General features: G+C 34.1%; 1 protein-coding gene across 2 annotated transcripts; it reads right to left on the bottom strand.

The window, feature by feature from the left end:
* Window positions 1-49739: 49739 nt before the first annotated feature.
* fest (wurstfest) lies at window positions 49740-58250 on the bottom strand. 2 transcript variants are annotated; one of them, XM_089645141.1, is made up of 8 exons: window positions 58175-58250; window positions 57121-57302; window positions 55755-55837; window positions 54414-54584; window positions 52330-52473; window positions 51691-51831; window positions 50574-50696; window positions 49740-49842 (listed from the first exon to the last, which is right to left on the bottom strand). In XM_089645141.1, exons 1-8 carry the CDS (start codon window positions 58248-58250, stop codon window positions 49740-49742), a joined length of 1023 nt encoding a protein of 340 aa, XP_089501267.1. The 2 variants fall into 2 exon arrangements, with proteins under 2 accessions (XP_089501267.1, XP_089501268.1); XM_089645142.1 differs by having other exon boundaries at window positions 57121-57300; window positions 58179-58250.
* Window positions 58251-72089: the final 13839 nt, after the last annotated feature.

The following is a 72089-nucleotide window of genomic DNA, read 5'->3' as shown; positions in this document are numbered from 1 at the left end:
ATTAAAACAAAGTGTTAGAACAAGGTGTAATCAAATTTTGATATTTTTATCTATTTTTTTTACTACACTTATAGCTACTTTAATCAATAAAAAAGTCTTAATAGGTATCTAATTTGGTCTAATGTTTAATGTCTTAAAAGCAACAACGAAAAAAAATATCAACAAATATTATTTGTTAGTTTCACTGTCTTTTTTTATTTCGTGAAACATTTTTACAAGACAGTTATATCAAACGAAAGAAGAAGGGATACGTTTCATAATGAAACTAGATTTTAAAAATAACTTTTCAAATGTAGTACGATAAATTATCTAAGACTACATACAGATATCTAGGCATACTATAAGCAAAATGGAAAAATCTATAGAATAACTAACTAAACTTCATGCCATTTCTCTACAGGAGTAGGCAGAAAAGATGGTACGGTACACGTTTCTATTCATTATATTCACGTATTCTGTTATTCCGACATTAGAACTCTGTTTTCCGACATGTTGACATCACGACTCAAGTAATTGATTCACATAACTGTGTCATATCTTTCTAGGATTTCTAAAATCTTTTTATTTTGGTTTTTAAAATTCTAGGTCAGTGTTAAAATCTGTTTATTTTAAAGATGTCATAGGAAATTGCGATTTTCAGAAAAAAATGTCTTAACTGTAACAAATGGATATAATATATATTATGTATATAGACACCTTTATAAATGTTTTATGTCAACATCAGTGAAGAAAATATTTTAAAAAAAATAGAATAATGTCTTAATATTTCGTTATGCGCACATTACCACCATAAAAGCATAACGACATTAAAAATAAGTTATTGCATATTGGATGCCCAAAATCAAGTTCCTTCATTTCCGCTACATTCTCTGAGAATTTAACGACTGAACTATCAGACACCAAACCGAATTATCAAAAAGCATTTAAAATACACCATCAAAACATAAGATTAACACTTATTAAAAGGAACCATCGAAATAAATATTAAAAAATCGTAGTGCTCACGGAATTAAAGCGTGACAAGTCATTATGGCAATTGGTTCAGTTTTAATTCAACCCTTTGTGGACAGGCGCCGCGGAACGATTTGCCCCGGTATTATGGTAAGTATAAAGTGTCATCCACACTAGTTTATTGGTCGTAAGTGTCCCGGTGTGGACGGGGCTCAAAGGTTAAGCCGAGGACATCTGCGTCACCTGTGGGACACAAATTTTGCGAGATTTTATTCGGTCAAAAAAAAAGCGACTGGTATTTATACGCCTACAAAAAAACTTGTAAATGTAAAGTTTTATGATTATACCATCCAATATCTTGTCAAATGGTCAAATTACGAGGCGTAACAAATACAAGATGTCTTAAGAAAGATTGATGGAAAATTTGAAAGAGAAAAATGAGTGCTGTTGACTTATTAAAGAAATTTACTAAAAAGTTTGTCAGGAAACCTCTTAATTCATTCGTAAGACCTACAATCTCGTTTTTATCCGGAATTACCAATAATTTGAAGACATTCTTAATAAATTAGCAATAGTCATTTTTCACACCGAGAAAACGAACTGATAAAAAATATTGCTAATTTATTTTTAAGAATCTCTTCAAATTATTCGCAAACCGGTTATAAACTGGATTGCAGGCCGTTTCCTATTTCTTGATGCATCGGAACACGTGTTCTCGCACCTGCATTTGTCTTAATAATATATAATGACGAAATGCGAAAAAATTATGATTTTTATGAATACGTGTTCCGATAATACATAACTCTTTTTTAAAAAGTTTAAAAGCAAACCTATTAATTCATTCATTAAGGGCCTGCAATCCTTTTTTTAACCGGATCACAAATAATTTTAAGAGTATCTTAAAAAATAAGCAATATTCATTTATCTCCATGTAACTCGAATCAACTCAAAACAATTTACAACGTACTATGTCAACCTTTAACGGGTAAAGTAATTTAGTCTACCGCCACCGCCATTGATCTGAATAATTTTATTTTAAAGATTATTCTAAAACTATTAATCACCGGTTGACAGTCTTCAGGAGTATCTATGTAAGTATTGACACTTTTCGCCAAAAACAATCTACGATATCTCTTCAACCACACAACACCAATTGACAATGTTTAAACTGCTCGGGATACCAGATCCAAAGGGTATAATATCTTTCTATCTCTTTGGCTAAAACAACATTTAACGTTGAAATTTCAGCTACTTTGCAATAAAGCTAAACAATGCACTTCCATTGGCCGTTGGACAGAACACAAATTGAACATTAAGTCTAATATCACCACCAGCCAAGAGAGATAAAAAATAATCATTTTTTAAACCTACTAAAATATAAGCAATTAATTATTAAGTATTACCTTTGAACTTCCGATTTTATGTCCGGGTTAAATCTTCCCCATAGGAAAAAATAAACCCTTCCACACACTTTTCCACCAATGATTATCTAGTCAATCAACATTATGCAAGTGCATTATATAAGCAAAATAAATACAAAACAATACAAGAACAACACGTCAACCCACCAGAGATCAAATGGGAAAATAATTCACCGACTCCAGATATTTTCATATCAGAAGGTTCGGCTCGGTAGAAATCTTAACAGGGCCTATAAATCCTACTGATCCCTCAACATAAATATTTAAAAAATTCTTTCGTTATCCTGCATGTATTCAAAATGACCGACTTTTGCATCTTTATACATAAATTTTTTGATAGATCTAATACGCCTAAATTTTGAATGAGAGAGCTAGGTATAATGCCAGTAGCCGAAATAACGAATGGTAATATTTTTATAGTCTGAGAATACCAAATTCATTTAATTTCATTTCCTAAATCTGTGTATTTTCTTATTTTTTCATTAACAGATTTTTGAATATTACAGGAATTTGGAATAGCGAAATCAGTGATATATTTTTTTTAATTTTGTCTTAGTTTTTTAGTTTTATCATGATATATTTTATAAAATTCGTTTTTTAAAAATGAATTTGGATCGTATTCAAAATATGGTATTATAGAGAGCAATTTGTAAAGTTAAATGGCTCTCTGAGTGATTCGCAGACCACAAATTTTGGCATCCCGCAGGGAACTGTTCTAGGTCCAATTCTTTTCATCATTTATGTCAACGATATTTTTAATCTCTCAATTATGTATAAACTTATTTCATACGCTGACGACACAGCAATTTTAACTGAGGGATTAACTTGGAATGAAACCCAAAAAACAGCAGAGTTAGATATAAACATACTAAAAAAATGGTTCGATAATAATTTGTTAACACTTAATACTGAAAAAACTTTTATAATACCTTTCACCATTAATAAAAATTCATTCCCTGATAATTTAAAGATAAGTATACACTCATGTAATTGTAATAGAATTTCAAATTTATGTAAACCTGACTGCTCTGTACTTACTGTTAAAACTAATGTAAAATATCTAGGTGTAATTATAGATAGTAACATAAAGTGGAAATTACAAATCAATGCAATAGTAGAAAGATTAAGAAAATTATTGTACATTTTTCTTAGAATACGAAACATACTAAATTTTAAATTATTAAGAACCATATATTTTTCACTAATTCAATCAGTATTACAATACGGAATTGTTGGTTGGGGTGGAGCATTCAAAACTTCTCTCTTACCTTTAGAAATCATCCAAAGAATATTAGTAAAAATAATTTTGAAAAAACCGTATGATTACCCCACAATTAGATTATTTCAAGAATTTAAAGTCCCTTCACTTCATATTATTTATAAAAAAATAACTCTTTTTCAAATACATAAAGATTGTTTCAACATTGACAACTTAATAACTTTTTCGAACAGCAATAGACAAAGTATTCTTGGCTCTATAACTATCCCGCGCTGTAACACCACCACAGCCCAACAATTTTATGAATATTTTGGTGTCAAATGGTTTAACCAATTACCTCTCAACTTAAGATTGGAAATGAATTATAAAAAATTCAAAAGCTCAATAAAAGCACTATATCAATAGCACATTAAAATCGTTTATACTTAAAAAGACAATATAATCTCTCAATTATTATTATATTGAAATCCTTTTCTCTTATTTCTTATTCTTATCTCTTTCTTTCTTTTACATCCTTTTCTCTTTTCTATTTGATAAAATTTTGTTACATATAAAATTTTTATTTTGTTATATTAAAAAATAAAAATTCTTTTCATTATCATTACACTCTCTGAAAAAATATGTTAAATTACTATTTACACGCGTTTCTCCGCCTTTTTAACACGAGCATTTGCTCTAAAAAAAGGTGTATCACGATGTACTGTAATAAAAAGAAAATAATCTTAGTGTAATGTAATAACATGTAATTGTAAATTTAATATTAAATAAAAATTAAATATTATAAAAAAAAAAAAAAATATATAAAGGCAGTCTTATGTTATGTTTAATTACCGAACTTTGGTGAATTATTTTTAAAACTTGATTGTGCCTAAATGTATACTCGGACGGTGCTTATATAGAACATCCTGATATAATATGTTCTATAGTTTCCGGAAAAGCCAAACATCTTCTACATAAATCATCAATTTGATTTGTATCTTTGATTATATGCTTCCTATAGTTTTTAGTATTAATGACTCTATCATGAATGGCAAGCATAAATCCTTCTATTTCTGCGCTCAACTCTCCAATACTCAACCATTTGTTTGACGAAAATTTGTCAACATACGTTTGGTTGAGATTAAGTATTACCTATTAAAGTATTAGCATTGATTGTCTTTTTATTATTGTAATACTAATTTTTGCTGTAATCGTGATGTGATATTACGTAATATTATATTTTGCACTCGTGTTCTAATATTAATTATGAAGCATCCTAATATAACAGAACTTCTTTATTTTCTTTATTTATTTTTAAATATAAGTATGTTAGCTGTAAGTTTCTAGATATATGTAAATATATATGTTATTACGACAGTAGTTAAAGGCCTAAGTCGTAAGTCACTAGATGTCTTAGATGTAAGTCACAGTTTTAAGATTTAGTATTCAGTATTTAATACAACTATTTATACAGCGCCCTTCAGGAGATATTTACGAAAACGGCGATATGTAAATTAGCCAAATCTTATTATTATTATTATTACAACTGCGTCCACGCTCAATACGGAATTTCCTAGCAAGAAAATCACAGTACATCTCCTCTGTAGTAATGTTTAAATAAAAACCTGCAAAAATAATACTTCATGGCTTCTAATCCACCGTTTACCTTCACCAGTTTTAACATAATTCCCCGTAAAGTTGCGCTGCAAGTAAAGGGTACGGAGCTCTTGTTTGAAACCAGGCTAGAGTAACTATTAACCCTTAATGTGCCGAGAAATCCACCGTGGATTACTGATTATTGTACCCGTAGTGTACCGAGTAATCCAAGGTGGATTATTGTATTTTGTAACAAAATGGCCTACTAAAATATTTTTTACTCACCTGGCAAGGAAAATAATCAAAATATTTTTTCTTTATTCTCGTTTCGTCAACTGTAAATATATTCATTTTTACTTTATGTTTGTGAAAGTGAAAAATATTACACATAATACTGTAGGTATTTATTTACAAAAAAGTATCACATAACTTATTTTTGCTGTGAAGATCACTTCTTTCATTATATGGAAAATGTTATATTTATATTATAATTTTTCAAAAAATAAGATTTAGATATTTCTCAAAATATGGGAAAAAACATAAAACAGATGTCTATATATTTTTAAAATATATAAAAGAAATTATCTGGTAAGGCAGCACAATTTAATTAACTTGTAAGTCAATCAAATCAACAAGTTATTAAGAAAATATTGTCTGCCGGCGTACGGCGGGCAATTGGCATTTTACCCCTGGCTCAAGGTTAGCAATCCAAAGGTTAATTAGGAAAGTAAAAAAATGTGGAAATGTTTTAAGATTACATAGATGTTCAATAAAACATACATACAATTTAGGAGGCGGGTTTTGTTTTCGCCCCGGTTTGGTTTTCGCCCCGGGAACCATTTATTGGATAACCATCACTTTCTTCTATAGGCCTTGAGGGAAAATATTTTCTTTTTTGCCTCCTGTGTGGGGTTAATGTAAAAAAGTTGGTAAAAAAAACACCTACGTTTTGCGCTAGGTTCCAAAGAGAACAATCTAATCTGAGGATGTAGATTGAAATAAAGAATATTTAAAACAGACAGAATGACTTACTTTCAATTTTATATATTTATATTGATAGTTTAATCACGATTCATGCTCATAAACGTAGTGGGTGTTAAACATATTCAATGTCAGAAAAATATTAATGAATTCGGTTAACGAGTCTAGTCTATGATTTGAGACAATACGCACCCAACGATCTGAGATCACGTCACGTCTCGTAGAAACCGGGGTTTTCAGAAATCCCGTTAGAAGTATGCCTTCACCGGCACCGGCCCAATTAGCATACTTGCCGAGGAATCTGCAGTCTGTCTCAGCCAAATTTATCAACAAACACAACGTTCATCTTTGTATCCAAAAGATATAGATTCCCATCGCGAGAACTTATTGTGTAGGGTTGAAAATGTGATCGAAATGCATTCACGTAAAATGTGTTTATGAGTCAATAATACTTCTCATACTGTTTGTGTCACACTTTTGAGTGTCTTAAATTTCTGGGTTAAAGTTTTTTATGTCAAATATTTCAGCTTTGCTGAGAAAATATACTACATCTAATAAATTCTACAAAAATAGGATAAAAACCCTTTTGGTATTTCACAAATATTGGTATTTTCTGAGTTCACAATTTAGTCATTTAAAATAAAAAATCGTACACTCGCGGCACGTTCCATGGTGGTAGATACTCTCAGTGTCGCCCTGGTGTAAGAACACCATTCAGAAATGAAATGTTGCTTGAAATGACTTTGGCCGTGTTTGGTGACCAGATCTGAATAGCAAGGTACTCCCCACCTTCCTCCTCACTATCTCCTTTGCCTTCCCACTACCTTCAGCCTCACTACATACCCCAATTGGGGATGCCATAGTCTCACTGGTTCCAGACGGTTATAGAACTCTTGTGCAGTATTCAAATAAATGTTTATTTTCAAATAAATCAGTCGAAATCACAAGATTTTTGTTGAGATTATCAAAAACAATTCTAAAGTTCAGAAAGCTGTGCCTTCAGAAATCAAAAAATGGTTTGCAGTATAGAACAGATGTAAAGTATTGTAAAGCCGCGTACAGATTACAGTAACTCAATATGCAATGCAGCAAAAGTTCCAACGATCGCATACATTGGCACCAAACGTTCATCTGCAGCAGTTTATCAACATTCAATTGGGCACAGAATTTCCTCAGCTTTGTTACAAAATAACATGTTTTAATCTCGTTGTTAGTGCGAAACTATAATACAATCGTTCAAGTGCTCTGCACCTCGCAAACTGCGAATCCTTTGCGTTCGTCGAAAATCCGACAGTCGACCGATTGCAGCTCTCTACCAGCGAATGCTCGCATCATGCTAGTTCGGTGCGCAGTTCGCACGCATGGTGACGTACATACTATGGTAACCTGTTACCACCATTGTTGCCTTGCAGAAATAAAATTTAGAAATAAAGTGGCTTAAGATGACATAAGATCCCTACGGAAGTAAGTTATTTATATTTATGATTAGTAAAAACAGAACCTTATCATTAAAATATATTTTATGTAAAACAATTTGAAAAATTTATAAAACGTTTTTCAGATATAAAATTAGCGGTAAGCACCAGATTGCATTTTTAGACGATGAATTAGTAGCTTCCCGAAGGATCCCTCTAGAAACATTTGAGATTTTAGTAATACGTTCATTAGAAATAATTAAAATAAACCTAACGGCAAGATCAATTTTTTAGGACTGCTATGGCAAAGTCGACCGTAGGTTCTTCTATTACGCCGGGTCGCGCCCCGAATATTGTTTGGCACCACTTCATCACTAATGTCGTTGAGACAGGGCAAATTCAACTGTAGGTCTGTCCAATACACCAGGGCCGCGAGTCGCCTAATTTTGTACACGGCTGCTTAACTTACGTCGTTAAGATTCTGGCTTTATTTTAATGTATTGTGTCGTTTATTTTAGGGTATTGTTCTTAAAACAAATTTATGTGTTATTGTGATTTTAGATTTCGATAAAGTTTTTAGGCTTCAGATAACAATCGCGTAGCCCTGTTCAGATTATGATAAGATGCTTAGACAAACACGTGTATTTCTGATATATGTACATATTAAAGAGGTCGGGAGATGAAACAAAACAAGATGGTGGACCCAACAAAGGAATCTGTCAGCGGATTGGCGCCAAAAGTTCTAGGAAACGGCGCACCGAATTTGCGCATTTTTCTTTTTTACCAAGAACTAAACAATAGAGATTCGTCCGCCGGGCGCTCTGTGCTTCCTGATGAATTGGCTTTTTATTATTTTATTTTATAGGCGACGTTTCGGTAACGATGTCGCTTTGTCTCTGCATCTTATGAGACTTTAATGAGGAAGGACAAGGTCATGGGTTTTCAAATGAGGAGTAGGTGTGTTAAATGATATTAAAAAATATCTTCGAGAATGAATATTGCTGATTTACTATAATTATAAGTGTTTTATTATCTTTTTTATTCTCACTGGGATTTCCCGTGCTGAGGATTTTATTTACATTTGTTTAAATTTAGTAGTATGGATCATAAAAAAAGTAATTATAAAAAAATATAAATATATATAGTAAATACAGTGTTTTTTTGTCTAGTTAAGTTGTTACGGTTTTAGTCTGTATTTGGTGTCAGTATATTATCTATTTCTGATCCCCCTATGTTTTGTATTTAGCTTTTTCATTGAGATTTAAATGTCTAAATATTGTTGTGAGTTTTGAATGAGAGTGGGATTTTGTTGAAGAGTTTAGTACCATAGTATAGGAAGCTTTTTTTGCCCAAATATTGTATTTTTATTTGCTTATTGGACATGTTTTTGACTCTGAGATCTAGTATTTCTAACATACGTTATGGTTGTTATTTCTTGTGTTTTTTTAATTTATTTATGGATGTAAAGGAGTATTGTTTTAGAATAGAGTTGTTTAAGTGACATGATGTTAAGTTTTTTGAAGATTTAGTCAGTGCTGGTTCTTATAAGGATTTTCAGAATAATTTTCATTATGGCTTTTTGGGTTTTGATGAGTGATTTTAGGATGTTGTCATTGTATTCTAAGAGAGATTGACAAAGAAAATAAAATAATAAATATTAAAATCAAAATCAACCCCTTCGCCAAACTCAAGTTGTAGTTCTCTTCTTCATCGGCGTAGAAATAGTTACAAAAATAAGAAGTTGTTTACATAATAATGTAATTTATTTATGCTGGGATTTTACAGATAATCTCAGTTACGTGAAAACAATCGAGTTATAAAAACTCAGATTATACACAAATAGGTAAGTACATACAATTACAAAAATCTACTCAGACTTAAAATACATAAATTGGCGTACATCTAAATAATGATTCAAAAACAAAATAATATAAAAAATTTGAAAATTATATAAAAACTCACTAAAATGACAAATAGAGGCAAGTTACAAAATAGAGATACAAGAGAAACAAATAATATTTTTAATGATAAACAAATGTTTATAAGACAAGGTTTTTATACATAGCACCTTTGCAAACAACAAATTACTTATAAAAGAGATAAAATAGAGATACAAGAGACACAAATAATATTTTTTTAAAGATAAACTAATTGTTTATAAAACAAGGTTTTTATGCATAGCACAAAGGATAAAAAATTATTATATGTATTAATTACTCGCCTGAAATATGCATACAAATTCAAAAAATCTTATAATAATTTGTTAATATTTAATATGATAACATGACATATTTCTTAGCAATAGCAGATTTTTTTTTGAATTCGTATAAATTATCGACTAAAATGTCAAATAAATTCATAACATTCTATCCTATTGTATAGTGCAGTGCTCCGCAACCGGTGTGCCGTGGCACACTGGTGTGCCGTGAGCCGGATACAGGTGTGCCGCGGTCAAATTTAATGTATTTGACATTTTACTATATTTTGTTATGTATTTAATATACAATGACAAATTATTTTTCATAATATTGTCTATTTTTCAAAATGTAGAATAGACTATTTATTATAAATAAATATTTTTTCAATGTTCCTCCAGCGCCTGGTTCCAATTTTTGAAAACTGCAATGTGTTTTGTACACACCATGGCCGCACAAAATTAGTCGTACACAAAGAAAAATTTGCCTTATGAGCGTCTCTGAAGACTCATGCCCATGCGCATGCGTTATACTGCATTTGCACGCGTTACATCACGTTATGATCACGTTCACTCGTCCGTCATTACTGTCGTGTGTAGAGCTGTCACTACTTTTACAACACAAAAAAACAGGTTTCTAGCATTAACGATAATTACTATTAATTGTGTGTGGTTAGCGTTCTTCTTCGTGTGATAAATATTTAGTTTTATATCCCTTTAAATATGGAGAAAATATCCGTCTGGTGATGAAGAACCCAGCACAAGTGTTACAAAAAAAACAAAGAAGATAGTGAAAAGAAAATACGAAGAAGACTATATTAAATATACATTTCCGACAAGGCAATCATAACACTACTTCCATTTTAAACGACATATTTATGTGAGCAAAGTTTTTCAACGCTTGTATTAATTAAAAATGATAAGCGGTCATGCTTAAAAAATCGAGCCGAATATAAAACTTTTGTGTTTTGTGAAATAAGCGCAGATATCACATTAATTTTTTTATAACAATTATTAAGATTACGTAAAAAAAATGTTAAAGTTATATGTTTGGATACTTTTCAAATAAAAAACCAAAGATTATTGTAAAATTTGTCTATCAATTTAATACCTATATATTTTAGCTTTTGGTGTGCCACGAAATTCTAGGAAGAATTTTGGTGCGTCGTCGGTGAGCAAAGGTTGCGGAGCACTGGTATAGTGGACACATCAAAACAACATAAATAAAAAATATTTTTCTGCGCCTCGAGTTTATATTATATATATTTAAACATAATTATTACCATCCCTACCGGCTGCGCCAATGTACAATCTTATTTAAGTAGAGAGTATTACAAATTTGGTTGTGTGATGAATAAAAATGAGGGTTTACTTGGACTTGTACTTGGATATAATTTATTGACAAAATAAATAAACAAAGAATTTACTGACCCTAACATAATTGGATTTTTAACTGAAACTTTGCGTGGAATACATTTTATGTAGTGTTGAATTGAAAATTAAAATTAACTTAAACTGTGATAATTTAGGACAGAATACGATAGAAAATAGGGGTAAAAAACGATGTGTAAACATTTTATAGATAACTTGCACGCATCTTTTGTTCAATCACAACAAAATTGCTTTTTAAAATGTTTCCAGTACCAAATATTGATGATATATTTAAGCAAACTTCAATTATAAAAATGTGTAAAGAAAAAAATAACACAGAATATCAAGAATTTTACAAACTGATGAGAAATGGAAATCAATTTATTACGCCAATCTTTAAAACAACTCAAATGCAAAACCATTATATTTACCAAGCCATAAAAAACTACAATAATCTCCCTTCCGAATTGCGCTGTATTACGAACCAACAAGAACAAATCAATAAAATCAAACTTTTTTTCAAAAAAAACTTATATTAAAAAAATATATGGATATATTATATTTATATTTTACACATAACATTGAATCACTGAAGTAAGAATCGTGGCTCCCTTATCAGGCACAAGAGCTCCTCTTTTCTGATAAGGTATACATGACCAATTATGTACCTAAATATTATATTTTGCAAAAAAATGTATGTATTAATGTAACTATGATCTATATTAAAATAATAAAAATAAAAAAATAAAAAAAATCTATCTATCACTACGAATTTTCCCTTTGTTTCAGAGTGGAAGATACTCACAGAATGACCCATGCGATGTCAAGAACTTTCAAAGACTTCACCATTCCCGTTTCCACTATTGAGGAGATAGTAATCACAAAATCTTCATGCATTGTAATATAACATAATATGGTAGATAAATCGTGTTCACATTTTTTTCGAACCATTTAAATTCAAATAACCTCCTGTCATAAGAATTTTAAAAAATATTCCGTCAACGTTATAAAAATATTTTACTAAAACTTGCTGTTTTATCTTCACCAATATAAATATTCTCTATTTGGAGAAACATGTTCTCCGTTACGAAGATTGTTCCTCTTCGCACCTTCATTGTTCACACATTTACTAGTACGAATTCTCTCACGTTTATGTGAATACCGACACGTCTCGCTTTGGCTCGGAAATAATTGGAGCGAAAAGAATTTGCTTATTTATTTGACAAACTACTCGTAAGTTATTGGCAAAAATGTCCCATAATTCGGGAAAGAGAGTCACCACTTTCCGTACGTGAAAAGATTTTCTCTTCAAGTCAGAAACACATGAAACCCACACGAACGTTGCTCTCAATCTTTTTTATGTAGTAAAAATATACACTTTTTTTATTTTTATAAAGAATATGATGTGGTACATGGTACATATTTGGTATATGTGGTATATATTTAACAAAATATTATGCGGTCATTTTTGGTCACGTATATTTTATCAGAAAAGATGAACTCCTAATGAACTGATAAGGAAGCCAAATATTAATTTACTCGATATGAAAAAAGTGTTTTTAACACTTAAACACTGGCAAATGGTGATTTGACATTACCACTAATACGATAATCTCCATAGAAGTAAATGGGAAAAAATGTACAAAATACTTTTTTTCACAATGCAGGCTTGCAATGTTGACTTAAACCAAATACAAAAAGAACGTTTAAACATAAAATAATTAAACAAATCAAAATAACACACACACCTGAAAACTACACACGTCACATGGTAATTAAGGAATAAACACCACTTACCAGACATTACAAGGAAACATATCATAGGTACACAACATGAAATATCTTATTCCTGTATATTGTTTCATTTCTGTAAATCGTGTACTGATTGTTTCTTTAATTTAAAATAAAATAAAATAACAAAAAACAAACAATTTTTAAATATTTTGTGAGAAAGTCATATACAAGAACTATTTCATTTTAAACCTTTAAACAAAAAACAAAAACATCAAAATCTCTCTCAAATCAACAAAAACATAATTTTATTTAACTAATATTTTCATAATTCAGTAATGATGATTTTAAGTGATTTTAATAACTTTTTTCAAAATTCAAATGTTTTAAGGTAGTTTTTAGGTTAAAATGTTGAATTGTTTGTACTGGAAAATAAATATTCTTCTATGGATAAATATTTTTGGAAGGGAAAATTAACATTGGAATCCCTTATATAGTTATTTCACTTTTATACTTCTACCATCTTGTAGAATCACCTCCCAAAGTTAGTGCAATTTACCCCCCGACACCCTGTATATCACAGTTAATATATATGACATCCTCACCGAATAAAGTTACGAGAAGGCTATAATAGTATACTTCCAAAAGGAGAAAAACTAAAATAGCTAACTTATTAAGAATTATCTTCAAATTATTGGTAATCCGGTTAAAAACGGAATTGTAGGTTAATCTTTAAATCGCTAAACATTTAGTAAATTCCTAATACATCAGAACACGTGTTCATGCACCTGCATTAGCCTTGATAGTACATAATGACGAAATGCGAAAAATATTAGGATTTTTATGAACACGTGTTAGATCATCATGATAATATATTCGGATTTTACTAAAAGTTTATCAGGAATTCTATCAATTCATTCTTTCAGGGCCTGCAATTCGGTTTTTAACCGGCTAACCCTTTTTGTATATTTAAGTAGTTGCATTTTATCAAAACTGTATTTATTACATTGTTTTGTATTTTTTTTTATTTAAATTTTTTATGTCGTTATTTTATTGGTCAATATTATAAACATATCCTAACACTGTAAAATATGAACGTATAACGCAAATAAATAAAATAAATGAAATCAAAGATCAGAAAGAGATTTTTATTAAATTGGCAATAATCATTTTTCTCCATGCAAAAAGTATTAATATTAGCATTGTATTATTCGTCTGTATCACTCATAGATTATACATTTTTGTATTAACTATATTTACTCCACTATTAAGGCTTAGACACATTACGCTATATTATGAGCGTGAATAATTTGGGCGTGGCATATACGTATTATATGTTGAGGTGACACACTACGCAATAATCTTCCTCAGGAGAGGGGGTCAGATCAATTGGGATACTGCTGTCGAATATCATTTCTTTGTATGGGATCTGTCACTTAGACAGATGACAGCCGCGTAATTACGGCGCTCCGTATATTGTTCTGACCCCTTCTTCTGCCATAGGTAGGAAGGGGTCGCATAATTTTCAAATATAGCCTGGCTAGACAGCGGATATCTTCGCCACGCCCACACTTATAGCATATCGTCTTTGTAGGTGTGACTGGTCAATATGGAATTGTTTGGCGAGCAATATGGAGTTATATAAAACCCTTTGATCTTATAGCGTAATCAATCTGTCACACCCTTTACTGTTGCACAATATTATAAAATCATAAGTATATAATAGTTCATAATATAATAATATTAATAATATAAAATGTAACGGAAAATCTTTCCAATTAATTATAATAACTCATTAATCACATGTAATTTCAACAAACTCCTCTCTTGAATTACGTACCATAAAATCACATCAACCCGGCGAAAAGTTCGCTCATAAACTGCGATGTTTTTCCCTCAATCAAAGTTAATGAGTTTTATTGCACGAGAAAAGGAGCCCCATTTGATGGTGACCAGTCATCAAAAGCCAGAAGAAAGGCCTCAGAGAGAGGGGAGAAGAATTAAAGCCTTGAAGGTATACGAAAACTCGCCGGTGGCAGTTTCCAAGTGTCCTTAACAGTATTTTGTGGAATCACCCAACATGTTTTTGGCATATCATGTAAACAGGGTGTTTCTGCTTTGTATACAAATTGGTTACATTATTTTTAATTAGCATTTTGATTGCTATTTAAGATGCAAAAGTCGGTTTTTCGTGATTTTAGAATTGTAATGTTGGAAGCATTCTTCGATTCAATTCGAAGTTTTTTTTTCGAAGAATTCGATTTGTTCTTTTAGTCATTTGTACATCTAAGATTACATATGCCTAATTTATTATTAATTAAGTAACACTTGATAACTTATTACTTATGCAGAAGAAAATAATAGTCTGTAAATCTATATACAACTGTTTATTGATGATTTAATCACATATTGACGTAACCAGCAGTTCGGAATATGTCTTCTATTGGCGGAAGTATTATTACCATTGCAACCGGAAACCCTTCCACATCTTATATTTCTGTTAGGCTTCTAATTGCGCCCCATAGCTGGCCACGTATAAAAAAATTGGAGTTACAATATATACATTTTATTTTGATTAATATGGATGGGTCCTACAATCCAGCTTGAATCTAGCAGTTGGTGCAGACTTTACGGTTTCCTGCAACGCATTCTACTATTGAATTCCTTTGTACAGTAAACTATTTTGCTAATTCGCTTTATCCTTTTTGATACCCAAATTTTATTGCACGTTCTTGTGTTACGAGTATATCTGTGATATATATTCTCGATCTATATAATTTTCTATGAAAAATATTTTGTTAGTAAGTTGTTTATTATTTTATGTATAAATATCATCGCGTTCAAGATCGGCATCGGTTTCACTGTTAGCCAATTTAGTTCTTTTAAGATTTTAGTTACTTTTGAAATCTATTTCGCGTAGAATTATTCTCATAGTCATATTTTGGAGAGTTTGCAACTTATTTTGTTTTCTGTCGTTACATACGAAAAGACAACTCATAAAGCAATCATATTTTTTTTATTTTCATAAATAAATCTTGTTATAATTATGATAAACCACAAAACAATGAGATTTAATTGTACCAGAGTATCACTCTCGAGGGCGTCGCCAAAACTTCTTTGACTGTAGATGAGCCGCACCAATTTGTTCATGAGCTCACCCGTGGGGAGAATCACGTACATCCTAAATAAAGTTGGTCAAAAACTCGATATGTTTTTCAAGTCTTACAAGGTTTTACAACGGCCTAGACTCCAATCTGTATAGTGAGCATTCTACAATTTCTCCACTTGTTCAAGCTTTAGAGTGATTATTTGCACATGTAACTCATTTCGTTACTTTTGTACAATTAAAAAAAATAATGTAGCCAATTTTAATTTCTTTGTTCATAATATAAGTCTTGAACATGCTTTTCGACTACCACACTAGACATAATTATGCCCACATGATAGTAATCGAAATTTGTTATATAATTATATATTTATGTAATACTTGCTAATTTAAGTAAATTGGACATGTAAGAGTATAAAACAATCGTAATGTAAACTGTTGATTTCCCTAAATAAAAATAAATAAATAACCTGAAAATTGAAATAAAAAATATGTAAACAAGAAATAAAAAGTAAATTTTTTTAACAAAGTTATTAATTTCACAATCATTTAAAAAGGTATTTTAAAATCAGTTAAAAAGGTATTTTAAAATAAGAACATATTTTTAAAATAATAATTTGTACGCCCTGTGAACGTAAATGTAGAGCTTCATTGCGTCGTAAAGATCATGTGTGTTTTTCTCCTGAAAATGGGTGAAAATAAATTGGAGCCATCTGATCGCTTATAATGGTTATTTATGAAGTGTGCGGGGGAATCTCAATCAATTGTGTTTCTTCCAAAAAATGTTAAATAACTAAAAATAAAAATATTTTAATTTTCTTTGAGAAAAATTCAATTTGAAATCATGTAGGTTTTTACAGCCTCCGTGGCCGGGGGTCAGGCTCTTGACAAGCAATACGGAGATCGCAGATTAAAATCCCGGCGTGTGCAAGTATTTTTTTTTTAAATTAGTTTTATTTCACAATTTAATCAATTAAAATAATATTTGGCGTATTTGTGGCACGTTCCAGAGTTGAAGATACTCCCTGAAACGCCCTGGTGTCAGACCACCATTCAGAATTGATACGTTGCTTGAAATGGCTTTGGCCGTATTTGGTGACTATATTTTAATGGCCGGGTACTTCCCTACCTTCCTCTTTCCCTCCCCACTACCTTCAGCCTCACAACATAGCCGGTTGCGAGCAGTTGGGTCTCTTAGGCGGTTTTATATAACATAACATTCCCTTTGACATCCAATAGACATGAATACATGTACTAAAGACAAATCATTACAGGTGTAAAAAGTACCTATCTCTTATCTTCTACTTTCTACTAATGCGTCAAGAAAAAAAATTACTAAGAAAATGATTGATAATAAATATTTTCCAGGAAATGAGAATAATTTCACATTTCTTAAGCCTTTCAGGTTCAGAGGAGAAAGGGCTCAAATCAGTTTATTTTATTTTATTTGATTAATTTGATGCAGATACTTTGTGATGTCACATTTTAATTTAAAACAAAGCAAAAACTTAGTAGACACCGCAATTGTTCAATAAAAGTGGTGTTTAATAATTTATTGTTTTATTTAAAATGATTTTAATTTAGTTTAGCTCTTTGTTGATAAGATAAATTTTAATATTTTAATTTGGTTAAGATAATCTGTACCTACTTACATATTATATTTTTAGTTCAAATCTGCCACGTTATCCAAAAAGTGCACAGTGAAAGGCAAAACGTCCGTCGTCGGTTTTAAATGCTTACCACATGTGCACGGTGATAGACTAGTGAACAGTTTCAAGTGCGTGTAAGTGATTTATGAGGGTATCCTTTGGGCTATGATGGTTGTTAACAATGTCGGATATGACCGGGCCACACTACTCAGACTTAATAGTGAAAGTGTCTATTTGGACCCTGCAATAGCTGCAAAGATATCGCTGTATAACCTTGGACGCGTTATTACTAAAACAACTACCCGTAAAATTAGGTTTCGTGGTTGCAGAGCTGGACGCAGTAGGAAAAAAACATCTGGAACACAGCATCGAAATAGTTACGTCACCGCTAACAGAAGAACAGGGAAAAGTAGCAACTCAAATTCTCCCGAATCCGGAGAGAGAATTTAACACAGTTAATGCTTGTATACAACGGCATGCCAACTTTAAGAGCCGTCAACTAGATATAGGATCCTGGAATGTTAGATCTCTCAATAACAAGATAGAGGAGGTAGGGGAGGTTTTCAACGAACAGAATCTTCATGTCCTGGCCATAACTGAGACTTGGCACGAAAATAGTGACTCTTTTTCAATAAAGAGACTCCGAGCTTTAGGTTATGTCGTGCTAGAAGAAGCCCGACCTAAAGCAACAATTTCTCGGGATGACAACATTGCTAGCGTAAATCACGGGGGTATCGTGATTTTAGGTCGCCAGGGCTTGCGTTTAACAAGGGTGTCAATTGGTGCATACCAAACCTTTGAGCACTTGGGATGCCGAGTTTTGTCTGCAGGAGCATCATTCATTTTATGTACCCTATACCGGCCTGGTTCAAAACAAATCACTTTCGACTTTTTTAATGAATTTTCGTGTTTTCTCGAGCGGGTTGTAGGACTTTCCGATAATATTTTCATAACAGGCGACATTAACATTCACTTAGAGCGTCTAGAATCACCAAATACTCTTAAATTCACTGATTTATTAGACTGCTTCGGATGCCGTCAATGGGTCAATTCCCCAACTCACGATGCTTGCGGAATTTTTGACATTTTTATCTCAAAGTCAAGCGGTCCGTTTCTGGTAGCGGATAATGTGGGTAGGACTATCAGACCATCGACTTATTCGCGCAAAAATCGATTTTAACCCACCGAAAATTCCTTACGTTACTATCACATCAAGAGCATGGCGCGGTTTTTAACTTTGACGACTTCCTGTCAGAACTAAAAGCTTCTCCGCTCTGTACACATAGCGCATGGGAAACAGAGTCGCCAACCAAACTAGCAGCAGATTATAACACCATCCTTTCAACCCTTTTAAATACATATGCTCCAATTTCTACAAAAACTCGGCGTCTACGAAAATCTGATGCCTGGTTTGACGAAGAATGTCGGAGCCAGAAGAGATTGATGCGTAAATTGGAGAGTTCCTACAGACACTCGGGGGTTACATCACGGAACGATTGGATACAGGCTCAAAAAGAGTACATGATCTTAATCCGTTCAAAAAGGTCTGAATATTGGACAAATAGGATCACTTCAGAGCGTCAAAATCCACGTAGTCTTTGGAACTCGGTTAAGACAGTCATTGCTGATGTCCATGCACCAAATACAATCGACATAGCTCCGGAAATCTTCTCCAAGTTTTTCCTTGACAAAATTGAGTCAATACGAGCCCTAACAACCTACGCTCCACCACCGTATTTTACTAAATGCAATAGAGAAAACCTTTCTGCCTTCAAACCTACATCCCTAGAAGAAGTAAGGAAATTAATTCTTACTTCACCGAACAAGCAGTGTTCGCTCGACCCTATTCCAACGTGGCTACTGAAAAAGTGTTGCAATGAAATTGCTCCCTTTTTAGTTCATCTTTTCAATAAGTCACTTAGCACGGGTGACTTTCCAAAATCCCTTAAATCAGCTATCGTAACTCCATTATTAAAAAAACGACAACTGGACGCTGAAGATCTTTCAAATTACCGACCCGTTTCAAATCTGCCTTTTATATCAAAAATATTAGAAAAAATCGCTGCCTCACAGGTCGTATGTCACTTAAATTCAAATGAATTATTAACTAAATACCAATCTGCATATAGACGGTTCCACTCCACAGAAACCGGGTTACTACGTGTTTTGTCGGACATAACTACTGCCATTGAGTCGGGTAAACTGGCACTTCTTTCAGTCTTGGACATGAGTGCTGCATTTGACACGATTGACCATGACTTTCTTATTAAACGATTAGATGAATCATTTGGTTTAAACTGTGATGTTAAGACCTGGCTGACATCGTACCTGGCCAACCGTTTACAAGCCGTAAAAGTAGGAAAAAAACAATCAAATTATGCAACCCTTTCATCTGGAGTACCCCAAGGGTCCGTTCTGGGCCCACTACTCTTCATCCTCTTCACAAATGATGTCGCTAAAATAATAGAATCATTCGGCCTTCTATCTCACTGCTACGCTGATGACCAGCAAGTTTATTTTTACTGCTTACCAGAAGAAATAAACAGTCTAAAAATTCGTATAACTGAGTGTATAGAAGCAATTACTTGCTGGATGACCTCAAATAGATTGAAACTGAATCCCACAAAGACTGAGTTTCTGTGGACTGCTACAAGCAGACGTTAGCATAACATTGAAAACTCCCCAATAACCATTTCCGGAAGTGACATCACTCCAAAAACGTGCATCAAATTACTGGGTGTCAATCTGGACGCTAATTTTTCCCTTAAAACTCAGGTGAACAGAACTGTAAGCACGGGGTTCTTTCAATTAAGGCAAATTAAAGCAGTGCGGAGAAACTTGCCAACAGAGGCGACTAAATTGCTAGTCAATTCCTATGTTGTTTCACGTCTAGATTATTGCAACGGAATATATGCAAGTCTCCCTAAATGTCAAATCAACAAATTACAATCCGTTTTCAACGCCGCGGCAAGGCTTATCACCGGAGTATCTAAATACTCCCACATTTCAGAGCATCTCAAAAATCTGCACTGGCTCAAATGTCCTGAAAGAATCCAGTTCAAGGTATGCTGGGTGGTATTTAAGTCACTTAACGGAATGGCTCCGGCTTATTTATCAGAATTGTGTATTCCAGAAGATTCCAATTCCCGACAGTCAACCCTTAGGTCAGCAACGTCATCAGCTATCGGAAGGTTGAAGGAACCAAAGCGCACACCAGATACTAAGTTCGGTGAGCGTGCTTTTACCGTGTCAGGACCTAAAGCCTGGAATGGACTGCCACATGATTTGAGAATGATCGCAGACTCGACAGATTTTAGGTCTAAACTTAAAACGCACCTTTTCAAACAGTCGTATCCATAATTTCAGAAACCTCCACTTTCACAGTTGACGGCAATTTAAATTTAAATTAAAAAAATGTAAAAAATACTAAAAATAAAATAAAATAAATAAAAATAATAATTGAAAATAAATAAATAAAAATGATAACAACTAACAATTTGTAGGCTTTTAAGACAGTTAAAATACATTTAAATTAAAATAAAAACTATAGCAGACTTAAGATCATGCGACGACCAGTGTTTTTTGATATAGTGTCCTCTGCGTGCAGTTCTATCTTTTATAAGCATAAACTTTTTAATATAAGTGTGTTTGTTGGAAGTGACTTGCCAGGTAAGTATGTTTTGGTATCTTTTCTAAATAACAAATGTAGATCCTAGGAAATAAATTGTACAGCGCCCTTGAGGTGATTTTTCACAAAAACGGCGCTCTACAAATTATCCAATTAATTATTATTATTATATTAAATCGTAACCTCAACTAACCTAACCAAACCTAACTACACATGATGCCCGTGTATTGTAGTAAAAGCAACCTATTTTTATTGTTTATTATTGTTTATTGTGTTATTTTAAGTAGGTACATAGTTATCTATGTCCTAATACAATCCTTATATACATATACAAATAATTATGGTAACACATTTAAAATGAATCAATCACATATTTTCTTAATTTAATTTTAAATGTTTTTATGTTTTCTTCTGATTTTATTTCTTCTGGTAGCTCTCCAAATATCTTCAACAATATTTCAATATTTTTAGACAAACTTATTGTGTTTTGATCATTCATAGAGGATGTTAACTAGAAGATTTTTTACAAATCTGTAGTTTTTTGCAGAAATATAATAAAAAAACAACAACTATCTGTAAAATCAAAAAAATTTACATATTAACTACCTACTGATTTAACCGTTTGTAAAAATATTTGAATCCAGCGTATTTTTATGTAAACTTCGCTTTTGAACGGTTCAGTCGGAATTGATAAAAAAGCATATTTTTATACCATTTGTATGTTATGAAAATTAGCGCCCTTGAGGTGATTTTGCAGAAAAACGGCGCTATACAAATCATCCAAATATTATTTATTATTCTAAATTCGAAATACGGTAAAATAAGACTGAAGTTCTTCGCATAAACACAAATTCATGTCTTCGAAACTCAGGATATTTTTAGGTACGTATATATAGCAAAAATCCACATAAACAAACCACAACCTTTTTCTTTTATATTGCTCCCAAGATATTCAATTCACTCAATATATATACCAGAAAATCGAAAACTGATCATCTTTATATAAAAAAATATTCACAATTGGCTTGTTAAAGGGAAACTATTTCAAAGAATGTCTCGTGTCATTAAATTAAATTAATTGCTTTTTTATTCCATTCTATTCATATGTTTTCTTTTTTTCACCTTTTTTTTCTCTCTTATATCTGTAAATCTTAACATTGTTATCTAAAGAATTATGGCGACCATAATACGGACATGAGCCTAGTATGGTGGTTGTAGACAGCAAAATAATTAATAATTATTGAAGAGTCGCGGACTCTAAATACTATAACAAATTGATATAGAAAATAATATATGGGCATTTTTCACAATATCAAATAAATATTAGTCACACATTTTTTTTCAAATGGCCTACCACGACTGGATCTCTAGAGCCGCCCCTGGTTAAGATTAATTTTAAATGTAGATTTTATTAAAAAATTATTTTGCTTTCATATCCTCTGCTCAATGTCTTCATTATATTCGCATTTTTGTATAAAATCTATGGGTCAACGCATTTTTTCGACCTGTTTCATAAGATTATTATTATTTAAAATGAGAAATTATCTGACTTAGACTGTTGTCATCCTCAGCCGTACAGCTAACAAGTTAGCAATTTCTTTAGCGAATAGTAGAATGCACCCGATCTCACACCAAGAGCGCAAGAAGTCCGTATTCCGCCATCGATCTCGGCTACACGACCGGCCACAAAAACCGACCCATTATTGCATCGTTAAAACAACATTCACGACATAATCATACCGGCAATAGTAATAACAGAAACTACAATGTTAGCTATAGCTAGAACTGCAGAGGGGAAAAAACTGGTTTTAGCTCGTATTACAGCCTACCTATACGGCGAGGAAAACTTTTTTCAATAAATGAGAATTGCATGGTTTAATTTGAGGTGGATTTACCTAATCTATCCCAACATAACCTAACAATTCCTCCGAGGGGACCTACATAAATGATAAACTGCGACATACCTCCATCCAGGTACACATTTTACGTGTCAAATTCACGTGTTTAGGAATTGTTCCGTTGTTACTCTTTCTTCAAAATTCCGTTTTACGCTGCTTAAGGCGAAGCTTAATGCCAAATCACTATTTTGATTAATCTTTATAACGAATTGGTGTACCTACATTATGAATACCAAAAAATATGTTTTAGATAGATTGAAAGTTTACCTATCGTTTCGCTTGAGAAGAATATAAATAAAAAAATAAATTGCTCAATAAAAAATATTTTTTTTTAAATAGAAATGTATGAACGCGTAAAGAAAAAAACTTTTAAAAAATACACTTTTATAGCTAAGATTTTTTGTGACAGTTTTACATGATGAACTTTTTTGCTTTCTTATAAAATTATTTGCAAAATAAATAAAAAACAGTTTTGTGCTTGAAATCGAACGTTTCTAGACTCCGTTTGTCAATCGATTTTAATGCCTATTACCTACAATTTAAGGTTTACTAAGAATATACACATTTTTGGCTTGTAGCTTCTTATTAACGTCAGCCAGTTTTGATTTTTATACAAAAAAACGTCGCCTAAAAGTGTGTTTTATTTTATTTTGCGAAGTAAAGGGACAAATAAATATATGTTCATATTCTGAATAACTTAATTTTCCACATTACACAATAAATCCATAAACGAAAAAGTATTCTTAAGTAGGAGATATTCAACTTTATAGTATTTTTTATATTTATTTTTTCTGTGCATATAAAAATACTTAAACATGCCCGTTTATATCAAAGGTCAAGATGTGTTCTACTCGAACTATTTAATCAAAGCATTTAAAACATATAATACAAAAAGTTTTGCCTTAAAGATATATTACTGGCGAAAAAAACAAACAAAATAAAGTTATTCCTGTACCCCATATTCAAATATTGACTGTGTCAAACGTCCGCAAAATTTGCCAAAAAGTATTCAAACTGGTGCAATAAATGGAAAATGATTGATTAGATCAGATCAGCTTAGTAAAAATGTCTAAAAGCTTTTAATTATTAATTACTTTGCTTACTAAAATAGATAATTACCTTAATGATAATTTAAGAAAAGTAAACCCTTAATTCCTTTCCTTTCAATGACTTCCTGTCTATGTTACGAAGACTTTCTTCAATGCTCCATTTAATGGTATTTTGACTTGTTAAGTCCCGCCTGGTTGACAGTTTCTCGTCAAGGAATGCGTTATTCCGATCCCATGTAAGAGCGAATTCTACGTCAGTCAAGATGATGTTGAGATTCTTTTAGTCGTGTTATAAAATACCTGCAATGAGTATGTACTAAGAACTACCATATGTCAACTAAGTAGAATAAGTGACATTGTAGTTGTTATTATCGTTTGAAGTGGTTTTAAATCTCGCCAAAGCCACTTTGTACATGTGAATATCACACAAAAGTTTCACCACCCAGAGCTAGTAGAACTTTTACACGTTTTATTTGAATGTTGGTAGATTGAAGAAAAAGATATGTGTTCATAATGCTGGAAGGAATTTATGTGATAGGTTCCCTTTAATTTCTAAAATTAATGGAGTAAAAATAACAATTACATAGGTAATTTAAAGGAATGGCTACGCCGCGCCGCCTTTTTCACACAAAACTTAATTATGGATTTAAGGTCAAAATGCCAAACAAAACTGAATAATAAATTGTTTTAATTAAAGCAAATATCTAATTCGATGTGACCTATTTTAAAATACTTTATTTTATTAATTAATTTATTTTTTTTGTTATGAATTAATGAAAATCTTAGAAGCCGTAACTTACCCACTTCCCGACATCTGATCGTGCTAAAAATCGGCAGATAGACTTTTTGTCGATGACTAGACATTCTATCAACTTTGATGGCATTCACACACACACACACACACGCAGACATTGTAGCACATGATGGCGCAACTATGTAATGCCAGTGGATGCGTAGGATTGTGGCGGAAAGTCGTTTCTGCGAAACTGTTTTACTATGTAATGAACATGGACGTCTTATCTTGTAGTTAAAAATATTATGTTTTTATAGATTGTATTTAATTTTATTTATTTGTTTGTTTAAATTTTAAACTATAATAGACCGGGTATGATTTGAGATTTTCAAGGCAAAAACTATTATTGTTATTTGTTTTTGGGGTATTATGAAACCGTTCGGAGCAAGTACGCGACGAATCTTAAAAGTAAAATCAGGCATCCGATCCTGAGATACGCGGAGTAATGGTTAAATGTAAAAAAAATCCGCGCCGAAATACGCGCAATGTCGGTCGACAATTTTAAAACCCGCCTGAATTAAACGAGTGCCAAAGTGCACCGGGCCGCGTGTTCCGTTTGGGATGTAATCCACGTTTAAAGAGACAATCCTCTCTCGCTTCGTACATGCAAACCTTGAGTACGCTGAGGAATACTAGATGCGTTCGGATGAGTATTGTATTTGGGTGCGTGAACGCCGCCTACCGCCATTCACACGCGCGCCTTGAAAGGATCCGCAATAATCGGGTGGATGGACACTGGAGACTGGTTTCCTGGCTGGAGACTGGACGAGAGGCGGAGCTGGTGGGCCGGTCGCCCGCGCCGAAGCAGACGTTCCCCTGGGAGGAAGGCATCTCCACTCATCCGCGTTTAGATAGTTAGATAGGATAGAATCGGTCTGATAGGGGGTAAGTCCTTTAAAATCCCTTGCTTAATGTTTACCCTGTTATCATGAAATAGAGTTCAACTTATATGTACAGAAACTTGTCTTTTACTCTGATTTACTTGTGAATAAGCCCATATGCCCACCACCCTGAGAAGGGTTCTTATGTCTCACCGCAGAGCTCGGCATATCTTGCCCCCGGCAAGATTTGGCGTCCAAAGGTTCCACGTCGGAACCAAAGCCGACCACTGTGATGATGACCAATCCTTATATGCACCCATTTAACAAGAGGTGTTGACCGGCTACTACCCCTAGCCTCACAAAGTAGGTACAACCCCACTCACCAGCATATCACCGTGTAGCGCTACCTCCTTAATAGGTTGCGCTACCTCGTTAATTATTAATAGAGATGATGGAGCTAAGCTCAGTAGTTCTTGGTATCCGGTAATTGACGGCTACACCATAACTATACGCAAAAAAACCACTTGAAAATTGAACGTTAACTTCAGCTCTTAGAGGGTTGAAGCTGGCAACACGATATCGCATCTTCATTTTTCATACATAAACACACATTTCACGTCAACCTTAGATTACACATCTGCCCTGATGACACTGCAATGCTGTCCGAAACGTTGGCTAAAGAAGGAGGTAGCGCAACACGGCATAATACCCCAAAATCAAATAACTATAATATAATAGACCATGAAATAATTTGACTTTTATGACGTTTATAATTTTAGAGGCAACTTTGGCATATTTATGGAAATCAATGATAATTATTTAACAAAATATTACCCTACCTACTTTGTAATAATGATGCAATAAAAAAGACTCAAATTAAATAATTCTTTAATGGCCTATGTTTAATATATTGAAACACAAATAAATGAATCGGTCTCATTTGTATCAATTAGATATTTGCTAATATTGAATTTTTTAATGGCCTATATTTAGTATTTTGAAACACAAAAAAAAATCAGATCAAATGAAATTAAATTAAATCACTAAAATTTGGGAAATTTTCGTGATTTTCCTGATATTTAGTTTTGTTATGAAGCTTTTATAATAATCCAGTACTTATAACGATTGCTGACTAGGAAAAATACATTTTACAGACTTTGTGAATTTATTATAATACGATTGACTTCTCTGCTTTTCTTGCAACGAAGAAGTAAGAAATCTTGGGTTTCGCGTTTCTTATTGGTTTACGCGTTGATGTTTTTACAGTGCTGAAGAATTCCTCGCCAACAACCGCACAATGAGTCCAGAGTGCGCCCGGGTAATTTACACCAGCATTCAACACAGAACAATTCGGTTAGCTCTGTAAAGGATATAAGTGCCAAAAAAAATTATTATATTATCACGCTTTTAAAATCAACTTTTAGGAAAGTTTAAAAATGATTATTTCTTTCTGTTTTTCTTTTTCTCTGCAATGATATTTATGACGAAAACAATTCATAGCAAAACATATCACTAATTAAATGTACTAATTTCGGTGCATGGGTGCAAGATTTGAAATTGTGTTCCTGCAGAGTGCGTAAAATTATTCAAGTTCAATGAGCTTTTAATATTCAAAATTGGAACTGATAAGTACATCTTATCAGCCAATCGATACAATCGGTATCAAAATGAATAATAATTAATGAATAATTCTTTATTTCTCCTTCTCATTGTCTTTTTCTTTCAAATTTATCTGTCTCAATACAATTTGAATTCTTCACGGTTAACAACATGAATTGTTGTTAATATTCATATTCCTCCGTCACCATGAGCCACAGGCCACTAAGCATTGAGTTAAATAAACACATAGAGTCTATATTCCTTGAAAAATCAGTATTGGTACCAAGATATTGTTCCCTGAGGAAGTAGGAAGGGGGTTTGGCGGCCCTCGTTGTCGCCCGAAGCCTTCCGACCGCAAACGAACTTAACGAACGGAGTCGCCGGTGACCGCTCGCCGCACAGTGGTCCCAAATCCTGATCTAGCTAGACAAAAATATTTTTTTAATGACATTTGATGCAAAAGGGTCACAACGTAATAAAAAATACTCATTTATTTAAGCCATAATTACAGAATTTTTGAAACCAATTTAATTACAAATAAAATGCGTATAGTATAATGGTTCGGTTAAGTCATAACACAGTACTTATTTTAAGATATTAGTTAAAAATATTTTTTTAACATAATATAAGAATTAAACCGAATGACATTTTTTTGTTTATGAACTACTGGCCGAGTCGCTATCGTCACTATTATTAAATGCTAATGTTCCAACAGTGGCTTTGTTAACAGACCTCTGTATTTTCTTCGCTGGAACTTCTGGAGTCAATATTAATTTTAAGACACCATTAGGTAAGATATCGGAATGTTTTTTTGATATTTTTCCACCATCCAGTTTTCCATGTGACCTCAAGCTGATTTGAGTAGCACGAGAGAGTTTTTGTTCAGAAGACATTTAACTTTTCTTGTTTTGCTTTTTGACGAGCATAATTTTTTTTCTGATGTATCACGTAGTCCCTCATCACGCGTCACTACAGGAAGAATAAAAACTGTGTTAAGCCATTTTGCGTGTTTAAAATTCAATTTTAAAGTACTTCTTCCGACTTCATATCATTTTCTATAAAATATTAATACAAACAAAGCGATTTTTTTCTTAAGTAAACTATCCTCGAGACTTTTAAAACTGTTTTTCTTCAATAAATGTTTTATATGTTCATAAACTATCGCGTGCTTTTTACTTCTAGAATCTTCAAAATATCCAAACGATAGATAATAGGTACAGGCTCTGTAAAAGACAAAAGAGCAAGTTTGAACAAACAAATATATAATATTATACATAAAGAATGGTTTTATATGAAACTAGTTTTGTTTGGTGTTACAAATCGGTACACGATTTTGAAAGTTTAATCAAACTTTGGCAAATAATTGTAAATATTCATACTTTTTCACGATTTTTAATTAATAATGAAAGTAATGTTGAATAGGCCAATTTTGAAATAATTAAATCAATTTGAAAGAACATACTATAGACTTCAATTTTCATTTGTGCGTAATTTCACTCCGATTTCAAATAACAACACTAACGACCGAACATCGTACACACCCGAAAGCGACTGACCGCTGGGCGAACGATTGGCACATCCAAAGTGTCGTGTTTACAATGTTCCCACGTATCGCGCGTATTGTTTTAAATTTTTTATCGATGTGAACATAATACTATGGATATTTTTGTACATAAATATAAACATCGTTGAAATCTTTTTGTCTTGATAGTTTCATCTAAGGGGACCATAGTACGCCGGGCCGCGGCTCCGAGGATTTGGGTTACCGGCACGCCAACTTCATGTGCTATTTAATTTTTTTAACATTAAAAAGTCAATATACACGACTACTAATTATGATAAAACCATTATTAGTTATACCATTGCTTTCCCTATCGTTTCCAGTACGGCTCAGCGTGCATGCCGGGATTTTGAAGTTATCGCCGGAGACCTGTGCCCAGCGAGCACTTGTAAGCGACCAAAGCCAGTTGTTTCTCACAGCGGACAATTAGCCGATGTGAGTGACCCATTCTTCGAACTCCAATGTTAACTCTATCTATATACCTCAACGCCACTAACTGACAGCTTTAGTTTGGTTTCTAGAAAATATTTTTTTCGTAATAGAACTATATACCCCTTCAACATCTTAGTTTTCAAGACTTAATCGTTGAAAACTGCACCACTTCTTTAGAACCCGTATTATCCAGCCTACCCACAGCTGCTGCCCACTGGTCGCACTGCACCAACAAACTTTTTATATCACGTTTAATTTACCCAAAAACGTGATTTCATCGTCACTGACTTGACAGTGGACCCGATTCCAATAAAAGGAATTGATTTTTTTTTAAATTATCAACTAAATGTTTGTCAACCATGTGATAAATTGTTGATTCATTGAATTTGTAAACATATTTTGGTTAAATGAAAAAGAACAAGTTTCGATGAAATTAACATTAAGAACACGATTTGATAACATGATAAGAATATAAGATGATTTCTATTAAATACAGAACAATGTTATAATATAAGAATGTAAGATAAGTTTTACATTATGGAGAAAAAGATTTGATAATAAGATTAGAATATGAAGAAATTTCGACATTATAGAGAACTCGATTTGATAATACTTTTAGAATAAAAGATAATTTCTACATTATTAAGATCATGCTTTGACAATATGATTAGAAAATAAGACAATTTCGACAGTATGGAGAGCACGATTTGACAATAAGATTAGAATATAAGATAATTTCGACATTATGGAGAGCACGATTTGACAATAAGATTAGAATATAAGATAATTTCTACATTTTGGAGGGCACGATTTGGCAATAAGATTAGAAAAATTTGTACAAGTGTTTGGAGACTTTGAAGTATTTTATTGTATTTTTTTTCAAGCAAAAATTTTAAGTTATGTTTTCTAGCTTGGTTAAAGTGTAAGCCTTTGAAATGAGAAGTAAAATTATAATATGATTTTAAAAACCGTTGCGTGAAGATATTGCCCATCTTAATCACATATTTACTTAATATATTTTTTATCATGCCCCTTGGTTCATCGTTAGTTAAATTAATTTAAAAAAATGTAAATTTACGTGTTTCAATTTATCGTTAAAGAATATTATATTGATTGTTGTGTGAATTGACGCTATTTTAATACAATAAAAAAATTTAAATGCACGCTTATTATTTGTCGCAATTAAAATTAATGTGTCTAGAACCTAATCACTTCCTGTTATTGCTGTTTTTTTATTTATGGCAGTTCTTCTATCACTAATTGATAGAATAAGTATGCAGTTATGCAAGTTTAAATTATTAATTACAATTAAGCGGCAGCAGTTATGCTAGACAACATTTTTTGTATGGTGTTGTTAGTTGTTTTATAACATATCTGATATTTTTCGTTATTTCCCGGCGTCGCCCAAGTACTAAAATAATTTATTTTTTTAATGTTCGATTGATATTGAAATATGAATATAATAAATTAAAAGTCTATAGATCTCTTTGAGAATGACGACATAATTAATTGACTAACTAAGAATCTAGTGAGCTAAAATTAGGGCTAAAACTATAATTTTTCAGATATTTTCATCGCCGTGCAATTAGATTTCTATTTTATAATTCCCTCAAATTCAAGAATGTAACGTTCTGATGCGAGCTTACAACCAACATCGAGGCAATATCCACCGTATTATTGCGACAACTCCAACACGGAATCACAATTGTATACAGAAATTACGTAGTGATTATAAGGATGCTGTTGACACGAGTAAATCACTAAATGTAAATAGGTCATCATAATATTTATATCGCCAAGATGATCTAATTGAACAAACTGCCTAGCTCTGTTGGGACTTATTTCATTTATGTATTGTACTATTCCTACACGGAGAAAAATGATCCTGTTAAAAAATTGACGGGATTCCAACTTCCTGATAAAATATTAGTCATTCAGAATATATCGAGAAGACGTGTTATTTTCTAAATCATTCATGACGGAATGCGACAGTATAAGTATGTCAATATCAATATCAGTGTTTGTATGAACATGTGTTCCGCCGTCCTTTTGTGACATTCGTTTTTGATTGATACTTTGTTAGAAACTCTTTCAATTCATTCGTTATAGGCCTGCAGTCCCACTTTTAACAAGAAAACAAATAATTTTACCAGATTTTTAATAAATTAACTGTAGTGCATATCAGTCGGTTTTCTCCGTGTAGTATATACTATTTTTCCATTTTAAATTTTAAGGGATTTTGTTTTTATGTTGTTGTGCTCAATTAGATGTCCTTTATCTTTATTATTCGAAAGTTTTTTTTGCTTCAAACATTAGTTGGTTATTTATAACAATATTATGAAATCAGATTTAAAATACATATTTCCGCTGCAAGTTTTTTAAGCAATCGTTTTGAATCAAAGAATGCAAACAAGATCCACCTTCTTACATCATAGTAAAATATACTGTAACTCAATGAATTGTCCCTCCAACAAATTGTTATTCCTCGTCTTTATTCCGCCTGACTCTTAGCGTTCAAATATGGTGGGTAATCCGCAATCCGCAATAAGACATGTAATCTAACAAACACCTTTTAAGGCTTCGACGGCCTCCAACTACCGCTGTTTGTCGCACCTGATATCCACGGGAAACCACGGAGCACAGAAAAAGATGTGGATTATAAAAACCTGAGACTTCTAACGGTTCAGAGAACGGATCATAATTAGAAGCCGCCTTACTGACAGTCTTACATAAATTCGTCGAACGTTTTGCACGGCTTTTTGCTACGGGAATAACGTCAGCGCGTCCAATGAGAGATTTTATTATCATTCTTGTACTGAAGTTTCCCGTTTTGGTTTGATGGTTGAAAATCTTGAGCGATTACGGGAAAGGTTACCCGTTGATCCGTAATTGTATTAAAATATTATTAGGTGACTTAAAATGTACAATGTTATATTGAAGACGTTGTTTAGAAATAATAATACGTCAATTTTATAAGGAGAAACCTGATGATATCTTCGAATTGGAAATATGTAAGTTTTATGTTTGAAGGAATTTGATGATATCTTCGCAACTTGTATAAATATGTAATTTTTTTATGAAAACACTTGATGATATCCTGATATCGGATCATATTTATCTTAATATGGCATTCAGTAGAAGATTTACGTCAATATCACTAATTTTTCCTTTCTGGGTTCTGTTATGATGCCATTTTGTATTGCAGGTACTAAACAACTACTATTTGTACATATTTTCTAGGTATAATAAAACCGTACAAGCATTCATCTTTTTGTTTTATTTCTATTCTAATATACACTTTTCTCGGCTGCAGTAGGTATAATGCGATTTCAAGAGGGGGAGATACTCTCAGTATCACCAAGATTTAAGACCACCATCCAAATTGAAACGTTGCTTGAAATGACGTTGGCCGTGTTTGGTGACCAGATCGAATGGCCAAGAACTTCCCTATCTTCCTCTCCTCACTACATTTATCCTCACAAAATACCCCAATTGCTGATGCCACAGTTTGACAAGTTCCAGATGAATGGGAGAAGTTGGGACAAAATTATCAAGAGCTATAACATTTGTACTCGGTTGATGTTGTTCACTTGAGAATAGGTCGTTTCTACGATCCGTTCTTGATTTCAACAGCTCAACTGTAAAATTATTTGCCGGCCTCTCCTGTTTCCTCCCTCATACAACATGAATCTATTAAAGAGCCATTTTCAAGAGGGGGTGTGAGACGAAGTTAATAGGAAAGAGGAAGGTTGAGAAATATTTGAATATGCTGATTTGAACCGTAAATATGTCTTAAGCCAGTGTAAGATTTATAATCATTGGATTAATTCTGTGATTTAACTTTGGTGGAGTTATCATATTCATTTATTAGCTTGAACGCCCAGGCTTTTACGTGATACATATTTTACACAATTTACTGCATAATACAGTGCCAACAGAAGGTTTTTATTTTTAAAACAACAACAAAAAATTAGAATATATATTAAGGTGGGTCATTTAAAAAAAAATGATAGTTTTAGATTCTGTTAGCAATAAAGGGGTGCCAAATGGGTTCAAGCCGACGAGTTTAAAATTTTTTAAATTTTTGATACGATCTTCTTCCTCCGGATTCACTTCAAAGTTTTGAAAATTTTCATTTTTAGAGGTATTTTCTAGTGTGTATAAAAGTTACTGCGAATCCTTTATACTATATTTTTTGTAATATTCTATGGCAAATATGGTACGTTTTTACGAATTCATTTACAAAAAATCCAAGTTTTGATTATTAGTGGCTCGAGGTGAGGGCGGGGGAAGCACCGATTGCACTAAGCGCAGCGACTCTGGGCAACCGACGTCGGAGTTTGGAGTCAGTATCGCAGGGGGGTATAACTCCGAGAAAAAAGTGGGTCAGAAAAAAAGACACGGTAAATCTCTATGGCTGTGTATCTGTGACGTATATTTTCCACAAACCAGTGCGAACTTCATGCATGTTTATAGGCCGCTGTCAAAACATGAAAATGTCAAAAAATGTTAAGTGCGATGTGAAAGGATGTACGGACAATACATCAATTCGACATCGGATTCCGAGTTTTAAGGAGTACCCTAGTCTTTTTCGCAAATGGTCAATACGGATTGATAGATTAGAATTTATTACGAAATACAAAAATCTTCTGTGTTTTTCATTTTTCTGTTAAAAGCAGAGAAATATCAAAATTCGTTACTGTCGTAAAAAAACATTTCATATTTGATAATCTTATAAATGTTCTTCCTTTATTTAAAGGATTTTAAGTAATTTTAGTTTATTTTTACGACAGGTTGATTGTTCATCTCAGAAGAAAATTTTAGGCTAGTGAATGGGATTGGCTTCGAATGAGAATTATATTGTCTATGGTTACGCCTTTTTATAGTTTCTATCCTAGTCGATGGTGAGTATGTGTAGTAGTGACGTATATTTTTCAGTTACAGACTTTTATCTATGGCAAACATTAGGACCCATAGGCTCAGTACTAAAAACCCGAAGATATTGATCTAGTGAGTGGTTCATTTATGCAGTATCGCTACGACTCTTTAAGCGGTAGGTCGCGTTGCACAAGTTTTCGCAATGGAAAGTACTCGGAATGCGTTAAAAAGTCCCATATTTGGTGAAATTTGCGACGTTAAAGACAATGTTTTACCAACTTATTGTGATGTTATGAAGTTTTTTGAGTGGACCAGGCATCAAATAAAATTAAATCAAGAGACCAAACTAGAACCCAAATTTCAGCAAATAGAGTGTACTGTGACAGCACAAATTGAAGAAATACGGAGAAAAGCTTCTATTCCCATCTTTACACACTCGCGAGTAGCACGCATGTTGAGGTCATATCATTTTAAATGCAAAAACCTTCTTAACTCACATCCTAAAATACCGGAGAAAAAAATGGAGGAATTCCGTCGCAGAAGTAAAGTGCTGTTTGATATTTCGTCTTGCAAATGCAAAGATTTCAGCAAATGTGACTGTCCTAAAGATAAAAAAAATACCTGTAAATGAACAGAGTTTCATTAGTGACCAGCGTACTACACGAAAAATGATAATAGGAAATGTGGATACCGCTACAACAAAACGAATGAAAACTGCGTTGAAAAGAAAACTTCTGAAGCAAAAATCCTTGCGTACGTCTAAAAAGGAAAGCACAGGTAAGCCAACTACCTCTCTAATCGATATTTCCACGTTTTCTGCATCAATTGAATCCGATTGCAATGATGTTTTCAAACCAAATGTTGTATCTCAAATGCCTCAGAAGCAGGCTGCGGTCACTATTGATTATTCTACACTGTCGAAAACTTGCGATAGATATGGAGTTTCGGATAGAGCAGCGGCAGCCATTGCCTCAGCAGTTCTGTATGACATCAAGTCTAATATTCCAGTTATTGACAAAAGTAAACTTCGCAGAGAACGAAAAAAAGCAAGGGAAAATATTAAGGCATAACACATAGTTTTACAAATACCCGCATTATATTTTGATGGCCGGAAAGATAAAACATTAATTATCAGGGAAAAGGGGGGGAGGCATTACAGAGAACTAATCATTGAAGAGCATATTTCAATGATAAAAGAGCCAGACTCAAAATATTTGGGTTATATTGCACCAAACTCTGGCACGTCGAAAGTTTTAGAAAGAACAATTGTCGATTATTTTTTAAAGGAAGAAATACCATCTGAACCATTAATGGGTATTGGATGTGACGGAACGAACGTGAAAGTTGGAAAACATGGAGGTATAATACGTTTGCTTGAAAAACGTTTGGATAAACCATTGCAATGGATAATTTGCTTGCTTCACATGATCGAGTTACCATTTCGTCATTTGTTCAAACATCTTGACGGTAAGACATCTGGACCTCAAACATATTCAGGGACAATAGGACTAGCTTCAGAAAACTGTGAAAAAAAGCCTATTGTTCATTTTCAGAAAATTGACGTAGAGTTGCCTGAATTATTAACTAAAGACCTAAGTAAAGATCAGTTTTATTTGTATAAAATCGTATCTGCAGTTACGGTGGGGGAATTAACTGAAGATTTAGGCCACAAATCTCCTGGAAAAATATCTCATGCCAGATGGCTTACGCGTGCTCACCGAATTCTTCGTCTTTATGTTGCAACGGAAGCTCCTACAGAGAATCTTATTATTTTAGCAACGTACGTTGTTAAAATTTATGCTCCGACTTGGTTCAGTATTAAAACTCATCCCACCTGTAAAGATGGAGCACGTCACCTATGGCAGCTAATTTCAGCGTCTAGATACTTATCCCCTGAACTAAAAACTATAATTGATCCAGTCATAGAAAGAAACAGTTACTTCGCACACCCCGAAAATTTACTACTTGCAATGTTAACTGACCCTCACAAGCATATCCGGGAATTAGCTGCGCGTCGTGTTCTAAAAGCACGCAGTAAGAAACTAAGTAAAACAAGGCTGTTCCAACTTCCAAACATAAACCTCGATGCATCATATTACTACGACCTTATTAATTGGCAGCAAAATATAACCGAACCCCCAATACTGAAGAATATATCGAATGAAGATCTTCAATTATTTGTAGCACAGGGGGGAGAAGGTAAATTGCCTCTTCTGCGTCTGCCATGTCATACTCAAGCAGTTGAAAGAGCTGTAAAGACTGTTACTGAAGCCTCGACTACTTTATGTACGAAGTCTGCAAGAGAAGGTCTTATTAAGGCAAAGATTGAGTCTCGCAAAATAATGCCGAAATTTGAGAGTAAGAAGGATTTTGCTGGTATTTGAATACACTGTCTTGAGATAATGTTAATTATAATCATATATTTTTTTAATAAATAAGTCATAATATTCTCTCTGATTTGTGTTTTATTGAAAAAAAGTTCATTTTTAATTGTTTATCTAATATTTTTTAGAGATTTAACAATGGGTTTTTCTCTATTTTGTGAAATTTCAAACTCAATCCGGAGGAAGAAGATGATATCCAAATATTATTAAAAAAATTACGTGATTTTACATTTTCATTTAACACCCTTTTATCACTAACAGACAAACCAAAACAAGTTTTTTTTTCCCCCATACAATCGTGACCCGCCTTAATATATATATCAAATATGTTCGTACATGCATACATGCATACATGTGTGTTAAAAATAAAATAAAAGTAAAAGGAGTATGCGATGTACTCGTAGGAAGGTATAGAGACAAGCTTTAAAAAAAATAGACAAAAAATCATGAAAGTTAATAACGAGCAAATAGGTATGAAATTAGTTGCCTTTTGAAACAAACAAAATTATTTACAACAAACATATCAATAAGTTCACAGCGTTTGTTTGCAAGGTGATGAATTCTTGAAATTGGTGAATAAATAGAGTAGTTAATATTGAGGTTATTGTTACATTTAAAAGTGTATTAGCTTCGTGTTGTCTGGCAAGTACATTCATATAAATTAATGCCAATGATTCAGGGCAGTCAATAATTTTGAATAAAAATAATACATCAGTTATAATTATTAGTTAAAACTGATAGTCTGGTTGGTTGTTTGGTTAGTTAGTTGCTCTTAATACACTGATTGATATTTTAATTCAACGTGCGAATAATTATTTTTCGATTTGCTCATTAGATTGATACGCAAGAGGTCGTTGTAATATACCCGTTGCATTCAGAATAACGCATGAACTATCCACCATTTTGTATCGCGGCCCTTTGAAGAAGAATGCATAATATTCCCGTATTATTCTATGAAATGGCAACGCACTCCATTCTCATTCAATGAAAATTTTATCATTGTTCGCAGGTAATATTGTTTCCTGTAATACTTTAAAAGAAAAAAATACTTGACGCTTGTATTGAACGGTGCATAATAAACTGGAGGCCACAGTTTCCTACTTAGCAAAAACTTTAGTCACGCACTAAGATAAGATATTATATTATCAATATGACTCTGGTAACACGCTACGATGCAGATCGAAAGAATTTTACCACTTAGAGGTACTGATTTAAATAGCCAATTTATTAAATAGTCACAATTTCCATCAATCCTTTTATTTTTCTCCTTCTTTTCCATAACTTCTGCCTCAATACGACAAGATTCAAGTCTTCTTCCAGCTCTGACCATTGAATAGCCGATAAGAACAGGGGTCAAGTCTTCACCCAGCTGGGATCATTGAATAGCTGATATTCACAAGAGTCAATTCTTTACGCTGCCTGGGCTATTTAATAACTGATAAGAACAAGGGTCAAGCCTTCATCCAAAAGCTGATAAAAACAACATTCAAATTTTCACCCAGCTATGACTATTGAACAGCTAATAAGAACAATAGTGAAATTTTCACCCAGCTTTGACCATTGGATAACTGATAAGGATAAGAGTCAAGTCTTCACCCAACTATGACCATTGAATAGCTTATAAGAACAAGGGTCAAATCTTCACCCAGCTCTGGCCATCGAATAGCTCATTAAAACAAGAGTTAGTCTTCTGGTCACCAAATAAGGCTAAAACCATATCAAACAACGTTTTCATTTTATAGTCTTTTACCGGGGAGATACTAAAAATATCTACCTCTTTGAACTCAAGCAAGGCTTTGAACAGATATTCAATGAAAATCTCACAATTCTGCTAAGAAGAAGAAAAAAAAACATTATGCTTTATATTTCGCTCCTCTTATTCCAACATGACCCCAACATTCTGAAGTTCTCAAATAGTTCCTAACGATAGGGAGTTATATTGTTGCCAGCGGTAGACTAAATCAAAGCGTGAACATGGATAGATTTAGAAAACGGAATCTAAATATATTTTTGCATCTAGGATTGGAGAAGCCTTCACCCAGTTGTGTAAATAAAATAGCTGATGATGCTGATACATTCACAGCGGCCTATTGTTTTATCCCGCGATGGGAATAAAGAAATATCAATTACCGCCTCAAGCTGTCTGCGAGATATTTATTGTTCCCTCTGCCGACCACAAGAAACGGCGAATGCAAAAATAAATAAACGCATTTGAAGCAAGCGCGTGCAAAGGTCCAGGCGACAGTTTCCGAAATAACTATGGGTGACCGTAGAGAAGTGGTTGAGTCACCAAAATAACAACTTTGAACAGAACATGGGTTCGATTCTTATAAATTAAAAAATATAAATATATGATAATTAAAATTAAAAATGGCATAATTTTGTTCTTCAGATTTTTCTAAAACTACAAATTATTTTTTTAACACCCAAAAAAAATTCCTTAGGTTTATGCGAACTGCACAAAATTTGCAACTGCACGGAGCCAGTACAACTATAAATAATTTTAGCAAAATTGCAGAATTCTGCCTCACGCTCAATTCGCTCAAAATTATTGAAATAACACTAAGACGGGTTTTTTCGGAGAATTTGAACAATTCTTCAAATTTCCAAGTTTATTTTCAAGTTCTGTGAAAGATATTTTCAAGTTTTGTTATTATTTCAGTTCTGTCAAGCAACTGGCCTATAATGATATAATAACAGAACTTGAATAGGACTTTCACAGAACAAAAAATTAACGTTGAAATTTGATGAATTTTTAAAATTTTGTGAAACAACCCATTCTTAGTTTCAACTAATTTTAAATTTTTACAAAGAACTACTATTTAAATCGGGGAGTTGAAAAAACTCGCATAAAATTGGTTATTACATTTTTAGTTTAGTTTAACAATAACTTCAGATAGTACAAACGATAAAAAAAACATTGTGGTGAATTCGTTATACTTCAATGCATCTTTTAAAATTTCTCCGGACTTAAATTCTGCAATTTTACGAAATAAAGTTTAAATTTGGTTTTACTTAAATCAATGGTATTCTCAATTTGGTTTTACTTAAATCAATGGTATTCTCAATTTGACTATGTTGGTATTCTGCCGGAAGCGAAAGGGGAAGAAGATGGGAAGGAGAAAGTTTTTGAAGAACCTGGCAATGAAATAAATCTCAAAATAAAATACCAAATATCAATATGTACAGTTCTAATATTTTACTCAAATATTTTGTAAAAAGTTTCCTGATTTTCGGGAGCATTTTACAACTCTAATACTTGGTCTTTTTTAATAGCTATTCTCGTTTTTTTTATTTCATTGATTACTTTTCTTTCCTTAGTGTAAAATTGTGTTAAAATTGCTTTTCCTTAAATCAATTTATTCATAAAATTCACCTACAATAGCTTCATAAACCTTTTGTACAGTCCATCATTATTATCATACATCATCGGAAAGAATAACAAACCTAGGGTGACAGCGCAGATAAGAGAATATTTATAATTTTTTCATTAAATTCCGGATTCCGCCCAGCAACAAGAAAACTAAACCAATGGTAGAAATGAATGAAAGTGGACTGATTGCTGTAAAAATGAGATCCTTCGAATGTGAGGTAAAAAACCATGTATATCATCGTGTGAGGAATGTAGAGATATGCAAAGAATGCAAGGTTGATGTAATCGTAACGAGTAAGATTAAGAAAGAAGGGATGCTTATTTAAAACATTTGGTTTGGGCATGTAGAGCGAATGAACGAAGAAAGAAAAAAAATCTACCCATAAGCTTTACCTTTTGTAATTTTAATTTTACAATAAATAATTTTTGATTTGAAAAAAAAAAAAAAAAAAGGAGTGTAACGATAATATTTGACGCGAATGTGAATGGTATAAAAAGTCGAGGCCGCCCGAGGAATGGCACGACTAAGTGAACCAAATACTTGAGTCGGGCCATGTCAAGAATCAGAATAACAGAAGAGTATGTTTGAGACGATGTATGAATATGAATGAGGTAAGGAGTGTGTGCAAAGGCGGAGTTGTTTAGGGTTCATCCCCTCTGCTTGGGAAACGGCGTGATGGTTAGTTAGTCAATAAAAAAATATTATCAATATGGTCACTAATATACACTTTCTTCGATATTTAGAATGATACTAACGTCTATTATATTCGTTAAAGCTCTTCAACCCATGTGAGGTAGTTCTCACCTTAGATTTAAATTGCCATGTAAAACTTTGCCAGTGTAGTTACTCCAAGCGTATAAATTAAACCCTCTTTCAAAAGCACAAAACCTTCAGTTTCAACTCTCAATCTCCTGGTAAAGATTCCAGGGACTATTTTGTGATGTTGCAACCTCCTGTGTTCGGTGGCTGGATGGGGCTTCAGGTGGGTAGCTCACACGACCATCCATCACGGTAGGAAGAACGTAATCAGCCACACTACATGGGCTTTGTTCCTTTGGACTGCCGAAAGGCTTAAGCCAACACCAGATCTTTAAGATTTGGACTGTATTTTTAGGAAAAAAGGTATTTGTAAAAAACACCCAACAACTTACAAGAGTTGCAAAATTGATGTCTTCAGAGTTTAATAAACAGATTACTACAAATTTTTTGTAAACTTTTGATATATCATCATATACACGCTCTATTGCTTGATTTAAAGGTGTAATTAGATAGGATCTCTTTGCTTTCTACTCATAAGCTAATAAAGTTGTTTTCCAAAGACATTATTGTTAGCAAAAGATAGGACATTTTTTTGATCATGTCAATATTACGCAATTACGTACATTTGCAATCACACCGACGAAAAATCGTTGTGTACAGAATAAAATGTTACACAAGGCTCAATACTGATCCCTGCAGAAAACTCTCATTATGATTAGAGAAAATAGCCATGGCATGATTTAACTTTAGCTTAAAGGGAATTGTGGTAGATTTCGTGCTAAATAGGAGTCTAGTAATGTCGATTTTACTTTGGTAATGAATTTCTAAATTATTAGAGTACAACATCAGACACTTTCTTAAATAACACGTTTTTAACAGGCTTTACCAGTAATACAAAATATTAATATAGGTACCACTGTCTGTGATTCCGGTTCTATCAACTCTAGAACTTTTGCTTTAAAGTTTAATTTTAAAAATTGGTAGTGTTTGTTTGGAAAATTCAGCAAAGTGCCTACTTACGCATAATATAACATTTCTAACATATAGTTAAAGCAATTGCTTTGTCGAGTTGATTTACCGAGAATTTATACTCTCCATTAGATATGTTCCTCTCTATATACAATTTGACTTCCAACGTTCTAATAGAAACTACCGAATCGAACACGTTTCGACGTGCGCCTTTATGACTATCACATATTGTTCCGCATTTACATCGCTTTACACCAAGATTTTCATGATTTATCCCAATTTAATAGACACAATGTAATGTAACAGACTGCCCATTTAATTTGCAATGGCCATAAGTGTGCATTGTCTACTATGCACTAAGACCCCGTCACACATTGTTTGCTAGCTACCGCTGGGTAGTGGCACAGCATGAATGAATGAGGTGCGGTGGTAACAAAAGAAGTTGTCGGAATATGTTAAGTCCAGGACGTGTTCCTCGCCACTCGGCACTACTTGGTTCAGGCGACAGGCGGCTTTGTTGGCAGCAGGCTACTGTGGACACTTAACTGGTAGAGGTTTAGCTATAGGTATCGTTGCTACCATAGAATAATTACGAAAATTTGAATGGAAATCAACGCGTCACTGACATAGTATTTTTTGGTTCTATACCATATGGCACACGGTCGGTCTCTTTTACACTTGCCTGAAATCTATCCATCCCATTTGAATTTCGTAAACATGGTGAAACACAGTTTTCCATGAAAATATAGGCCCAAATCGGGCTCATAAGGTTTTTCTTGTGTTATTCTCTATTCAATGGTTGCTACCCTCTGTGGCAGTATGCTTGGGGAACAGAGGTGTTTTTTTTTTAATTTTCTTGTATTATTTTGTCAACAGTGATTCATACGAAAGCTCTCACAAATACAATTACATTTAACATGCTTGATACTATCACTAATTACAGACAAACACAACATTGGTGACATAATGGAATATATTTATAATGATAACATAATGGAAAATATTCTTCACAGTATTATGCACCCAACAAGAACACCGTAAGTAAAAAATAATGTACATGTATGCACCTACATACATACATATACACACACATACATAAATACACACATACACATACATATACACACTCGCATGTGCATTACATTCGTACACACACTTCCATATACATTACATGACAGTAATAAGTTTTTAGAACAACACGATAGGGAGTTTTAAATCTTGTTAACAGATGATTTGAAGGTGGCCAATGATGACATTGTCAAATCAATGTAATGACTTTTATACGTCACGTTAAAATTACAGCATATTATCGGTAAAGGTGTTGAGTAGAGAAAGAGTTATGGAAACAAATATTGAAAAGAAAAATGTTTCAGTAAAGTATTTGATCTAAGACGTAAAACCTTTCATAACCTAACCAAACCTAACCCAACCTAACTTAACCTAACCTAACCTAACCCAACCTAACTTAACCTTACATAACCCAACCTAACCTACCCATATACAGCTCTCTTAACCTAGACTAAGGTGTGAATTTCATAATCTGTAGATAAGTCGACGGTTCCATATTCATAAGGAATACGGTTCCAGAAAGTCAAAGAAAAAAGTATAGGTAGGTATTAGATTAAACCATCTAACCAGTCAAGAAAACTTTATCCGAAATATATTTTGTGATTAGTACACAAGAGGCCCTACTGCCCGGAGCTAGTGGGGCTCTGGCATCTGAGGTATGTTTTGATGCTTGTGAACGTTTCGAGGGGTTAAAGAAGGATAAGAGGAAGATCGTGATTTACCTGGCTATTCAGATCTGGTCACTAAATATGAGTAATTGAGTTTTTTACTCACAAAAATGGCGCTATAAAAAATTACAAATGTTTTCTAATACGTCATGCTGCTAAAGCGTTAACTTTGTTAATGTGAAAACTTTTATAAAGATCGCAATATTAAAATACACAGATATTTCTGTGAAAATTCAAGATCAACGAACAATTGTCAACTCACATCGTCATTTTCACCATCAGTTGTTGAACTATGAATAATGCACGTTCTCATCAAAAGACAAAACCTTCATATATTTGATATTACATATTCATTAAATGAATTGAGATGAAAAAGTTTGACTAATTGAAAAATCATTATTTGTCATTCACGTTGACAAAGTTTTTCAAGCAACGATTATGGCAACGACTTATTCAAAGTCCGGGCAAAGTCGGGAAGTAAAAACATTACAACAAAAAATCATCATGGTAGTTGTGTTCCAAGCAGTTGTCCGAGGTTCGATTATCTGCCGTAGCAATTTTTTTTTTAATTTTACCAATCTTAATTTTTATTTTTATTTTTAAAAGCACATTAACTTTTTTTTAATTTAAAGTTTTTTTTTAGCCTGCTCTGGCTATAAAATATGGAGAAACCATATTGTTACAGATGCATAATATATACAAAAATTGTGTTCTTTTAGTTTTTTACAGTTTCTTACAATCTCTTTCGCACAAATACCGTATTTTTCAAAATTTAAATGCTAGTTTTTCTGACTAAGAAAAAATATCATGATTATATATTCCACCCATAATTGAAAATTTCAAATGCTACCTCTTCTTCCCTCTGTAGCCCAATTTAACAATTAAAATAACATCCCCTAACCTTACATTAGGACAGGTCTGTAGTTTTTATGGTGGGTCTTATTATTATAACGAGTGATTTATTTATTTATTTGCGACATATATTTTCTCAGACGGCTTCAAGATTATAAAATTCGGACATTGAAATATTGCTACTATCAATATGCCAATGAGCGTCGCAATAATACCTAATAATTATAGGTGCTTTAGGGGCTTACAAACACGCGTGCCAAACTGCTGAACTGAACCACGATTTATGGGAAAGGAACGAAGCAACCGCAATATGACGTAGTTACTTTCAATACTTTAGATTTTAAGCTAAGCAAAATATGTGGTTTTTTTAAGATAATCTCTATTCCTTTGAAGTTCCCTCCATAGAAGAAAATCACAAAGTATGCTCCGAAATTGTAAAAAACACATCTGGGTTTCTAGCACAATTGATTGATAAAGAATTGACCGATAATGTTGATAACTTGGCATCGTTCCCTAGCACGACTGCAAATTGCCATCGTACAAACAACAGTTCCAGTCGAATAAATTAATAACATTTAGTCGTTGTGTATCGTTGCCTGTTCATTGGCGATTTGCAGTCGTTTTAACGACAGCGACAAGTTACCGACATTATCGATAAATTCTTTATCAATCAACTATGCTACATACCCAGATGTGTTATTTAATATCTTAAAATTATATAATATAAGTATAAGTATGAAAACAGTGTTTTTTAAAAATAGGTCGTCAAAAGATTGTTACTCTATCTTAAATAAGGTGTGTTTTTTATTAAATATTTTCACAACAGTCACTTGCATCTATTTATCATAATCGTATTTTAATATTAGCGTGCTCCCTCTATTATTCGTATTCACATTTCTCCCTTTCTCCCTTTCAAACCATCTTCAGTAAACTTCTTCTTCTTTTTGAATGCTTATAAAGGAGCCTTAATTGTCTTCGAAATTTAACCTCAAAACTATTCTGCCGGCTGCGCCACTGTTGCACTGTTGTATTATGGTTGTAGGCTATACCACTATTAATATAAGGTTTTGGAATTATTCATATCAATGATACTCCGAGATTGATTACTCAGTTTATTGTTATGAGCTGAAATGTGAGAGAGAGATCAAACTAAAACATGGGCTTTTATACAACCATAATAATATCTGTCGGGCTCTACACTGACAGAGGCAAGCACCATAATATTATTGCCCCACAAAGACAATACTATTTCCCTCCTTCCACGGAGTACTTCTCCATTGCCATATTTACTACCCCTTGATAGAATTTGATAACAATCAAATCAAAATCGTGGATCATGGAGAAGGTTGTCTGAAGCGCGATGCGGTGCGAACTGTGCAGATAGGGGATCTCCCGGCCAGCTTCCAGAGGCAGATAACATCTCAAGTCACCACTGCTATCTCAGACTTTGATTGACGTAAATTGGCGGTCGACAAGTGCGAGAAAGGGTGTGATTTTACACAGGATTGCGTGTACTTTCTGGGAAAGTGGGATGCGTTATTCTGTAGAAAATAGAACTGGTCAGTCATTGACACGACAATCCATTATTTATTAGTTTTTTTACGTTAAAACGATTGACTTGCAAAGATGGGAAAGCGTTTTAAACGTCAAATTTCTTTCAATCGTTTTTTATGCTTTCGGAAGAACCTATCCATCGTTAGGACAAAATTTGTAGTGACAGAAATAAACAGAAGTTAGTCATCAGGAAGTTTAGTAGTATTGGTATTTTTCAAAATAAAACATAGCTATTTGCTAATCCACTTTTACTTTTTTTAGCCATTACGTAAAATGTTAAAAAATAATTTAGTTTTTTAAGAATCTCTTCAAATTATTCGCAATCCGGTTAAAAACGGGATTGCAGGTTATTAACGAATGAATTGATATAACTTGATGAAGTTTTAGTAAAACATCAATGTTTTATCACGATGTCATAAAAATCCTAGCATTTTCGTATTTCGTCAATATATATTATTAAGTATTTATATATTATTAAATATTCACGCAGGGGCAAGAACACGTGTTCCGATATTATTACGAATTTACTAAATGTTTTTCGGGAAGCGACCTTCAGTCCCGTTTTTAACCGGATTATTAATAATTTAAACAGATTTATAATAAATCAGCAATACTCATTTTTCTTCGTGTAGCAATCTTAGACCGTCGTTTTATCGTTACAACCTAAAAATCCCTATTTCCTGTTAAGCCTTAACTAAAAATGCCTCATTTTTTCAGCATTGTCCTCCATATGTACTCCGTTTCAACCATTAAATACAAAATATTTAATTAAGTCGTTGGTTTCAACACTTTCAACGTATCTTTTTTTTCTAATTTTTTTTGAAGTGAAACTTCTTTACGCGCGTCATGCATTTTCGAGGACCGGAGTAAAATCGACTCATGACCGTCACGAAAAACCGTGATCATTTGGTGGTGGGGGTACGGGACCCCCACCACCGCTTACCGTTCACTGTCGCTCTCTCACCGTAGTCGCTTACTGAGGTGAGGGAGCCACTGACGAACGTTCTCTCTCTCTCTTCTCTCTTTTCCTCTCTCTCTAGCCAACGACGCCACGCCAGGCATCAGCTGCTTGTTTTGTGTACTGCGCGGTGAGTGTAATACGAGTGAAATACGTAATTGATTGTGGTTTGTTCGATTTGGAATAGAGTTTTAGTTTATTGTATATTTAATATTTTAGTTCTAATGTATATATCTCGCACTTTAGTTACCATCACCCAATTATCACTACATTGGGAAATAATATCCGTGAAAGTGACAGTGAAAATGTCACATGATTTTTAAATCGTAATCGAAATTTTTAATTGTAATATTGTTGTGTATGTAATATTTAATAATTGTAAATAGTATTGAATAACTTTAAATAAATTTAAAAATTTTGGAACTGTACTTACTATCGAAATTCATTCATGTATAAGAAAATATTAAAAATAGAAAATCTATTCTTCGTCGTTGAATTATTTGACCTATAATCTTCAAACTAACGTAAGACAGAAAATAGAGAAAATGAAATGAAAAGAGAGAGAGAAGAATACTAAAAGTTTCACTTCCGTCGTGCGTAGGCTTGCCACACACTGTATTTTTTTTAATTTCAATAATCTTAATTCGCTTTCCCTTCCTCAATAATTTTAGTTTGATGTCTAAATACTGGCTTGAAGGGTGAAAGCCAAATGAAATTCCTCACTTTTTATTAAATTTTCATAATTCACTGTGAATTTCAAAATTTGAGTCGGGTTATGTTTTTCAGGGATGACGTAATGAAGGTAAGAACTTACAACAGTTTTATAAAAAGACTATTAAAAAACTCGATTGTGTAAAAATCGGCTATATTATGGAGTAGCTGTAATTTCGCATAAAATAAAACAGTCTAAAGGCCATCGTAAAAATGGCAACAGCACGCCGCGCCGCTGTTAAATGTTGCGCTTTCTTCTTCGCCATATTCCTTGAGTAATGTCAGTGAAAAAATCATAACACGGGAAGAATCACTGACTTGGGTTACGAAGTTTGCAATATTTGCAGTGGCCATTGCAGTTCGCTCGTCGAATTGGCGCGGACTGCGACTGAGGTCGTAATTGATTGAAAAATGCCGCGCATTTGACACGACAGTGAGTGACGCGTGTTGCGCTTTTTGCAGACGTTTGGCGAGCTCGTAAATTACCGCCGATGCGAGATACGTATGATTGTTATTTCATTCTGCTGGTAACACATACCTACCTACCAACACACACATACCTTTGTTCAAAGGTGTTAGCTCGGCTTGGTGATATGGCCAATCGTCTTATACGAGTAAATATTTTTGTTGTTATAATATTACAAGCTTGACCACATTCGATTTGGGTATCTGCCCAAAATAGCATCAATTTCTTCCTAATATTAAAATTGTTTAAACTATAGTTTTGATTTTCTCCACAATGTTCTCCACCGACTCCATTCTCTAGCAAAAGTCCTCAGGCCTTCCAATTCTGCTTTAATCTTCTTTCTAGTTGTCAGTCTCTCTGCTTTTCCTCTGGGGTACTTCTACTGGGGCACCCACCTGTTCATGATTTTTGGTGTACTGTTATCTGAGATTATTTGCACGTAGCCAGTCCAGCACAGTTTTTGGGGACCAGTAACATTTTCCAATAGTTTCAAGCTCATTTCTGACTATAAGGGTTAAATATTTTATTAAATTATCACATATGTGTATGTTGGTACAATATTATTTTGGCATCTTCATTATGCTGTACCTACTCACTGGTGTTACAACCGTAATCTAAGGACGGGTTGTTTCGGAGAATTTGAACAATTCATCAAATTTCAACGTTCATTTTCGGGTTATGTGAAAGACTTATTCAAGTTCTGTTTTTATATTATTGTAGGCTAGTTACTTAACAAAACTGAAATAAAAACAGAACTTGAAAAAATCTTTCACAGAACCCGAAAATGAACGTTGAAATTTGATGAATTATTCAGATTCTCCGAAACAACCCGTCCTTGTATGGTTTTTATTATTGTTGAAATCGAATCATTGATTCTTTCGACGAATAGATTTCAACAATAATTAATAAGAGAAATTCGTCGGCAACACGTCAAAGTTTTACATTTTTAAAATATATTTATTATTATAATTATCGGAAACAGAATAAAATGTCAATTTCTGGGGAAAATGAAACACAAAAAGGGTGACAAAAGTTGTGTTCAATTTATTAAAATTTACCATTCAATTATTAAATCAACTAAGCTAAACATTAAAATAAAAAATAAACTCAAATAGCACTGTTATGGTGGGGAAAATTAAATACTGACAATCACACTTCGTTAAAATAAAAAATAAAATAATAATACAATAAGGATAATAGCACATTATTTGTAATAGTAACCTGACCTGGCCAATTGACAGATATAATGCAGAATATAATAGCAAAACTATTACAGCTAAAATGAATTGATATAAAATGCATACACACTCTTTACATAATTATTAAGGTGAAACGGATATTTCAGGACCAAAAGGTACAGAAGTATTATTTTCAATAAGGGATGCCCCTGTAATCCAGATAAAACGTGTATTCTGGATAACACGGAATATCCTGTATGGGAGTTCTTCTATTCCTAAAACATCCTATTTAGGAAAGAATTGCTGACTCACGTCAAAAAGTTTTTCTAATTATACATTTTTATTATGTTACTTACCCTTGTTAAAAAATCTAATACGTTAAATATACTGACATTTATAACATTTTTATAGCACATGCAGAAGTCCATTTCGAACTTGTAATATTTACTTGCAAAGGAAGTAATCCCATCTTTCAAAATTATAATGATATCATTGTCCGGGCCAGGAAAGGGAGTGCTCTAGTCCTTCAATAGACTTTAAGCTGGTTCTTGTAGTCGAAACCTGCCGAGTGCCCGGCGTTGCGCACTATGAAGGCGCTTCCGTCAAAATGCATTCTGCGCTCGCCTCGCCTGAAACAACACAATTATAATCAGTGGCGGTTCGTAATCTTATTGGAAATTCATCGTAGTTAAAAAAAAAAAGAGAAAAAAATCCATAAAATTTATGAAAAAATCCCATATTTGTTCAAAATATTTTTTTCCCTGGATCTAAACGAATCTCACCACATCACTTCGCCGGAAATTAGCGATCTAACAACAAAATAAAATTCGGAGATTTTTAATTGTCTGTCGCAGGTAAAATAAATATGTACTTTTAGAACCCATATTCACAATTTACGAAAGAAACTATTATTTTTTTATGTAAAAAGAAACATCTTCAGCACTTGTTAATAAGTAGATAAAGGCGATAATCATGACAGAAAATAATCTGTTCATAAAGGTAAATTACTATTCCCAAGAAGTTTGGTGTTAAAAATCTCATAATCGCTGCGCACACGGTCACCTAGTAAAAGCCCAAGGTTTGGTCTACCGCTCTGTATAAACTATTTCATGTAATAGAAAGTCCCATAGTCGCTGAGATGACACAAAAAAATTAAAAATCGACGCGCTTCACAAAATCTGATTCTCTTTTCAACGACGTGGCTGTTTCTGCCAATGTGGCTGTTTCCGAATCAAATAGAACTAATATGGACGTCTTCTGTCAAGATTTTGGTGAAATATTTACAGACGTTAGTGAGAAAAGAACAATCAAAGTGAGAGTGGGCTATCACCAGATACGGGAGGGATTATTGTTTGTTTACCTGACGAAGAGATGTTGGGTCTGCCCGAGGGAAGCGGTGCAATGGAGGAATGGGCTGGTTATGGAGGCAGAACCAAATGTTGGACTTGTTCTCAACTGGTATTTATTGTTGTTTCTGTGGATTCTGCAAAAAAATCATAGTTGACTTTATATTATTCGACTGAATTATGAGATTACAATATTTTCCCGCTTTGCAAGAATTATTGAAGGAGATGGTCTTGGGCGTGAAATTGAGCAATCTGAAAGTATCTTGCCTGTTGTGCCAAAGTATGCTGATGATGCGGTGCTGATGTCTGAGCAGTATGGAAAATTGACAGTCTCTCGTTTTTAGGATTAACGAAGTATACATGGAGAATAAGTTAATGATGAATGTAAAGAGGTTTAAGGTCATGGCATTTGAAAGAGAGTACCTACAAAAACAGTGTGCAATGTGGTTGTGACTGATGAATACTTGGTGCAAATCGATGAGTTTGTGTATTTGGGAAGTATGTTTACGAGAATGAAATAGATATAGATATTGAAAGAAGTGTAAACGCAGGAAACTCCATTAAAGGAAGTTCGAACGCGGTTGGTGCTTCGATAAAAATCTAAAGAAGCGAAGCTAGCAGTCCATAATGGAGTGCTGCGACCTACCTTTATGTATAGCAGTGAGGCATCAAACTGGCAGAGAGAGGATGGAAGTACACTGAATGCTGTAGAAATGAGATCTTGAGACGTTAGTGTGGTAACACCATGTATGATCGCGTGAGAAATGTGGAAATTCACAAAGAATGCTAAGCAAATGTAGCATAATCAAAAATATCGCTTTGAAAAAAGGTCGCTTTGATGGTTTTAGGCGTTAGAGCAAATGAAGCAAGAAAGGAAAGTAATGAAAAAATATGACTTCAATGTGAATGGTAAAGGACGTCGGGGACGCCCGATCAAGACATGGCATGATCAAATGAACCACTTGAGTAGGGTCATGTCAAGAGTCAGAATAACGGAAGAATATGTATGGGACGATGTGTCAATATAATAAAGCAAGAAGTGTGTGCCAAGATCGACTTTTTTGACGGTCCATTATCTTTGTCGTGATGATTAGTAAAATAGTCCGGCTACAGAAATTTGGAGTTACCTACCTGACTAGCCCATCAGCAGTTTGACTGATCCTAACGCTGTTGATGATCCAATTATCCGTCCCATCCCCGGTGAGCCAGTACTGCGCCTTCTGTAATATTGACACGGCCTCTTCAATGCAGGATTGCCCGTGACGAGATTCACTGTAGGCATTGCAATACGTTTATTATCGGGCAATAAAGTTGGATATCCAATTAAAATCACGTTAGCAATGCTAAAACAAGAGTATGAATTATTTATTGTAGATATTAAAGTTGAAGAGTACGAATAATTGCGTCATTTTATCTTCCATCTATCCTCAACGGCAAAATAATATCTTGATGTAACTTGAAACACACAAACGGAACTATGCATTTCCAGATTTCAACAATTGTTAAACTTAACGAAGACAGACAATTGATGTAGGGAAAAATATATAAATAATAATTATTAAAATCGTATAATTAAAATACATACGATGTCAAATTTAAGAATAATCAAAAAGACAACTCTCAGCCATAGATGAATGATAATTATTGTAAAAAAATGATTATGTTCCGAAGAACGAAAAACTTTTGAACGGATAACTCTGATGTTAACAGTTAGTATCATTTTATTTTTGTACTCTAAAAAAGTATTAAAGGTTTTGTAGGATATGTTACTAGTAAAATATGTTGAGTGTGAAATCCTGGCTCATATCTAGGAAGATGTCAGTAGTAGTCCTGGTTCCCGCAGCATCCACGAGGAAGACAGCGGCAGACTGCTCAGTGGTGAAGGAGACTCCCTTGTACCACATCTTGGCGTACCTGCAAACAATACAACCAAAGTGTACTTGTTTTCGCTGTTGGCACTTATTAAATCTATATTTTAGATGTCCACCCGAATGAGGGTCTTGTCTTTGTCTTTTCACTTAGGTGAGGAAATGACTTGAAATCCCCGCCCACCGCCCCAAATCGTACTTAACATTCTTTAACAGTTTCAAAAATACATTATCTGGAAGAGGTCAACCACATCAACGAACTGCCTCTGCGATGAAGTACTTTTTATTCATTTGTCAGCTTTTGTGTTTCCCGTCAACAACAACATTGGTCTCTTTTCAAAACTTCATGGTTCACTATTCTTCCTTTCCTGAAACTTTCCCCAATTATGGCCTTACAATAATAATAATAATAATAATAATAATAATTGGATAATTTGTATAGCGCCGTTTTTGTGAAAAATCACCTCAAGGGCGCTGTACAATTTATTTCCTAGGATCTACATTTGTTATTTAGACCAACTGTGCCAGCACGAGGTTCGTCATCCGTTCAGGCATGTGTCTGCCGCCAATATAGCGCTGACATGTATCTGCTGCCAATAAAGAGCGCTGACACAACATCCTCACATAGACAACAAACCTTGGCAGCACCGCTGTGACGCTCGACGAAGACAGAAGATGGAGACTCTGCTGCAAGAGTCCTAGGTAGCGAAGGAACTGTACCAGCTGCTGCAGGGAGAGAGACTACCCCGTCCACCAACTGTGCCAGCACGAGGCTCGTCATCCGTTCAGGCATGTGTCCGCCGCTAATATAGCGCTGACATGTGTCTGCTGCCAATAAAGAGCGCCGACACAATATCCTCACATAGATAACAGACCTTGGCAGCACCGCTGTGCAAAATCACCTCATCCTAGTTTACCTTAGTCTCTCCAGTCACCTCCCAGCCTTTCATGCCACCTAGTGCATCCTCTCGACCCTTTCAGACTCCTTCCTGGCTCCAATACATTCTTTCTATTGTCGTGATCCGACGATTTCACACCTCTGTCTCAGACCCTTAGGGCTCGCTTATCGCAGGCTATCATAAGCAAAATCTTGAACCAAAGTCAAAGTGAAGTTTATGAGTGTCATCTGTAACAAAATACATAAACAAAAACAGAAAATAAAAACAAAGACAAAAACTTTAAACAAAATATGGCTTATCTGTCCTCCATGCAGACATCCTCGGTTGAAAAGGTCCCGTAATTCCCAACACCACTTGACACTTGAGTCAGGTATAAAATCTTCGACTGCATTGAGAAATCTTCGTTCTAGCTTCACTTTTAAAAATTAATCGGTTTAAAATGCTATAATAATTGCAAATTCCGGCTAAACGGTAGAAGTTACGCACATTTCGTGAAATAAGAAGGTAAGCACTATATAAAACACGGATGCTGAACAATTTTCAGCGATCTCTTAGCAAGGGAAACCTTCTGAAAGGATCAAACAAACCGGAGCGGTTAAAACACGTCCGCCTCACATAGTGTATCGGTACCTATCTACACTAATGCAGAGTTAAATATGAAGATAAATTAAATTTCAGCTATGTACTAAAATAATTTACCCTTACTGTCAGGCATGGTCTAGACTTACCTATCTGGGTTATACATATCCATATTTATAAGGGCGTAGGTTGCATTAAACTTGAATAGGCTTTCGATAACGTCATTTATCTAGGAGCTAAACATGTGGATACTTGGCATCGTTTTATCCTTATCGGGTATTGTGTGGATAATCTGAGTGTACAGATTCTGAATACAACGAGCTTACTCATGATGTCCCTGGAGATTTTGGGTGTGACCTTTATCTCCACCCTGGACCCTTAGTGGTACACCTTGCCTATAGGGTGGATAAAGACGGAGGATGCACCGAAAATCATGAACAGGCCGAAGGTTACGTTGTTCTTGGTGTCGAGGAAGTGGTGTTGAGTTAGTAAGGACGACAAATCTTACTTATTGTGTCCCTGGGGGTGTCTGGCCTGTATCTCTACCCTGGACCCATAGTGGTACACCCTGCCTATGGGGTGGATGAGGGCGGAGGCTGCACCGGACATGGACAGGCCTAGGGTTATGTTGTTCTTGGGATTGAGGACGCGGATTGCGCCGTCAATGGTCATGTCCACCCTGAAATATTTTCATTAATTTTTTTTTTTTGCCCAGCTATCCCTTTGATAATTATTGTTAATCAACCTCCATGCGTGACAGGATTTCGAATGTCTCATTGAAAGAGAAAATATTATGAAAAATTATTCAATTGTTCAGAAAAATGGTTTTGAATGGATCTTTTCAGTGGTATAAAACTAAAATTGCAACTTTTTTGTAATTTGACAAATTCTCATGTTAATCTCGCCTACGACATTTAGGGCCAGTTATTTCACAGAATTTGACAAATCATTACTTTTTAAAGCTAATTATCTAGTTTTGTAAAGGTTTCATCAAAGGTCTGTTATTATATCATTATTGGCGAGTAGTTTCGCAAAACTAAAATAAAGACAAAACTTGAATGGGACTTTCACATAACACTATTAAATTAACTTTGAAATATGATGAATTGTTCTGTATTCAAAGTTGATGTTCAAGTTCTGTGAAGGTTCAATTTAATTTCTGTCATTATTTCAGTTTTGCGAAACTACTGGCCAGTAATGATATAATGACGGAACTTGTATATAACATGCAGAGAACTTGAAAATCAACTTCAAAATTTTGTTGAATTGTTCAAATTCTCTGAAATATCCATGTTTGTGACCACTTTGTTGAACGGTGTTCTTGTAACTAGTAAAACTGGAGCTAGAAATTCGGAAAATATACATTCTGCTGTACTTTTTACTATAATAGGTGAAAGGTCTCGAATGTGACTATTGCAAATTCCTAGATCCTTTTTTTTGACGGCAGTATAGTTTGGTTTAGCCTTAGAAATCAAAATCAAATCATTGGACTTTGTTAAAAGGTGATCATAATTATGACTCTCAAATGCAATTTTTATTTCTCATTCGAAATTAGATCGTTAAACTTTTAATACAAAAGTTTTCCAAACCGTAAAATCGCCACAGATCGTAACCCACCAAAGCCTTGAGAATGACACTTTATTGGCTACTTCCTCTAGAGGTCTAGTCTAGAGTACTCAACTATTCTTAACTACTTACTTACTCTCAACGAACTTGTGTCTATATTATTCTGCACACACTAGTGGGCAGATGATTGAATATTGGAAGCAGCAATAGTTAATAAAAATAGCTACGATAATAAATAAGAGCTATGATAATAGTTGAGATAGGAAATAAAGTAGAGACTCACTTGACGGCCTCTCGCAGCCGCAAGCAGATGGTCCCGTGCGGAGTTACTGAGGCGTTGTACGCGCCGCTGCCGACATTGGATATCTGCAATTATTATTAAATACAACATAATTAAGGCATAACTCATAGGCTTGCAGACTTGACAACTTTACATTAAATGCAGAATTTATATTGTAAACTCGTGATGTTTAGTTCTAAACAAGGTTATGTACGAGCAGTAATTTGTTTGCAATTTGAATCTTTAGTGCAACGCAAAGAAAAATATTTTTATGAAGAAAACACACTAAACATTTTGTTAGTTTAGTGTATAAATTATTCATTTATTGATTCCTTACATATTGCGTAATGTTAATTAACCTCACGAAGCCGTTATAGATATTCACTGCTATTTGGAATCAAACCATTATTTGCATCTAAAATAGTTAAAAAGATAAGCTACTCAGTCGTTATCTCCAGTCCAAGAGTTTTTCCTCAATCATAGATAATTTATTACTATGATTGAAATAGAAAATAAATTAGGAAATCTAGAGAGGCGATTTAAGGAAAAAAATTGTCAAAAAGTTTTTTTTTTAATGAAGGTTGGTGACATATATTAAACGAAAAAAAACGCTTTGTAGTACACCACTTTTATATTGAATTTGTAAATGACAGCCAACCAGGTTTCGCTTATGTCTAGCTTCATCAGGGCTATTATATTAACTAACAGTTAATATGGGACCTCGAGGTAGAAAAGGAGAAACCATGCCAAGCTTGAAATAAGCTAAACCTGGTTGGCTGTAATTTATTAATTCAAAAGAAAAGTGGTGTATTATAAAGTTTGTTTTTTCATTTAACTTAAAAAGTTTGATATGGCAAAGGTATCTACAACTGAAAATGTTACATTCACAATGATTATCTGAGACAGATAATGCCGGCAAGGATTGTGCTATATATCTTCCTATCTGGTGTGACCAACCTGCATGTAGATGTGTAGGAGTATATTGCTCCTAAACCAAATATCTTCCGATATCGACATATTTTGCATCAGTGGAGAGAGATTCAACACAGATATCCTAAAACAAACCATTAGACAAGAATGCTGCAAAGGATTTAAATTTATTTTAACAGAGTCTATCCAATTCTTGTGTTCTTCTAGGTGGCAAGGACCTCGAGGTAGCAAAAGATAATCCACGCCATGGCAGAAAAACCCTTATCTTGTCAATAAGTATTACTCTTTTCACATCCTTTACAGATGACAATAGACAAGAATAAAAATGTTGCTTGTGTCGTGATGGAGGACTTAGCTAGCCGAGGAATTAACACACTGCTACATGGCAACTCAGCCACTGACCAGGATATGTACCACCAAGTAGCAAGTTGTAACTCACTTCAAGATCCCTCCAGGTATCAGCATGTCCAATATCGTCCCCAGGGTAGCAGGGACCGTATCTCTGAGAAGGACCTCTCCTCAGATGCTGCCAGGCCGCATGGCGATAGGCCTCCCCTCTTCCCAGTCCGCCCTCCAGGAACATGGTGTTGTTGCGAAAGGTGTCCACATTTTGCTTATCCTAAAATAATATAAAAGTTAGTTGCTAGTTTGACTTAATTCTTCTTTGGACCATCCACGACCATTCCGAGAAAAATCTCACAGTCTGTAGCCGATCGAGATCAAACAATAAAGTTTCACCAAAGAATACTTTCTCGAAGATCGTTTGGATTCATATGACAACGGACGATGCGAAGACGTTTTATGGAAAGTCATTAGTTATAGCTATAACTGAATGGTACATAGGTATAAGGTGTTCATATATGAGCCATATATCTATGGTTGATATATATATATATCCACCTAGCGGTAGGTACCTATCTATAATTCAGGGTGTCTGATTATATGAAACTTCTATTAGAATTTTAATAATACATTACATAAAATTCCAATAAAAAACTTTTTAAGAATGAAACCTAAAATGCAAATAATATTTCAATTAAAAACGAAACTAATTCATTAATTTTTTTCGATTAACCCCACACAGCAGGACCTAAAAAAAAATAATTTCCTTCTGGGCCTTTGTCATTTTTTAGAATGCTGGGTGGAAGGTATATTTGAGTGCTGTGAAGGAAAAAAATGTATAAGGGGTGGGTAGGAATATGGGGGCAGTGTGGAGTGTGGACGATGGACAAGGAGTGATGGACGCATGAATCTATCTCTCTCACTGCAGTACAAGGCGATGGGTTGAGAGAGTTCGGCTGGAGAGATCAAAGGATGAAGGATCAGGCCTCTCCCGATCTGGCCGATGCTGTGGGCAGACGCATTCGTCATCGAGTCCTGGACAAACCCCACCCCTCCTCATGGACCCAGGCACCCCTGTTAAGTCACTTACGGTTACCTATGACAGAGGTATATATATATATCCGCCTCCAAAATTAACAAATCAAATATGAGTACCTGTGCATAATAATGGGCCGTATAAAGACTCCTCGGCACACTTCTATGTTGATGTAATTCTGCATTAGCCATTTTCTGTAATATAATCAAGTCAATAGGATAAAAAATACTATAATTTTACGACAAAACAATTTATAAATATAACTTTGAATGACTTCCAATTATTTTTTATATTATCTTCTGAAGACAATTTCTCGAACAGTTTATTTGATTAGAGCTTTGATCTAATTACATTAAATAAACACGCAATTAATATATTAATAAAATATTGCTTAACTTACATAATAATATCACACGTTAGAAGATAAATCCCAAAATATTCTCCAACTACAAATTAATTTACCAAATTTAGATAACCTATCAATTGTTTTTTTTTTAACATCTGTAAACGTTCTATTTTCAATAATTTTTTACCAAGAATTGAATAAATTCGAGATATTTACAAATTGCAAAATTCAGACGGTACCTACCTGCTCGAAATTTCAATGTACAAATAAAAGAACATTATTTATTTGCTGACAGATATGAAACATCGTAATGCAGTAATACATAATCGAAAATATGATCTTTCCTTCCTAATCTATCTTCCTAACCGTATCTTGTATAGAACTAGCAGATTCTTTAAAAAGATACCAGCTGCTAACTCTATATAAATCTCAAGTACGCCCAACCAATGCATTTGGGAGCCACCTCCGGGCTGGAGCCCCACATTATTTGATAAACCCATTTGATTCTACGCAAAGGAGGGCCGTCCGTCTGATTGACAATCAATTGTTAACAGACCGATCACCATCTCTAATCCGCAGACGTAATGAAAGCATGCTGAATCTGTTCTACAGGTATTTTAATGGAGCCTGCTCTAAGCTAGCAGCATTGATCTCTGGTGCACCGGTGCACGTGTGTCGAAATCGACGGACACGAGCGCAACACCCGTTCACAGTTGATGTTGTCTTCACGAGAGCGGGTCGTTTTTTCGTATCGGTTTGTGTAAGTAGTTTGTAAGGCTTGTAAGGAACGAGAATTCAGCTCCTTCATATAATCCTTACCTCTTCGAGAATCGCATTAATAAATCCCTTCCAACAGCATTTTCCTTAACACGCCTCACAAAGCTGCCCAAATCGGATGGTGGCATAGTTTCCCGGGCTTTAGGCTATAGAGACAGGGTACTCTTATAAGGTATCACATGAAAAATTGCAACTATAAAACAAAATTCTTCAATAATCTGTGTAATACAACACCTCTTTCTCAGAAACAAACTCATAAAATACTATCTAACACTATATAAATACTTCATAATCCATCGAAATTCATAATGAATCAAAACAATTCTAATAAATGTGAATGTCACTAAAATAAACCGCCAAATAATTATTCAATGTTGCCTGACACAATATAATATGTATTCCTAAAATTCAAATTAAGGAATAAACCGTGTGGGTACCTACCTACCTAATATTGTTGGAAGTAAGTAAGTACCTACCCAATATATAATAATATTATATTTTATACAATGTCATCTTCCTCATTGGGTAGGTACTATAATATTATTATTCGTTCTTAGCTTTGTGAATGTTTTAAATTCATTTTCGCCCGATCGCTTCTCGGCGTGGTGTTTGCGGCGCGGGATTTTCTCAGCCCATATCAGCGGTGACACTTTTAATTGTAATTATTCAGCCACTGAATAACATTTAGCGGCTGTCGGCGAACAATGGCGGTGATAGAATAATATATTGTGGATACTGAGCCCTGTGAGGATGGTCAGGGGATCCAAATGAGGGGACGAGGACCAATGATAACTAGGATACAAATAATAAATTTTATCATCTCCTAGATACTATAAATAATATAAATTTTAAATCGGGTTGATAATATCGCCCAGGAATTGACGGCTTACATGGTTTTGTGGTAACAAATAATCCTTAGCTACAGTCACACTACAAATCAGAGGTCGCGGTTTCAAGACACGGCGTGCGCAAGTAAAATTTTGTGTGTGTGTTATTTCATCATTTATTCATTTAAATTGGTGAAAGACCATAATTCAGAATCGAAACATGACTTGAAATGGATTCAGCTGTTTTTGGTGACTAGATCTGAATAGGCAGGTAATTCCTCACCTTCCTCTTCCCCATGTCCATCGCACTACCTTCAGTCTTATAACATACTCTAATTGGGGTACAATAGTCTCACTGGCTCCAGACGGTTGGGAGCAGTTGGTACTCTTGTGCGGTACTCAAATATTTTGACAACTTCAATTTCGCTTTTTTTTTCCCCCGTCCGCAATCCTCCTTTTCTGTCGCACAACGTTCCCCAAAGGTTTATCGGTAGAAACGAAGGATTTCGCGAACTTGAATTGAAATACAACTAACTCTGGTTAAATTGAAACATTTTTCAGACCGGTAAAATATTTGAAAGCCCCTGTTGTCGATGTGGCTCGCAAGCCCGGTAGCTGCTCGGTCGGTATGCGGAATGGTTGTCATCACACTTAGCCTGTCTATAGCCAGGGTGCCGCAGCCAAGAATTCAAGGGCCATCGCTGGAACTCGTTGTTGGACGGCAGAGGAATACTTCAGGCGGTGCTGGGACTGTTGGACTACTGGGCTACTGGGGTCACCATCGACAGAGGTAGAAGGACTTAATCTTTATCTCCAAAACTCAAATTATCATGTCCAGACATCAACAGATGACAGTCATGTATCTACACTTCTGGTTGTATTAAAACTCTAACGAAGTTTCACTTTACATACGTTGGTGGGGGAATTAAAGAAGTCTCCTTTAGGTGCCAAAATGGTTGTCATCAGATGTGGCCTGTCAATGAGCAGCGGTCAAGAATTCAAGGGCTATCACTGGAACTCCTTGTTGGACGGCAGAGCGACTTCAGGCCGTGCTGGGACTGCTGGACTACTGGACTAATGGGGTTACCACCGACAAAGGTAGTAGGTTAATTCATTGAGGCCTCAATCTTTATCTAGACAAACTACCAAAGTCTACAGTCGGGGAGGGCTGCTAAACAACATCTCTCTTGCTTCTTCAACATAAAATTGAAGATTTAAAGAGACTCTCAATTCATGTCATACTTGTTTTAATGTTTTAGGCTTGAGAACTATTGAAGTAAAGTTTTATTGTATTTTTTTTACTTTTGATATGTATATTAAATGAACGCAGTCTTTTATGCATCTTTAAAAAAATATCTTCTTAACCAAGTTTCGCTTCATGAGGGTATTGAAGAACTCTCCTTTAGATGCATGATCAATTAGCGGAGTGGTTATCATTTTTCATCACACTTAGCCAGGGTGCCCTGGTCAAAAATTCAAGAGGAAAACTTCAGACTGTGCTGGGACTGCTGGACTATTTATTAGACTTTTGGGGTTACCATCGAAAGAGGGGACTATAACATAAGGTTCGGGAATATTGAAAACTCTCAAACCCAAGATACACTGGAATGTTTGGACGTTTGGTTTTTTTCCTTTCTCGAACCATCTTCAACTTCATACGTGTGGAGCTGGAGAAAAGACCCAACTGAGAAATAGACATAGTATATTTCATACAAGTTCTCCTTGTAATATGATCATCTACGACTGATATCAACAGATATGAAAAATGAGAAATGGAGAAAAATGAGTATTGCCATTTATTAAGAATCTTTTTAAATTAATTATTATTAAGAAACGTGATTACAATTCTATTAACTAGACGAATGAATAGATAGGTTTCCTGTTAATCTAGAAAAGAGGAAAGTATTATCACGATGTCGGAACACGTGTTTATAAAAATCATAACATTTTCGCATTTCGTCACTATATATTATCAATGGTGGATTAATATGTGTTCCAATATATAAGAATTGACTAAAAGTTTATCAGGAAACGGCCTGCAATACCGTTTTTAGAGATTTTAATATACCAGCGACTACCATAATACGAGCATGAGCCTTAGTATGGTAAAGGAAATCACCAAAATTTTAATATTTTTAAAAGTTATTAAAAATGTATAGATGCATTACGGAACGTATCGGAGGCAAGCCATATTTTTCGATTTTGAATTGTCTTCTAAACGGCCACATTTATGTTTTCTTATTTATCGGACCTGCTATCGATCATGTCTTGCTCACCCGGTACTGGACGGCTACACCAAAACTAATCGCAGAAAATCACAACGATTTAACTTTATTTTTTTATATGAAACCGTACTGCTCCCAAACGTCTAGAGCCAATGAGACTATGGCTTCCCCAATTGGGGTATGTTGTGAGTCTGAAGGTAGTGAGGAGGGGGAAGAGATAGGGAGAGGAAGGTGGGGAAGTACTTGACCTAATACAGCCAAAACCATTTCAAGCAACGTTTCAATTCTGAATGGTGTTCTGACACGAAGGCGATACTGAGAGCAACTTCCACTCAATTGTGAAATAACACTGATCAAATAAAATTTACTTTCGTGCACTTGGATTGAACCCGCAACCTTCAGCGTGCCAATTGGGAGTCTTTTGCTCGACCACGGAACTAATTATTTACAACTAATTATTGTACTGAAATACCGTTCCGAAAAGTTGGCTGAAAAAAGATGAACATAGCATAATAATAATAAAAATATCATAATAACCCAAAAATAATCATGGTAAAGAACCCATTTGTTTGATTTTGTGTAAATATATGGCAAGCCTCAATGTAACTGCTTTTTTAGAACATGCTAGAAAAGCTTCTTGGAAACAACGAAGAGACGACGTGGAAAGTTGGTCAACCTAATCACGCTTGTCACACACGTTACCTTCCTTGCAGCTCTCTCGCCCCGACTTGTCATTCTTCACACTTTTTTTACGCCACACTATTCCTTTATTCCCGGCCTCCGTCGCTTTTTGTCGCCCTTCTTGCCCTGCATATCTCCCGCTTTGTTCTTTTTGTCTCGCGACACATCTCTTAGGAGTATGTCTTTCTTTGGGCGGACGCGGGGAATCTTCTCACAGAAGGCGGGAGTATTTGCATTGTTTAAAGGTGGAGATATTCGCGAAAATCTCTTCTTCGGAGCGGCGTTTCGGTGCGTGGCAATTGAGTGGCAAACATTATTAAGTATGTATATCTCCGGGCCCCGGCGCGGCAAGGAGATGCAAGTATTTAACTTATTCGTGTTCCTACCATCGGGCTTCTTGGCTATGATACTCAAGGTAGGTACTGATGCTGTTATCATTATTCTATTCTCCCTTCACTAGACAGCTTTATTAAGTAATCGATCATTTGACTTTCTTTCCTTATCTGAATATTGCTCACGATGTTTGCACAGATGTCAGTTTTGATAATAAGGAACTCCAGTGAAAAATATATTCATGTAGATCAATAATCTCAGATTTAAGATGAAGCTACAAGCCAAAAATGTGTATATTCTTGGTATACCTTATATTTTAGGTAACAGGCATTAAAATCGCTTGACAAACAGTCTAGAAACGTTCGATTTCAAGCACAAAAATGGTTTTTATTTATTTTGTAAATAATTTTATATGAAAGCAAAAAAGTTAATCAAGTGAAACTGTCACAGATAATCTTAGCTATAATACTGTATTTTTTTAAGTACGCGTTCATAAATTTCTATTTAAAAAATTTTTTTTTGTAGTTTACATATATATTTTTTATTGAGTAATTTATTATTTTATTTGTATTCTACTCAAGCGAAACGATAGGAAAAACTTCAATTTATAAAAAGCATATTTTTGGTATTCATAATGTACACCAATTCGTTATAAAGATTAATCGAAAATCAAGCTTCGCCTTAAGTAGAATATATAAGTTTTATTGCGTAATTATGCGTAGAATTTAAAAAACGAATAAAACGCCTTCACATTAAAATAAATCGTTTGGTGGGTACGACTGAATCTGCTGATTCTGACACGTTCTGACATCACAACCAGTCTACGTGAGTAATATATCTATGGTCTACAGTAAATTTTTCTATCATGGTAATGCAGATTTTTAAATACCAGTTTTTCATGTGCGGTGGATGTATTTTTGAACTGTAGTTCAGTACAATGACATTCGTGACGAGATAGTAAAATTTTACCTAGTGTTCTTAAATGAAGAAATAAAACTTTTAAAATATAATATAAAAATGATTTTTAATAGTAAACTAAATATAACATATAAACAATACTGTTATTTAAGTTCGAAGGCATTATTGATGAAAAAAAAATTTGAAAAAGGACTGGAGTTCAATTAAAATATTTTTTGATATTTATGTCGTCTTGATCGATAACTGGTGAGCTTTGAAATTTTAAATTAGGTAGGCACCTGCTTTTAATAAATATAATAAATAACACAGTGATATTGGCCCTCGGACCCTGTGATGAAAGGCTTTAAATCACAGTGAAAAAAAAAAAAAACAGATAAACCATAGCTGCAAGAAAATATGCAAATTATTTATGAAAACGGACATGCTAACGACATCTGGCGGAGAAAGAATTGATCCAGCTTGCTTGCAGTAGACACCTGTAATAGTTGAAATTAAATCAAGGTTCCGGGACGAAAGCAGAGAGGTCGTAAAATCGTCTAGGACGACTGGTACTTCCCCTTTCCTAGGCCTAAAAATAAATATTGAATTTTGTCAACCAATAGATCTGAACAAAGAGCTATAAAATTTTGAGTAACCAATCAGTGAACGGAGAGGCGTACACCAAATACAGACAAAGGAATGAACTGTGGATCGGGCAATAAAAAAGATAATTAACGACATTTCGATTCTCACAGAAATTAGAGGTGAACGCACTTTAGGGTCAACATCGACTTTCAAGGTGACAAACTCCTGGGAATGTTTACAATAACTGAGACATTTATGGGGTATCGAACCATTGAAATCGGGTGCTTGGAAGTTTTACAAGTTGTAAAGCGCACACACAAAAATGCAATGAAAAAAAATTATAAACGTGATAGTATAAAAAAGGACGGGAAAAGCGAAGGAAAGTTACTGGCAGAATTTTCAACTGTAGTACAATTATTTATGATAGAAGGAGGGTGTCATGTTCGATAAAAATCGTACTAAAGAGAGGAGTGAGTGTTGGAAACAATGGAAATTAATCGTTATCAATTTAAGATGAAACGGACATATTGGTGAATCAATTTTGAATGAAAAATCTCGCAAAAAAAATACACATTTTAGAAAAGTGCGGCGATCGAATGGAAGGATAATACAGAGATTTTAGCTGTTACAAAGGTCCTAGGAAAATGAAAATTGAGTATCAGAAGAAGACAGTAAAACTAAACATATAGCGATAGATTAGATTCAGGAAAAGTAGACATTTTACATAATTATTAGGTTAGATATATATTAGAGTTACCCAATATTACGGAGGGATCGAAACAAGATAAAAGGTTGGCGGTCTCATGTATATTTTGAAGGATAAACAATCAAAATTTGAACATGATTTTTATTTACGTTAAGGTAATAAACGATTGGAGAGTCGATTAACTTTAACGTGGACCTTATGGAAGTATTTAGATTAGGCAAAAGAGATTAAAATTAATAGGTTTAAAATTAAACTAAATTTACGAGTCTAGTACCAAAATTTTAAACGTAAACAGATGTCAATGCATATGTTTTATGTGAATCCTGGTATGAGAAAGATAGAAAATTGGGCGGAGATTGAATAAAACAATAAAAATGACAGATATCCCAGAGTCTAATTAGGTATATCTCCCATAGAAGTGTGGAAAATTATATATTAATTAATAATAAATGAAGTATGAAATTTCCCAGGAGACCACACACATCGGGAAAAGTGAAGAAAAGATAAAAGGAAGGGTAAAGAACGGAGATAGGAAATGATCCATGTGGAGAAAAGCGATACAATTCGAATTTATCCGTGAAATTAATAAATACGACTTGGAAAATGAGTAATTATAAGAGTTATGAGAAATGACATAAGAATCAAGAAGAAATTGTGCAAGAAAACGTCGCGGATAAAAATAAAATTCAAAGATAAAGGAAAAACTCAAATCTGCGACAGGGAGATAGAAAGTACGGGTGGAAATGGAAAAGCTCATATAAGTAACAATAAAATTAAGTAGAATTTAAACAAATCGAAATTCTAAACTGCATAGTAAAGATTTCGACATGGATTTAAACAATTTTTGCACGAGATGCATAAAATTGAGATCTATATACAGGGTGTATCGGCACTAACCCGACAAACTTTAACCAGCTATTCCTTAGCACATTTGGAGTAAAAAATGTTATGTACACTTTGCTGTCCGGTAACATTTTTTTTCTTTTAAAAACAAAAAATAAATAAAATTTCCACACTCCGCTACTGCCCACAGTATAGGGGTAAAATAATTGGCAACGCCGCGCTACTGTCATCTCTTTCACACATATTCTGTCTCAAGTCCCGTGTGGTTCCCGCCACCCCGTCTCGTATCAGTGGTCAGTGCTGTTTTGGGAGTTCGCATGTCATCAAGTTTCTAGTTTCGTTTTTGTTTTGTTATCTAAGTTTTTACTGTTGAAATATGCCCCTCAATTATCCACCTGCCGAGCAAGCAGATATTGTTTTTGTTTATGGATTTTGCAATGGAAATTCACGAGCAGCCGTAAGGGAGTATCGCATGAGGTTTCCTGGAAGACGCGTCCCACACCATGCTACCTTTGTCCAGGTTTGTACCCTATCAATTGTTTATTGAAACTATTTACATTCATTGATAATGCCAAAAAGCGCTTTTGAAATTTAAACTGGGAACATTAAAAACATAACAAGGGGCCACCAACTTTAAAAATGTAAATTGTACTTTAGGTGATTTGTGTTCAGTGGTCACTAAACGGCGTTTTAAAAAGTTAATTAATTTTAATCTCTAATAAATGCATCATTCACTGCAATTGAATTCACTCCCTTTCTCACCATGGGATTATTTAAATTACTTGAATTCAATTTCACCCCTGTGAATCCAAGATATCAACCGTACCTAGTTAAGAAAATTATAATTTAAAACACTTTGTTATACATTTTACTATAAAAAAATGAAATAAATGAAGAGAAAACGTAAGTTTTCTGATATGTGCCTAAAATAAGTGTTCTTTAAAAATAAAATGAGTGAAAAAGCCCGCGATTGTTTATTTGACATTATTACTGAGCTGAATAATAAAAGCAGTTGTTATTTGTTGTTTTGTTTCAGATGTATCAACAATTGCGTGACTGTGGCATCGGACGGATTGAAGGCGCCGGCGGAGGACACAACATCGTTCCTGTGGCAGTTGAGGAGAGAATCCTGAACTTAATTACCGAAGACCCCACGCTGTCCGTGCGTCGGGTCGCTCTGATGATAGGACACAGGGAACACATGGCGGTATGGAGAGTTCTGAAGAAGCACGGGCTCAAACCTTTTCACTATAGGCGCTGCCAAGGCCTCATGGAGAATGACCACTTTTCCAGAGTCGTGTACTGCAGAAGAATGCTGCATAATGTCATAAGAGATGCAGACTTCATGAAAAACATATTGTTTACCGACGAAGCACAGTTCACTAAAACAGGAGTGCTAAATGTGCACAACTTGCACCATTGGGCTGAACAAAACCCCAAGCTTGTTCGGGAGTCGTCGAGCCAGGACAGATTTTCCATCAACATGTGGGCAGGAATCCTGGGAAATCAAATACTCGGTCCAATCGAGTTGCCTCCCAGACTAAATGGACCGATGTATTTGGAGTTCTTACAAGTGCAACTGGGCGAGATTCTGGAAGATGTGAACCTCGAATTACTACGGAGAATGTGGTTCCAGCACGATGGAGCCCCACCACACTATTCGATTGCCGTGCGGAACTACTTGGATGTCGAGTTTCCTGGTCGTTGGATAGGCCGTGGAAGTCCGGCCATTGCTTGGCCACCAAGATCACCCGACCTGACCCCCCTGGATTACTACCTGTGGGGGGCTCTCAAGGAAAAAGTGTATGCTAAGCCAATAGCCTCAAGAGAGCAACTGCTCGAACGAGTGATGGAAGCCGCTGCAGAAATTAAAGCAAATCCTGCAAACTTAAATAATCAAAATATAACAAGACTACACGCTTGCATCGAAAATAATGGTAGTCACTTCGAACAAATGCTCCAATAAAAAAATTAACATAAACTACATGTCCGCATTTTCATTTATTATTTATTGGTAAAATTCTCACAATGTCATTCATTTACACATCAATATTACCTACATATCAATATTTAATAAAATCTGTAGAAGAGTATGCCCGTCGGCATTCAACAAGTTTTTCGACAAGTGTGTCGAAAAGCGTCTTCTCTCTTTCCTACACACTAAATATTAATGGTTAAAAATGAGACGACTGATGCTTGTAAGCGCGCCAATACGTAAAAACAACGAAACTCGAATAAGAATTGCCAGGTGGGTTTTTTAATCGCTTTAATCTGACTTTAAACAATAATTAAACACGTAAAAATTATTTAATATAATATTACAGTACAGTACTTTGAACCTTCGCAATAAATTTATTTGATTTTAAGTTTAGTTTGTAGAACTCCATTTCAATTTAGAGATTTTTTTTATTTTAACAGTCTTATTAAAAAATTTATAAAAACAGTGTGTTTATAAACAAGTTCTGCTAGTTGTAATTATTATTACGCGTGACAGCTGTTTCACCTTCTGACGGCATTATCAAACTTTGGTAAAGCCACTTACAGACGACGTAAGTGATAACTTTCTTTTTTTATTATTCTGGCTTTATTGATTTCCGAGTAAATTGTCGTAAATTATTATTTGCTAATCCCAATATTATTTGCTAATGCTAATAATTAAGTGAAATTTTAAACAATGCAATAATAGGATTATTGCATTGTTAATTTCACTTAATGTCGTTGGTATTTCCAACTGATGACTCAGGGGTTTATTTCCCTGAATAATTAAGTATTTTGGGGTCTAATTATTATGCATTTCATTACATCCGATAATTTAAACAATTTTTATGTTGAATTGGGGTAAGTTTTATGGCTAAGGGAAGGAGTGGAAGGTGAGGAAGTACCTGGATATTCAGATCTGGTCACCAAATACGGCTAGTCATTTCAAGCAACGTTTAAATTCTAAACCTGGATATTCAGATCTGGTCACCAAATACGGCTAGTCATTTCAAGCAACGTTTAAATTCTGAACCTGGATATTCAGATCTGGTCACCAAATACGGCTAGTCATTTCAAGTAACGTTTAAATTCTAAACCTGGATATTCAGATCTGGTCACCAAATACGGCTAGTCATTTCAAGCAACGTTTAAATTCTGAACCTGGATATTCAGATCTGGTCACCAAATACGGCTAGTCATTTCAAGCAACGTTTAAATTCTAAACCTGGATATTCAGATCTGGTCACCAAATACGGCTAGTCATTTCAAGCAACGTTTAAATTCTGAACCTGGATATTCAGATCTGGTCACCAAATACGGCTAGTCATTTCAAGCAACGTTTAAATTCTAAACCTGGATATTCAGATCTGGTCACCAAATACGGCTAGTCATTTCAAGCAACGTTTAAATTCTGAACCTGGATATTCAGATCTGGTCACCAAATACGGCTAGTCATTTCAAGCAACGTTTAAATTCTGAATTAATTAATCAATTACGAAAAAGCGTGGGGTTAAGAATATTTTTTTTAAATTATAGTTGTAATTTATTGTCGATTTTTTAAAAAAATTGCGATATTTTAAATAAAATTTAATAATTATTGTTTAAATAAATTAGCAATCTGGCAGCATTCATTTGCAGGTGGTCAATCCAATGCAGTCATGACGTTTGTGTGAGTGCTTTCCTTTGTCTCAGTGTGTTGCGCAGCAGTTTTATATGAACCGTTTTTTGATTCATCGGGATTGTTTTTAAAACTATACATTCTTTGTACCTTCAAATTAGTGGAAATAAACTTAAGTGTGTCAAGCTGCTCGTTATATTCCGGTAATTCTGGAAGGCTTTTAACATAAGCAATAATATTCATAAATCACATTCCGCGAAGTTGTAAATAACTAAATTTATTAAAAAATATACGTTGTAGGATAGCCTAGCAAGTAACATTTTGACAGAGCACTTACGGTGATTTAAAAAACAACGGCGCTGTTCAAATAATCCAATTATTATTATTGATAAGTACCTAAGTGAGGAAAATTGTTTTTAAAAGTGCTCAGAATTATTGGACTTCGATTATAAATTCAGGAAATCTACTAATTAGTTTCTTAGTTTCAAAATTAGACTATTTAATACGTGAAACGCGTAAGAGGTGAAACCAAAGCATTCCAGAGGTGAAACAATTTAGATACAAAAATAAAACTGATGTGTACAATACAAGAAGACAATCAGTGATTCGCATACGAAAAATGTGAATAATCATTATTGTTAAATAAAATATTTCTTTTCTGGTACTGGATTATGTAATACGGGCTTCGTTCGCAGCAACACGCGAGAGTTGCGATGTTGCTTTCAAATTTTGACAAAGGATAAAACAGTGGTGACATGTGGTGAAAATATGTTTAATTAATTTTTTATTAAAAAAAAACGTTACCGGACAGCAAAGTGCACATAACATTTTTTACTCCAAATGTGCTAAGGAATAGCTGGTTAAAGTTTGTCGGGTTAGTGCCGATACACCCTGTATATATTATTGAGGACGGACCTATCGCAAATTGAGAAAAAAAAGGAACACAAAATCATGAGAATTTAACTACATTTTGTATGAACACAGGACAAAGGAAGCTTGGGCGATTAACACAGACTTACCCGATTCGGACCCTATCGATTTAGATTTGTGAGATGGAAACTGACCACCGCCTTGAGCCGGAAAGCAGAACATCTTATGGAAGCACAATCGATATTGATGGAAGGGGTGTTCGGATTTACGAGTTGATAGGAGATAGAATTAAGCATCAAGAGAAATTCAGATACGTCTTTTGGGACCTGAGAGGGGTATAAAAGATGGAACACATCAGTCAGGAGACAGTCGCGCCGAGGATTCGAAAAGTTGTTACGTGGCAGTACTACGTCTTTGGTAGGATTAACAGTGAAAAATCTTTAAGTGTTAAATTTTAAATAAGCCCCTGGACTTAGGAAAATTTTGTGAAAAGTTCAAGTGCTAGAGTCAGTGAAATTTAATAAGTCAGTTAATTTAAATCAAACAGTGAAAATAAATACAGTTTAAACTCAGTGCTTTAAAAGTAAAGTGTGAAGTGCTTAAAAGTGTTAAAAGTGGATAGTGCAAAAAGTGTTAAAAGTGAATTTTTAAAATTTAAAAATAATTATTTCATTCAAAGTGAAAACATTAGAATTTAGTGGAGAGTTTTATCGTTAATCTAGAGTGAACGGGTTCGCGGATTGATATTTAAAAATAGATTATAATTTAACATCAATTTGGTAAAAAAAAAAATAATAATAGTAATAAATATTTACGTCTTAGTTTAAAATAAACACAATCTAGACAGTTCGAAAAGAAATAACAACAAATGCTCAAACCTTTGTTCTAAAAGTAACAGTTCGGAAAAGAAATTAATTTATTAAGAATCGAGATAATTAAAAGTCTGCGCAATTCGGAAAAAATTTTCTTATAAAAATATATAAAAAGAAATTTAGAATAAAAAATAAATTGTTCAATTAAAATCCATCGTGCGTATAGCGACAGTGTTAAAAGTGTTTGTCGTTCTAACCGGAATTTTAATCATCAGTCTATCATTTCGAAAAAGAATTTGAAAAAGCTATCATTCAAAAGCCTAAACTAGAAAAGTGTTATTAAATCAACGGGTTTTCTGAATTAGGATTTCGTTCGGAAGAAAAATTAAATATCAGCTAATTTATACGATTCAAGCGAGAATAAAATATTAAATAGGAATAAATAGTCGAAAAGATTTATTTTGAAATTAGTTGAAAAATACAATTAATTAGGTAGGATTTCTTCATCAAGGTTGTTGTGTACTACCCGACCG

The sequence above is a fragment of the Hesperophylax consimilis genome, chromosome 22, assembly GCF_061612785.1.
Source record: "Hesperophylax consimilis isolate HC1 chromosome 22, BYU_Hcon_1.0, whole genome shotgun sequence".
In the NCBI taxonomy this organism is placed as follows: domain Eukaryota; kingdom Metazoa; phylum Arthropoda; class Insecta; order Trichoptera; family Limnephilidae; genus Hesperophylax; species Hesperophylax consimilis.
Note: the sequence above shows the minus strand (reverse complement) of the source record. Positions and strands in the feature narration are given on the sequence as shown.

Coding starts and splice junctions, on each gene's coding strand:
- fest (XM_089645141.1), bottom strand. CDS start 58,250: ATGGCTAATGCAGAATTACATCAACATAGAAGTGTGCCGAGGAGTCTT. Junction 55,838..57,120: donor ATACCTGGAGGGATCTTGAA/GTGAGTTACAAC, acceptor TAATAATTGCAG/ATATCCAATGTCGGCAGCGG. Junction 54,585..55,754: donor CGGCTGCGAGAGGCCGTCAA/GTGAGTCTCTAC, acceptor AAAATATTTCAG/GGTGGACATGACCATTGACG.